This window comes from Arachis hypogaea, chromosome 16 (genome assembly GCF_003086295.3).
Source record: "Arachis hypogaea cultivar Tifrunner chromosome 16, arahy.Tifrunner.gnm2.J5K5, whole genome shotgun sequence".
In the NCBI taxonomy this organism is placed as follows: Eukaryota; Viridiplantae; Streptophyta; class Magnoliopsida; order Fabales; family Fabaceae; genus Arachis; species Arachis hypogaea.
In genome coordinates, this window is record NC_092051.1 from 119,698,924 (window position 1) to 119,771,012 (window position 72,089).

Below are 72,089 nucleotides of genomic sequence, written 5' to 3' on the forward strand. Positions count from 1 at the left end.
GTCTTTGCCATGACAGGACTAACAACATGGTTATGCTGCATATTCACAGAGGTTAACACATATTTTAACTTCTTATCCCTTTTCTCAATTATCCTAACTTTATAATTTTGCTCGAAAGTTGAATTTGCCTTTTTTAGTGGATCAATTTCTGATCTTCGATAACCAGCTTTAGAACATACCAAAATTTAGTATGTAATCTGTCTATTTTGATCCCACTTAGTAGTTCTTAGATTCTATGAAAAGCCAACTCTCTTTGTATAATTGGTATAAAAAGTTTCATAATCTTCTATATAGGAGAATAACGTTCCTATCCTTGAAACAACCTAAAACATAGATAATCAAACACTTAAAAACAAGTTGAAAGGTGTTTGATTACTGACAACAGTTTAGGATGAAAAATCAAAATCCTCATAATTAACAAATAAAAAACACTTAAAATCAAATCAAGAATAAAAAAATTAACAATATATGAATTAAACACAGCACAAATCTCATTCGAGTTTGTGGAATCCATTGAATTCTGACTTTACTTCAATAAACAGCAACTTTTCTAATCTGGCCAATAAAAATAGAATTAAAATTCTAAGATAAAAAAAACCAAAATAAATCCACGTAATGCATTCAAACTCGCTGAGAAGAGAAAAGTTAACAGCGCTAAGAAGAGTAGAGTAAAGCGCTGCGTGAAAAAGAGAAGAAAGTGAAGAATGAGGAGCAATGTGGCAATCGAAGAATAAAGTGAAGCGCTTTGTGGAAAAGAGAAGAAAATAAGAAATAAGGTGCAGTGGTGCGATCGAAAAGGGGGAGAGTGAACCGCTGCACCGAGAAGAAAAGAAATCATGCGATCGAAGAAGAGGAGAGAAGTGGCGCGACGAAGAAACTGGGTGAGTTCTATTTTCCAGACGAGTCATGTTATTTACCGTATTCGTATCCGTATGCACTATTTTATTATATTTCTATACGGTAGATGGAATTGGTAGTTAAAATTAGTGTCCAAATAACATTTTTTATCTCACATAGTCACGGTATAAGGCTGATTTGACGGGTTTTTTTTTTTTTGGTCAAGGTCGTGGTTATGTTTTGGGGTAATGATCCGGAATTGAGTTGGATAATCACTCTAACATTTACACACGCATTTTCTTAACACTGTACCGGCCCAAATAAGGCCCATTCCCAGAAGAACGGTGAGTATGGACTCGGAATATACGTAAAAACCCACATCGTAGCGTGCGTCCTCAGTACCAAAAACAAAAAAAAAGAAGAAAAAACGGATAATGGTTGCTCGTCTTCCCTCTATTCTCTTCTCGCCCACACTCACCACTCACCCGCTCTTCTGAAACCAGAAGAAGAAGCTCCAACTTGCTAGCAAATTCGAAAAGTGTAAATCCTGCGAGGAAGAAAAAGAAGAGGCAGGAGGATGTTAGCATGCCCTAGCACTAACACCTTCCATGGTGGAGCCACGCTCCACCACCACCACCAACACCGCCGTTCTCAGCCTCCTTGCTTGTTCCTCCCTTTCCGACCTCACTTTGGCTTTGCTAAGGAAGGAAAATGCCGCTCCCGCTCTCTCTCCCTCCTGTTCTCCGGCAACAACAACCGTAACGGCTTTGCTGTCAGAGCTTCCACGGAACCGTCGGACGATAAGAACAGCGATGGCGCCACCCACATTGCGCCGCAACCGTACTCCGTGAAGATTCCTGTTGGCGATAGACATGTGAGTTTGGATATTATTATTAATTTACTGTTATCCTTATTCTTATTCTTATTTTTTTTTTGTTTCAATTTTTTTTGATAGTGTGTGAAGTTTGGTGTTATTATAGCCTGGTTAAGAATTTCATGAACTATTTATTATGATTGAAAGTGGCAAAATTTAAGAAGGATCGTGTTAGAGTGTAGTTGAGTTCTGCTATAGTGTCCCTACTAAGTTGGTATGTGGAGTAATACAGCAAAGAGAAGTTGGTTCATACAAACATAAATCTATGCTAATAGAATCATGCTGTAATTAAGCACTCTTAAGGATTTTTCTCATTTTCCACTCTTCTTGTGATCCTGAGAACCGAGAAGGAGGAGGCGCCTTAGGTTTGGCAATTGTTTTAGTGAATACATGATCCTTCTAGCGAAATTTTATCGCTGGTTTACTTGGAGGTTTGTTCACTATGGCATAGAGTGATCAAAGTAAATGTTTGTTTCGTCAGATTAATTGGGATGCAATTATAAAGGCTAATGTACTCATGCACGGTGCATGCCATTTGAATTCTCTTTTTGGTCTATGTCTAACCTTTGATTTGAGTGGAGAGTGACTCTTAAATTTGGTTGGGAGGATTTATGCATTGGTCTCATTCTTTGTTGAACATTTTTCAATGTTTTTGTTGGCTGGCTCTCTGCTTCATGTGATTTCCCTCCCTAATCCAATTCTCACCATATCTTGAATTCTTCAATCACTGCGCAACTACTGATTTGGTTAATATGCTTTATACATTCTTAAATATTTTAATCTTAGCTACTGAATTTTAAATTGTTTGTTTTGCTTTTGCATAGAGGAACTCTCTTATCCTCTATCTTGTATTATCCTTCTCATCTTAATGAAATTCTTCTTTTATCAAATGAAAAAAAAGAAAAGAAAGGGAAACAAAGGTCTTAAATTGTTATTTTTTTTAATTTTAAATATTTTGGTGGCAAAGTATTTTTTATTCTTTGACACTTTAAGCCTGTGGTATGAGATTCAGAGATTCCTTTTATTCTATCCTCCAAATTATAACTTTTCATAACTTTTTTATTTTACAATATTGTTGTATCTGTGTATTGTGGTTGTGGCAAAAGTATCTTTGTTGAGTTAAAGAGGTATACTCAGTACTAGTTTTCATTGACATGTTAAGTTCTACAGATTTTGGTTGAGACTGGTCATATAGGAAGACAAGCCAGTGCGTCAGTTACAGTTACAGATGGCGAGACAGTAAGTTCCATATTTTGGCAGTTACTTTCTTTGTCCATGATTGTGAACATTTTCATATGGATCAAAATTGTGTCTGCTCTTCTTTTGTAATAAAGAGTAGCTTTTCCACTGCAAGGTTTGTTGTTTTTTGAGGTTCCTCAACATTGTAAGTTTTTCCATTTTTCTTTTAAAAAATAGAGGTTAGATTCTGTAAGTTGATTTCGTGCTTGTGTTAGGAAAAGAAAACTACTATTTATGGAAAAAATAAATAATTTACTGGCATTTGTTGGTATGAAATATTTAGCCACAATTGGAACATTGAATATATTTATTTTGTTCTTCATTTTGAGATGGTGAGTATGGTAATTGTGAAAAATTGCTCATGATTGTGCCGTCAATATGTACCGAAATTCAAATGATAGATGAATGCCTGATGCCACTCATATACTGCAGCTGTTGCTTTCTTCGGTGTCTATTGTTAGCATTCTATTTATGGATGAAAAAACTTAAATTTTACCGTGCTTTAGGATAACACATGGTAAATTATGTGTGAGAAATTGCAATTTACTCTTTTGCTTTGTGTTTGTTTGTTTTTTTTATTTTTTTTTTGGCTGGGTTCTGCAGATTGTGTATACTTCTATATGTTTGGATGATGCTGCTAGTGAGCCATCTGATTTTTTTCCTCTTTCTGTGAATTATCAAGAGCGTTTTTCAGCAGCTGGTCGCACTAGGTATGTCAGAGATTTCCATTGTATTACTATTCGCTTGATTCCTTGCTGCTTCATGCATGTAATGGTTTTTTGGAGGTTAATTGTTTCAGTGGAGGGTTCTTCAAGCGAGAAGGAAAGGCAAAGGATCATGAGGTGCTACTTTACTGATCGTTAACTTTGTAGTTGCCAATTATTAATCTCGGTTTTGGGTGCTTATTTATGATTGTGACACGTGACTTGTTTTGCCAATTTTGTTTCGGCCTTTGATCTTGATATTCACCCTTGCTTATGATAATCTCTCTGCCAAGTTTCAGACTTTCAGTCACTTGGCCAAAGCTTAAGTTTCTGTACAAAAGAAGATACCTTATTTAAATGTTCTGTCTGCAATTTTTTCCCCTTTTCTTTTAAATTATGTTACTTATTTTTAGATGATCACTTTTTGCTTTCAGGTTCTTACTTGTAGATTGATAGATAGGCCTCTTCGTCCTACAATGCCTAAGGGCTTCTACCATGAAACTCAAATACTGTCTTGGGTATGGGCCTTTCCCTTCATCAGCAATTATGTCTCCGTTTCAGTTCTTCTCCTAATTTTAGTTCATGACATGATAGTTCAATTTCATTGAATCGGATAATTAATTTAATCATGATTTAAATACAAATATTTTAGTTTTCAAACAAAAATATCTAAAGAGATGCAGAATTTAAAGGAACAACGTTAATACCTCATTTCTTTTAGAAGTAGATATAATATTATAATCGCAAGACATGATATTTTACAATAATTATACAATTTTTGTGACATTTGTTCATTGTAATTGGCTGTACCTTGTGAAAAAATGCTTTGCTGTCATTGATGTTCTATATTTGTAAAACGATACAGTATTTGTCTATCACCTTCCTTGGCTTTCCTTGTTTATGCTACTGAATATTATAAGTTGCAAATAATAAAAACTGTTTAGTTACTACTAATGCAATGGCTGGTGCTGTGAATACTACAAACCCTAGCCAGCACCCTGTTGGTTTACATTTTAACATGGTTTATTTTATTCCTCTGCTGTACTAATTTAAATGATTGAGGTATTGTACTTTGGTTAATGTGGATAAAGTGGCAGTCTGTATGTTCCTTACTTGTGGAAATTTTCACATGCTATTGTCTAATGCAATTTATGCTTCTAGGTTTTAAGCTATGACGGATTGCATTCCCCTGATTCCTTGGCGGTCACTGCCGCTGGTATAGCAGTGTAAGTTTAGTATTTTATTTGCTGCCAACCTAAGGCATCTAAGCCACATGCATGATGCTATGCTTGTCATTCTAAAATATTAAAGAAGAATGCCCTCACCCTTGACATTTGTTATCCCAAAATAGAAACGATAATTCATTAAAAAGTGGAAACAAGTCCAAGTGGAAGGAGGACAAGATGATAATATCTGATGAAGGATGTCAAAATGAAGCACATGTGCATGCCTGCATGGTGCTCTGTATAGAAACACATGTGCAGACACATATCTATTAGATTTGAGTTATTTTAGCAACATGCATGATACTGTCTGAAATATGCTTTTAAGCATTCATCATTAATCATAATAATTTAATTTCTGCAGTGCACTTTCAGAAGTTCCAGTATCAGAAGTAGTTGCTGGAGTTCGAGTTGGCCTTGTTGGTGATAAGTATATAGTAAATCCTACAACCGAGGAGATGGAAACGTCTGAGTTGGACCTTGTGCTGGCTGGAACAGATAGTGCAATATTGATGATTGAGGTATGAAATCATTACCATTTTCCTTGTAAAAGTTACATATTAGGGACATGACAACAGTGCATGCGTTCTTGTAAGAAGAAATATAAATGACCACTTTTTTCGGGAAGAAGCTAGAAGATTTCCATGTTCCATTTTCCCCTTTTTAGGGAGTTACTTTAATAAATAAATACCAGTGTCACTGTTAACTTCAAAGAGACAATTACCAAATAAATATAAGAAATTGGCTTGTGGACCAGTGTTTTTAAATTGTGGCCATGGTGTGGTGGTTTCTGGATTCTGGGCTAACCACCAACTTAAGCGCGTAGTGTTGCGGAAATGCCCTTGGGCAAATGGTGGCTGCATTGGCAGTTGCTCCATGGCGGTCCGATACATGTAAGGCAGAAATGGTGGCTCTTTTTGTTTTCTTTTTTGTTTTTTAATAAAAAAAAATTAGAGGGTCTTTTGATCATTTTAATAAGCCTAAACCTAACATGTATAAGACAATCCTTCTCTGGCTCTTGTATTCTGCCTCTTCACACCCTCTCTACTCTCTGTTGTTTACTCTCCCTCTCTGCTGCTTGGGGAGACAAAAAGACTTGCGTTGCTGACAGCATCACCATTGACAGCGTCCCTGCTGTTCTGCAGAGGAAGACCATGACGACGAAGCAATGGAGGCACCGAACATTGATGACAATGGCACCATCACTTGCAGAGGAAGACGACAACATTGAACGTTGTTCATGAATCTGCTTCTCTAAGCAGCTTCCTTTTCTTCTGTATATTTGAACCCTTTAAGTCCCCCCCCCCCCCCCCCCCCCCCCCCCCCAAAAATTTAATCCCCCTCTTTTTTCCTATTCCCGCCCCCAATTTTTTGTTTCCATTCTAAACCTTCGATTTGCTTCTGCTGCTGCTTAGTTTATATTAATATTATTATTTATGTCAATTTGATATTAGTTTTAATCTTTAATATTGGTTGTTATAATATGGATAGATAGTTTCATATTAGTTTATTATATTTTGTAGATTATTTTATTATTTTTATTTGTATACAATTTATACTTTTTTTTTTAAATATATCCGCCATTTGTTGCAACGCCATCCGCTATAACCTCATAGTTTTCCATTTTTTTTTTCTCTTCAAAAAATAACTAATGGTCATAATTTCAGTCATGTTAAGGAAAATATGGAAGATTCTGCATTAGTGTCTAAGTAAGAATGATGCTCAATTAATCAAACTATTGAGAATGTAATATTTGTGAATCTTGAAACTCTTTTGGTTGTACTTCTATGTTTGCTGAACTGGTATGGATTTTTATTGCAGGGCTATAGCAATTTGCTTCCAGAAGAGAAGTTACTTAAAGCTGTAGAAGTTGGTCAGGTTGTTTAACTTCCATTAGTATGTAGAGATGCTCATTGATCATTAGAATATTTGATAAATTTTCTTCTTCCCCTGTGGTCATATGAGTGTGATGCATAACATATTGCCTGTGCTTCATAGAGCATATGTCAATTTAGCTTCCTAAGAGATCATGGAAGATTAATTGTCTTCACATAAGGTTTTGGTCTGTAAAAATATTCTGTTTCATTAATGTACCAATATTAGTAACATTATTATCTTAGGCTGTGTTTGGATACTACATCTGAGACAAAAATACAGAGATAGTAGACACAAATACTTGGTTGGTTGTGGAGACAAGGACAAAGACACAATTTTTCTGTCTCAAAGGCAGAAAATTCATGTATTTTTTGTACTCCCTAAAACCAAGGATAGAAAATATCCGTCTCTATGTCTCTGTATTTCTATCTTAGAGAAGGAATACAAATTAAATCTACCTTTCGTTTCTGGATTGACCTGTTTATATCATGATGACATTCAATCCATTTTTTTCTTGGGTAATCATGCTGTTTTGCATTTGAAATGGACACTGAAAAGGGAAATTCATTACAAGAGGGAGGAAGTTCCCCCAAGGCATTTAGTTTTTGTTATAGCAGGATTAATATGCTTTCATTTTGATGATGTTGTCATCTATATTGTCCTTTGCCTTCTTTGAGGAGTGTGGTTGGAATGGATGATTGCATCTTAATTGATGGCACATGACTGGAAAATTTGTTATATGATCTAGCCATTTTTTATTATCTCTACGGTGATCACTGCATGGCCTATTTATGAGCTAAAGGTTTCATACATGCAAAGGGAGTGGACAGCTATTTCAATGATGGCCAGTTTTATTGAAGTTTCTGTACCTTTTTTATTCCCCTCTCCTGCTTTCTGTTTTCCTTTGTTGAGGCTCTCATATACTCCAATCTTTTTTGTACATCTTTCCTCAGCTATATCTTTTAATTTTTTTCTTTAAAACAATATAAAAAAAAAAAAACAAACGAAACATGTCTATTTTGTAGTTACCAGTGCCTATTGCCTAATTTGTCTTTTTGTCTAATATCAGGATGCAGTGCGAGCAATCTGTAAGGAAGTAGAAGCTTTGGTTAAGAAGTGTGGGAAACCAAAGATGTTTGACGCAATCAAGCTACCTCCTCCTGAGCTTTATAAATATGTTGAAGTATGCCCTTTGCAATGCTGAGTCAGTTTCTTTTGTTTCTTTAATAACAAATATTTTAATTAGCTCCAATTGGTAAATACATAAACTTGTGCAAGGTGCTATTTGCTCCTAATCTTTTCCCATGTTACTTGCAGTATGTTTCTATTGTTCGAACAAGGTGGTAATAGGACTTAAAGTTTGATACTCTTTGGTCATGTGATGAACATGGTCTGACTAAGATAATCCAAGTAGACAATTAAAACAAAGACAAACAGCAACCAAAGAGTAGCAAGCCAAAGGAAATAAATCCGAGCTACAAAGAATGCTGAGAGAAAACAGATTGATCTCAGCTAAACCTAGAAATTACAAGGGCTAAAAGGAGCATAATGAAATTATAGGATTTAGGTGGGGATGGAGGATTAGATAGGAGGCCCTTTCAACAACTATATGATTAACATTAATTTTATATCTAAATAATATAATATGAATTATAAAGCACTAATACGTAGCAAAACTGGTATCTATTTCAAGACCAATGGAGTATGGCATATGCATATGGCACTCTTAAGGTGCCAAGGGCCTTTTAATACATTTAGGTGAGAAGTGCCAAAAGGTGCATGCATTATTGAAGATAGATGCTACAACAACAAAGTTTTTTCCCAATAGGAGGAGTCAGCCACATGGATCTAACGATGTCTAAAGTAAGCCAATTTAGGCTCTCTTGACCACTGCACTGAGAGTTTTCTTAGGTCTCCTTTTGTCTCTTTCCACTGGTCTTCTCCCAACATGTCAAAACCGCCTAAGACAAGATTATGTCATCTTTTCAACAATAGATGCCACTCCGACTTTTTTTTCATGTTGTCGTTCTTTATTCTGTATATTCAAGTATGGCCAATTATCCCCCGAAGCATCCTCATCTGGACACACTAAGCTTGTATTCTTGTTCACCTTTTACTGTCCAATAATCCGTTTCATAAAACATTTCTGGTTTGATGGTATTTCGATCATTTACCCTTAAATTTTGAAGGTTTTTTTTTTGGCATATTAAAATAGATGCTAATATCTGAAACATAGAACAAAGTTCTTGATACTCATTATTTGACATTTGAATGTTTTTAATTGATAATCAGGATAGAAACATAAGATTTTGGTAATGTGTAGGAAATTGCTGGTGATGAGTTGCTAAAAGTTCTTCAAATTAGAAACAAAATACCAAGAAGGAAAGCCATTTCAGCATTAGAAGACAAGGTTCTGAAGATACTTACAGAAAATGGGTTTGTCAGTAATGACCCAACATTAAGGAGTAATGCTGAAACTATCGCGGAGATTCTTGAGGAGGAGGATGAAGATGAGGAAGTGATTGTTGATGGTGAAGTTGATGAAGGTGATGTTCATATAAAGCCAACTTCACCCAGACCAACTCGTTTGGTAAGTACTACTGTTATACTTCTAACGTTAGCAGTTTTTTGGACTATTGGGATCTTAGGCTCAGTGCTCTTTCTGCATATGTTTATATTCTGTGTACTCTCTCTCTCTCTCTCTCTCTCTCTTGGCTATTGGAGGATTACTGTTCTGCATAATCTTTCTCAGTGAAATCTTTTACTTTGTTTTCTAAGGAATGGAAAGACCAGAACATGATGTTTGGTTTGTGGGTGATGAGAAAGGATATCTACTTTTATTTTGTTGAGAACCAGTTGACTTGTCATGCATTATGGTAAAGTCTCTTCTAGGAGGATGCACAAGCATACCCTTCATACGGATGCACTTGATTCTGTGCAATCATAATTTTCTCAGAGAAATGAGCCAGTCTTAATTCTTGGTCTGTCAGTATTCTGCTAGCAATATTTAGATGTCTTCTTCTGGTTCTCTTCAAATGGTTGTTTTGATCTATTCTTTCTTCTCTTGCTAACATCTCGTATTCCCCTACCATTACCCAACAACCGAATTAAGCAAAGAATGTTCTTAAACTGGTAGCTCATATTTTCTACTTCCCTTGCAGCGGAAGTTTTTATCTTTTGGATTCATTTTCTTGTATTTTAAATGTTTACATTTTTGCTTTCTCACTCGTCTTTGGATTTCTTGACTGATGTAGAGACAATGCCCTGCCATCTTGTATTGATATTTTGATGAATTAATTTCTTTTCTTTTTAACATATATCTATTGTTTCTGTTACAGTTTGCTGAGGTAGATGTAAAGTTGGTATTTAAAGAAGTTTCATCCAAGTTTTTGAGGAAGCGCATTGTAGAGGTATGAACAATTGTAATAAAATAGTTAAGATGACTACATACCCAAGAAAGGATAAAAATAAAAGATAATATAATATCTAAACATTGTTAGGTAAGTGCATTTATTTTCTGTCTTGGTAATACTGTCTAATCATCAATGTTTAGGGAAAAAAAAAAGAAACAAATAATAGCGGGAGACCTTTTAACTGGAAAGTGGATAATTTTAAACCAAACAAAATGTAGGGATAGTTGAGTAGAAGTGTTTAACACATTCAGTTAAGTGTTTGTGAAAGCTCAAATAGAACAACTATTATCCCGAGAGTGTTCAGGCAGTTACTGTTCTCAACAACTGGTGAACATTGAACTCCTTGCATGGTTATTCCATTCCACACTGTTAATTATTTAGATGTGCTATCCTTTTTTAGTTCTAGTTGGAGAAGACCTATATAGGCTCTGATAGTGTCTTAATACTTGTTCATCATTGTTACTATCCAACTGGGAAACAAAGTGACCGAAACCTGGAGGAAGTGAAAGAAAGTAAGAGAGAATCTGGGAGCATATCCGAATTTTATTCCTGGATTATGTGTTGAAGCTTTGCCTCTGAGTTAACATAATCCAAGATTAACTGTTCATTTGACCACCTTTACATCATAGTCGAAAAGCCAGATTGACTTAAGTATACATGTGCTTTGGACTTCCATAGCTCACTACCAACCATTGATCTGATTCAATTGAGATACAATCATACAAGTAGTTCCTATGATAGTACACAAAAAAAAAAGAAAAAAAAAAGAAAAGCTTTTAGCAACTAATTTTGGGCATACACACTAACACCCTTCATGTGCCTCCTTTTGGTAGCTTAATCTTTTGAGTTGAGTGAGTCTGTGACAAATTGATATAACTATTTTTGTTAATTAAGTTTATGTTGACTGTCTAGAATTTTGGATAAATTTGCTAGACTTATTAGTTTGCATTTTGCAATGCATGGTGGGTTAGCAAACAGAAGGTATCCATCTTTGGTGATTTATTTTCTGTGCATGTGACAGGGGGGAAGACGGAGTGATGGGCGAACACCAAATGGAATACGTCCAATCAATGCAAGGTGTGGGCTACTACCTAGAGCACATGGAAGTGCTCTTTTTACAAGAGGCGAAACACAGGTTTGAGAGTCGAGACATCAGTTTTATATACAAAATTTTGCTTTGTCAGTCATGTGTCCCATTCTATCCTGTTTTTTTTTTTCTTCATTGTTTTTCTTGTTTGTCTTATGTGCAATTTTTGACTAGTTATCATTTTATCTTGGACTAAAATTTTGAGGTTGTATATATATCCAAATGTATTTTGGATATAAGAAAATGATTGGAGCATATAACTGCGTTCCTTTGTTTACATTATGTCAGATCGTCTCTGACATTTTCTTCCTTGGATGGTGCAAATTAGTAACCCTTGTCATTTGAGGCAAGGGTAAAGTGGGCTGCCTCACATGACCAACAAGGGCAATGAAGGAAGAGAATAACACTCTTCTTATTGGGAATGAGAGAAGTCAATGGTTATGGTATGCTTGATTAAGGAAAATGGGATACCTGAATGAGAACAGGATTGATCAATAAGGCTGTGTTTGGTTAATGGGTGGAAGCACATGAGACATAGACACAAATACATAAAGAGACATAGACATAACAATACCCAAAATTTTCAATTGCGTTCGGTAACTAATACACAACAGAACACACTAATCACAATTAAACTAAGATGTCAATATTGCAGCAACAACACCACCACACCCACCACCACCACCATCTCTGCCTTATTGATCTCTCCCTTCAAAGTTGGCACAAACCAATGCCAATACCTTCAACAATCTAAATATAGAAGCAACAAAACCCAAATCTAAATTTTTATTAAAAAATAATGAAAATGAAAACAAACAAAAAGGAGGAAGTTATGGAAGAGGTGGTGTCTCCTCTGTGAGGAATGATGGCGGTGACATCTTCCACATGGAGAAAGTCCAGATCTGCAAGTGAGAGTGAAGTGAGAAGCACCAAGGTGAAGGTGTAAAGAGAGAGAGAGAGAGTAACAAGTAGCAAGTAGTGGGAGTAATTAAAAGTGAAGAAGAGGCAGCATATTTGTAAGAACAAGGGAGTAGTGTTGAGAGAGAAGAGGATTTGTGAAAGTGAAGAAGGAGTGATGTTGAGAGAGAGAGAGAGAGGGTAAATTTGGAGATATCACAAGATAATATGGGTAAAAATGTCCAAAAAACTGTGTCCACCATGAAATATGTCTCAGCATTTTAGAGACACACAAAATACATGTTTATTGTGTGTCACTGTGTACTACCATGTCCTTCAATAATTTATGTCTCAACAATCAAACGGTGGGCATGTCAGACACACCCACTAACCAAACGGTGCCTAAAGTTCTGGTGTTATTTTAAAGAGAACGAAATCTATTAACAATGTTGTGTTTAGGATCAGGACATATGAGCATAATTGTATTGTAGGGTGTAGAAATTGTCATTTGTTGTCCACAAGCAGTCTTTTTGGAATATATATATATATATATATATATATATATATATATATATATATATATATATATCTCTTTACCAAATTTTATTGAAATCGAACATCAATAAGCATGTAATTGAAGAACCTTTTGCTCATGTATATTTTGAACAGGTATATTACGCCTATTTTCATGTATGTAAAGGTATAATAAACGATTTGGATTGATATGAAGTTTGCTTGAGATGGATCTATAAGATATAAGGTAAGGATAAAGGCAACAAAAGTTGCAGTTTGAGACATGGAATGTAGGCACATTTACAGGAAAATCTATGGAAGTAGTGGATACTATGACAAGGAGAATGATTAACATAATGTGCCTGCAAGAAACGAATTGGGCGGGGTGAGGAAAAGAAGTTGGCTAAACCCGGGTTTAAGCTTTGGTATATATGAAAGGTGAAGAATAGAATTGGGGTAGGTATTATGGTGGATAAGCAGTGGAAGAAGGATATGGTAGATGTTGAAAGGGTGGACGATCAGATCATCGCATTAAAACTTGTGGAAGGAGTGGCTTTTTATGTGATTAGCGTCTATGCACTACAAGTGGGGTTCGGAAGAACACCATAAGGCTTTTGGAAGATCTAGAATGTTTAATCCAGGACCTACCATTGGGAGATAAGGTATTTTTGGGTGGAGACTTCCAACGGATATGTCGTGGATACAAAGGAATCCATGGGCATCTTGGTTTTTGGGTTGTCAATACCGACAGTAAAACCATCTTGGACTTATCTTTAACTTCTTATCGCAAATACTTGCTTTAAGAAGCGAGACGAACACTCTATAACTTGCAAGAGTGGTGTAACAAGCTTTCAAATCGATTTCTTTTTTTGTTAAGGAGAGTTGAATGGAAATTTCACACTAACAGCAAAATCATTTTGGAGGAGAGAGTTTGACCACATAACATAGGATGATTGTTATGGATTTTCGCATTGAGGGAAAGGTGAGGAGAAGGCATCAGGACTGGAACTCGAGGGTCAGGTGATGGTGGATGAAAGGTGACAAACAAATAAACTTTCCAAGCCGAGTAGAAGAAGCAAGGTGGGACGAAAATAAAAGTGCAGATGAGATGTGCAGTGATATGACAAGTTATCAAAAGGGTGACAAGAAAGTTTTGGTGAAACTAAAGGTATCAAGCAAGAGACAAGTCATGACGGTGGGATACAACCATATAAGAGAAAGTAAATATAACGAGGGAATGCTTTAAATAGTGTTTTTTATGCCGTAATGGAAAAATTTAGGAAAAATATAAGATGACTAAGAAGAAGACAAATGTGGCAATAAGCGAAGCGAGAATGATAGTATATGATGGTCTTTATTAGTCTTTGGGTGCAAAGCAAGGGGAAAGAAACATATAATTTAGTGAAGAGTCAAGAAAGAAGGACGAAATATTTGGATCGAGTTAAGGCATTAAGGACAAAACTGGTGAGGTTTTGGGCAGAGACGAGCATCGATGAAAGATGGAATAGTTACTTTCACTAGTTATTTAATGAGGGACAGGAGATTCTTTCATGCTCTGGATGGTTATACACAAAGGAAGACCAAAACTTCAATTATTATTGAAGAATTTGAGATTTTGAAGTAAACAAGGTTCTAAAGCGGATGAAGAATGACATGGTAGCAGGCCCAATAAATATTCTGATGGAGTTTTGGAAAGGTTTAGGAGGAAAATGTGCTGGTTGGTTAACCAAACTTTTCAATGAGATTTTAAATTCTAAGATGCCAAATGAGTGGAGGAATAATATCTTGGTTCCTATCTACAAAAATAAGAGGGACAGACAAAATTATGGAAACTACAAAGGGATCAAGCTCATTAGTAATACCATTAGGTTATGAGAGAGGGTGATAGTATGGAGGTTGAAACAGGAGACATAGGTTTCAAAGAATCAGCTTGGTTTTATGATGGGCAGATCCATCATTGAGACTATATACTTGTTAAGAAGAATGATGGAGAGGTACTAAGTAACAAGAAAGATCTACATATGGTGTTATTGTTTTGGAAAAAAAGACATATGATAGGGTACCAATAGTGGTCTTGTGGAAAGTTTTGAAAAATGTTTTTTCATATATTCATGCGATTAAAGACATGTATGATAAGACTTCAACTAGTGTGAAGACTTAAGTTGGTATGATAGAGGAATTTTCCACTGTAGGACTACACCAAGTGTCATCTCTAAACCCATATCTTATCAGATTGGTTTTGGAAGGGCTTACTGAGCATATCCAAGAAACCGTACAATGGTGCATGCTTCTTGTTAATATGTCCTTGTTGGAAAATCAAGGGAAGATATAAATCAGAAGCTAGATTTGTAAAGAGAAGCTTTAGAGGTGAATGGTTTACGCATTAACCATAGTAAGATGGAATATATGAAATCTAAGTTCAGCACGAAGAGGGAAAACACTAATATAGAAGTGAAAATCGGAGAAAGCACCCTACAACAAGAAAAGAGATTTAAGTATTTTGGGTGTATTAAATAGGATAATGGAGAAATCGAGGAGGATGTAAACCATAAGATTCAAGTGGACTGGTCGAGTGGCGGAGTGTTGGGTGGCAAAAGATGAGTATGAAGGCACAATGATGTCTTTTGATCCATGTAGCTGACTCCACCTAGTGAATAAGGCTTTGGGTGTGTTTGGTAACCATGTTTGAAGGGAAAAAACAAGTTAGAACTTCTTGAAAGCTTCAATTTTTTGTTTGGCTAATTTTCTTTTCTACAAAAGCAGAAGTGATTTTGTTCATAAAACCATGTTTACAAGAAGCAATAATTTCTAGCTTCTCCGTTGCACTAACGTGCTTTTAGCCACTACCTTCAATATTTTTTTTTTTTTTTTGCCAATTTTATCCTTTATACATGTTATTGCATTATTTATAAAATTTTTATTATTTCTCTCTCTATATGAACTCTTTTTTTATTATTTATTATTTATATTTTTTTATTAATTTTTTTATTTGACATTATATATTTTTATAGTTATAATTTTGTGTATTATATTTATTATTATCTTTCTATAATAGAATTTATTGATCCCATTAGGTAAAATAAATTAAACAAAAAATTAACCATAAATAATAATAATAATAGTTAAAAATTATAACGTACTAAAAAAAGTACTAAGAGTATTAAAAATATACTATATAAAAAATATATAAGAAAAAAGTATAAAAAAGAAAATTAAACATGTATAAAAAAATAACATTATAATTTAATGGCATGTTCTTTTAAGTAATTATCTATCTAAAAGTGATTTTAACTAATATTATCCAAACAATATTTATTTTATCAAAATCAATTTTGGTAAAGAGTTGCCAAACATAAATTATGTTGACACAAACTTACTTCTACGCAAAATCAATTCTATAAAATAACTTTTATTCAAACTCCAGTTTGACAAACCACAATCCAAACACACACTTTGTTGTTGTTGTAGGATCTATAACATATAAGCTTCTAATCCAATAGTTGGTTTTTTAAAACATTACACGAATAAAAATTATTTTTCGGTGACACACACACACACAAAATATATATATATATAGACACACTTTGCTTTCTTCTCGTGAGATTACTAAAGACGGTTTTATTGAAACAAAAACAGCTACATCAGGAAGAAATTTAGTTATCCAGTTTGTTCTTCAATGGGTGTTAGGCACACTTATCATGACTTTGTTTCCATAAGAGGCTTATATTTAGTAGAAATACACCTTTTCCATTTAATTTTATTCTCAATCATGTCAACATATACAATCTTTTGGATGCCCTATTTCGGCAAATTGTTGTGCTATGTATATCTCATTATTATGACAAATTGACAACAGTTTCTTGTTAGGTTACTTTATTGAGTTTCTTGATATGTATAATTGTATATTTGCATCTTATCAGTTGAGTGATATGGCATCTTGTATCCCCCCTATGCCAAAAATATATATATTCTTATTCTTTGCTGCTACTTTCTAACTTATTCGTTGTCTGTTGGACAGTCAGTCGCTGTTGTTACTCTTGGAGATAAGCAAATGGCGCAAAGAATAGACAATCTTATAGATGTTGAAGAATACAAGAGGTTCTATCTTCAGGTCTCTTCGTAACATGAATATTTTTATCTTCTCTTGCAATTTTGTGGTTTTCATCTACTGTGAGAAAGTTTGAAGTACTCAAATGGAGTATATGGACTGGCTGGCACAAGTCCAAAGGAGAGGAAGGAAATAAGAGAATAATGCCTAGAATAATAATGCTCAGTGCTTGGTTGTTAATCTTACACTAAATGAAAGGAGAGGAAGAAAGTAAGAGAAAAATTTAGGGAAAATATTATAGAACAATTAATGCTATACTATGGTATTATATTAAGATGTTCGTCTAGTACAGTAACTTATTGTGCCCTTAGTAATTAGGTCAAGTACTACTACTAAAGCCCCTAACAAACAGTTAGGACCCCAAATATTAGTATTACTTTCACCCATTTCCTGAGTAAGGTTAGAAAGTAGACTGGTGTCAAAGGGGCTTAATTGTAATTAAGTGTAGTTTGGGATGGGTTTTGTAACTAATAGGGTGAGAGAATGTCTAGGTTTGGGAGGGAAGTGGATGGCTATAGAAGGAAGGGGAGAGATATCAAGGGCAATATCTTATCTCAGTTTTGGAATTGGAACTTGGTAGAGCAGCTGGGTCTCTAATACCTGGCAACTTTTATTCTCCTTCTGAGTAATACAGACAGATGATTCCACTTTCTTCTTCATCTGATACTAGATTCCTATCACATACTTTATCAGAATTCGTTGCTTCTATTAATGAGATTTTAATCTTTGGTAAATATCTTTGATTAAGGAAAAATCATTATTTTTATGGTTGTTTTACATGTAATGAAATTTTGTTACTGTCAGTTCAATATTGTTTGACATTTTTCATTTGATTTATGTACTAAATGACTCACAAGATTATAATTTTGCTCAAAATCCAGTCTAAACTAATCCATATTTAGTTGGGTGATCATTGGGATAATTTGTTTTTAATACATGTTTTGCTTGCTTATTTATAAATATGTGAATGTGTGTGTGTGCGTGTTAAAGAAAGTTTGGAATCTTAATCTTAAGTATATATATTGCTTTTAAAAGTTTTCAGAATGTTCAGAGTGCAATTTGGTCTTAGTACCTCGATTAAAATTTGCAGTATTCATTTCCTCCTTCAAGTGTTGGGGAAGTTGGCCGAATTGGTGCACCAAGTAGAAGAGAAATTGGACACGGGATGCTTGCAGAGAGATCACTTGAACCAATTTTGCCTCCAGAGGATGATTTCCCTTACACTATACGTGTTGAGAGTACTATCACAGAAAGCAATGGCTCATCAAGGTGAGATTTTATCTTTTCATTTTCTTTCTATTTTATTTTACTCTTTTGGGGGATAAAAGAACTCAATTAACATGGAGAAGAATAATACAAGCAAATGAAGGATAAGATAACCTCCATACAAGAGCAAAAGACAACTAAAACAAAAGCTATCTGTAGAGTTAGCCTTCCAATCTCTCAATATGTTAGAGAGGAAAAGACTTTAAAATGCTCATGAGAAAAAAACTGGATTCATGCTTTTGAACTTTTTAAGCTCTGGATACCATAATAGAGAAAGGAAAGTTCAGAGAGTTCAGAGAATTTGGAGTGATAACTCTGAATTTAGAATTTGATTTCATTACTAAATCACAGTAGCAGAACTGTGTTTATATAGAGAGGTTGTAGCTTGTTGTGCAAGCTAGTACAAAGTCATAACAGCCTTTTCACATGAGTTAGTTGTGACTGCTGTAGCCTGTAACTAGCTGCAGCTGTCTATCTTAGCTGGCAGAGGATTCTAACTAACTGACTCTTCTAAACTCTTCTTCATTATACTTGCTTATGCTATTACCAAAGAGGCTAAATGCCTAATTCTATCTCATCAAGCTTGCTTGCCTAAATGTTTGTCGTTGAATGTATGAGAATTGGGCTCCAGCCAAATCCTCTAGATAGTGGCATATACAACACAACGCCACAACAATTTTGCCTCTTTCTTGCTCCCAAAACTAGTCAAGGAAACTGATCCAAAGTCTCAGGGCATGCCCAAGAATAACCAAAGATACTGAAAATAGGAATTTCATTAGCCAGTGTACAGTGCAAAAACAGATGTGAAATTGATTCTGAATTCTCCCCAAACATAACACGCACATGAGGGGAAATAACCTTATGTGGCCTTTGAATCTCTCTGTCATTGGTGTTAATTCTGTTGAGCACAATTTGACTTTAGAGGGAGCTTTAGACTTCCAAATAGGTTTATCAACGTGGAAAGATATTGTATAGGTTTTTATGATTTAGGATTTGGAAATAATATTAGCAGTTGAACAAAACCAGATAGAGAGACCATAACCTTTTATTGGGGTTTGAAGAGAAAGAAGCAATATCAAGGGGACCCAAAAGGCCAAAACTTCCCCTAATTCAGGGGACTCTTTAGGTTACAAAAATGTGGAAATCCCAAGAAAAGGAAGAATCTTGTACAACAAAAAACATGGATACGGTAATTATGCAAAGAAAATACAAGGAAACACTAAAGAGATATATCTCCTACCCAAAAGTTTAATTAATTGCATGTTATGGTATTCAAATATAAATTATAATAAATTATAATGCATAATTTTTATGCTTATAAGATTCAGTTTTTCATGGAGTATGCACTTTATCGGTAATTTGGGATACTAGGTCTGCATGAAGGATTCTATTCATGGTATTTTTTTTCTAAATTGTCTTTGCTAAATATCGAAGGGAAAGGTTAGTGGTGGGCATTGTTATATGGTCCAAATCACCCTAGGTTGCATTCTATTTTGTGGAGGAGTTATGTTATTTTTTTGTGGGTTTTGTGGTTTGCATTGATGCTTGAGTGTAGATGTTAATGCTTTTAGGTCCCATCTTGTCCCGTGGCAAGATATCTGTTGAATAATCTTTTTGGTATCTTTGAGGAATTGTTGGTTTGCTCTATGACTTGTATCAGTTTCTTCTCAAGTTCAGAGTTTTTATCTCATGTAAAAGAACAAAGATTCTATGAGAAGTCTGCAGTTTTTGCAGTGCTCTAGTGCACCTGGTTGGAAAAGAATTCTAGTACTTGCAATGATTCTTTTTGAGTATTGATTTCATTTGGGATATGGTTTTCTTTTATGGCTTCTTTTTGGTGCTAACTGCTCAGTACATGTTCTGTTTAATGGGATTCCTTTAGCTGATATTTAAAAGGATTGGCATGCATTCTTACATAGCTAGGCATTTTATGTCCTAACTATGCCTTTTGCACCTATACAAGGATGGCTTATCTTCTTTTATATAGTCTCTTCTGTTCTAATAATTTTCTTTTACTATGTGAAAAACAAAATATATAAAATCAGTAACCTATGGCCACTGGTTAAAAACACAATATTGTTGGGTCAAGTGCTGTATATTTATGTACAAAAAGAGAATACCAAAAATCTAAATCTTTGGTGTAAAGTTCATGATCTTTTTGTATGACTTTTCCTCCCACACGTGTTGATAGATTCAAAACCTGTGCTGCATTGGTTGCAAACTCTTCTCTTGTTAGTTTTGGCTTTTGTACGTAGCATCTCATATCCTCCCAACTTGTACCATTTTTCTTTCGTATTTAAAGAAAAAGGTCACATGGGTTTTAAAGTAACCTATTAAAAACATGGATTCTTTATAGTTTTTACATTTAATTTCAATTTGTATTTCTGTAGCATGGCTTCTGTCTGTGGGGGTTGCTTAGCATTGCAAGATGCTGGGGTTCCTATTAAGTGCTCTATTGCTGGCATTGCCATGGGTTTGGTACTGGACACCAAGGAATTTGGTGGTGATGGAACTCCACTGATTCTGTCCGACATAACTGGATCTGAAGATGCTTCCGGAGATATGGATTTCAAGGTTTCAAGTCACAGAGTTGAATTTTTTATGCTTATTTTCTCTTTTTTACTTGGATGAATAGGTGCTTCTTAAGAGTTCTGGGGGTTTATCTATTTCCGGTTCCATTTTTGTTACAATTATACTTCTATCTCAGTCAATGAAGTCTTTCTATAAAAAAAGGAATCTAATCGACATGATACATAAGCTAAAAATGTATTGACTATGACATAATGCAGGTTGCTGGAAACGAAGATGGTATAACTGCATTTCAGATGGACATTAAGGTGGAATACTATGAAAATTTTAATTCTAACATCTTGATAGTTATTTCATTTTCCCCCTCATTTGGGATTTAAAGTTTTTTTATTCATATTTTTGGGGTTTAAGGTATTTTTTTCCCTAGAAAATAAACCTGAAGCATTTATTATTCGAGGGTAAAGTACTAAATTGGTCCCCTACGTTTGGGCGTAATCCTGTTTTGATCCTTAAGGTTTAAAGTGTCCTTTTTGAATCCAAAAAAGTTTCATTTAGTTTCAATGTAGTCCCACCGTGAGGTCAAAGTTGTCTTAATAGCAGTATAAGAACAAGATCGATAATTTGGAGAACAAGTACAAGCTCCACAAGCACAAAATCAACCGTGAATGCATCAATATATTTATTTATTATTTTTCTTACCATTTAAATGAAATATTTTTTATAGAACTAAAGAGAATGATAAATAAATATATTGATGCATCCACGGTTGATTTTGTGCCTCTAGAGCTTCTACTTGTTCTCCATATTATCGATCTTGTTCTTATACTGCTGTTATGTAGGATATTTCGTTAATTATTTAACTTTGACCTCATTGTGGGACTACATTGAAGCTAAATGAAACTTTTTTGGATTCAAATAGGACACTTTAAACCTTAAGGACCAAAACAGGATTACGTCCAAACGTAGGGGACCAATTTAGTGCTTTACCCATTATTCAATGTACATCTTTTTTTTTCTTGGAAATAAACCTGAAGCATTTATTATTCAATGTACATCTAGTCGTGTTTTATGTTTGTTTTCCCTTCCTATTTCTAGATAGGTACATAAATACATTAATTTAGTTGTTAATCCGTCAATGTCACAGGTAGGAGGAATTACTTTGCCCATCATGAGAGAGGCACTCCTACAGGCTAGAGAGGGCAGGAAGCATATACTTGGTAAAACCTAAAAAAAACTAAGACTTGCTGTCAGTGAATAAAGTCGTTTTAATTATGATTTGTTAAACTTCGGGTGCCACTTTCTTTTGTAACATTGATTTGTTAAAATGTTTGGTGCAACTGTTAATAAAGTCATTTTAATTATGGCAGTCTTTTACTGACTGTATAGTCCATATTGAGTGGTTTAGCATTTTGTAAGAGTTAGATCTGAGTATGTTGAGAGAAATTAGAACTTGGATTTAGTTGTTAGAGGTAAAATAGTTCATTGGGTTTAATAATGCATTCATAATCCAAATGCAGCTAAAATGATGTTGAGTGAGTACTACTCTCAAAATCCAAGAAAAAGAAACCATTAGGCGTATGTATGGTTGGGGGATAAAAATAGAGTGGACATTTTCATGGATGAGCTACATATGCAAATTTAGACATCGAACTCCATTAACGAAAGTTTCTACCTCATTCGTACTCCCCAAACTAACATATCCCTGGGGAAATTTATGTTGTATGCTACTCTGCAACACGATATGTAAACTCAGTTGAGGATGATATCAGCTTAGGTTCCTTGGGCATTGAAATGCAGATTTCTTTTTTACCTTTTCTTTTTCTTTTTGCTTTTTATGAAAAGACATTCAAAGGCATTTATCAATGGGAATTTGTAGGTGTTATGACTTACGAGAATGGCTTGCAAATAGGAGTTAGAAAATAATTGCATATATATATAAGCTTCATTGTGATTTCCGTTACTTCTTTTCAAAAAGCAAATAGATTATCTTTTGGATTTTCAGATTACTTATCTCTCTTCTTTCATTTGACTGTTTCCTAATCTAGGGGAAATGATGAAATGCTCACCCCCTCCAGCAAAAAGTCTTTCCAAGCACGCACCATTAATTCACATAATGAAGGTCTGTTTGCTCATTTTTCCCTGTGTTGCCCATCACTCTGTCGCATTTTACAGACCTTATCCTCAAATTAAGACCTGCAGCATACAATGTTCCTTTCTCACATCCTATATTGTTTTATAGGTCCAACCTGAGAGAATAAATCTAATAATTGGTTCTGGTGGAAAAAAAGTGAGGAGCATTATTGAAGAATCTGGAGTAGAGGCTATTGATACAGAAGATGATGGCACTGTATGAGGATAATCAGCATATTTTCACACATATATGTATTATATGGTTACTTTCTTGCTGGAATACTATGCATAATGCTTGTTTGGCTTCTGCAGGTGAAAATAACTGCAAAAGATTTGTCTTGTTTGGAGAGGTCTAAAGCGATGATTAGTAGTTTGACAATGGTTCCAACTATTGGTGATATATATAGGTAATTAGATATCTCTTCATTCTTCTGGTTATGTTGGCCTGCTGCTTGCATTGACTTACTAAAGATGTTTAATTTAGAAGTTAAAAAAGAAAAATATGCAGCAGCTGGGAAGTAATCTATTCAAACATCTGCAAAGAACTAATATGGTTCAACTTCTTACATTACTTATTGGATACTTAATCCAACAAGCTATTTTTATTGTTTTGGGGTAAGAAAAGGGTGGTTCCTTCTCCTTTGTGCCATTCATAAAGCAGAGAATCGGATTTGGAAAGTATTGTTCATATGGCTTTCTGGTGTTTACCCCATGGAGTTAGCATGATATATGTGTCATCTACAAATAATATAAAGGAGATGGATTCGTTATTATTCTTTTTTGTGCTCCTTTTTTTCCCTCAGAAAGTATATTCTATCTATAATAAATTTTATATTGGCAAAACTATTGATAAAAAAAAGTTATCTTTTCTTGTCTTCTTCAGGAACTGTGAAATTAAGTCCATAGTTCCATATGGAGCTTTTGTAGAGATAGCACCTGGACGAGAGGTACATACTTCCACCTGGTTGCCAAAAGCCTATCTTCTAGATAATTCAAGATTCTAAAAACTAGACTGGTCATTGAACTAGCAAAGTTAGATGTTTAAATGTTCAAAGATTTAACCAAAATTCAATCGATGTTGAGTCATATATATATATATACTAAAAATGATTTTTTTTTTTAATTTTACTTTTTTTCAATAAAAGAAACTGGACTGGTTCATCAGTTTCTGACCGGTTTTAGTGGTTTTTTTTACCTGGTTTTTGCAATCGGTTTTTAGAACCATGAAATAATTAGTAATGTCAGGTTGCAATAATAATAGTAGTAGTAGTTAGTAGTAGTATGCTTTTTGTTCTTCAATATTTTCATTTAATTTAAGTTCTGAATGAAAAAGGTAATTCTTCTATCGAATGGTTGAAATTCCAATCTTTATGTCTTCTCATTTTATGCAGGGACTGTGCCATGTTAGTGAACTTAGTTCAGGTTGGCTAGCCAAGCCAGAAGATGTAAATGTTTACTTTTTTTTTTTCGTAAAATGAAATTATTTATTTAATATTATTACATGCTAAAAATAGCAGTGGGATGATATTGACATATTCTTCTCCAGGCTTTCCAAGTGGGAGACCGCATTGATGTAAAGCTTATAGAGGTGTGTTATTTTACATTTTGTAGCTCTGATGATCAAAATTATCTATAATTCAATTTGAATCTTCTGCCTTTTTATCTTGATGGTTTATCTATTCCTCTTTACAAGTGTGGTTCATGACCTTTTTTAGAATTATAAGGGTACTGAATGTAGTATTATTAGTTATTACCTATATCAGGGTAGTAAACATATATTCTTAGAGGTTGAGCAGAGTTTGGTTGAATTTTACCACACCTAAAGCAAGGTAAGTGTATTTTTACCTATAAGTAATCAAATTTTTGTCAAATATTAACCATTTATTAATTGGATTTTTCATTACCATCCTGAGTTACTTAATATTTTTTCTATTTTCTCGATTCATCTTGCTTTGAATAAACACACAAATCCCAACATAGTGCAAAATAGTTTGCATTAGATCTCATAGAGTAAGGTTATGTCAAAACTTAGAAGCTGCTGCAATTAAAGTTGATATGTACCGACCATATGCATATGCAATAACAGATAATTTTAATGAAAGACATATTTTGGTTGTGCTGAATAGAACTTTATTAATTCTGTCCCTTCTTTTCTGATTTAATATAGAAATGTCTTTTCTATAGAGATTTATTTCATCTTCAATTGTATTTATAATACCTAATGATTTTAAGCATGTGCTGTAGATAAATGATAAGGGACATCTGCGACTTAGCCACCGAGCAATGCTTCCTGCTACAGAATCAGAAAATTCAAATAGTCAGCCTACTAGTGAACTCCCCATAGATACTGCAGAATTACAAAAATCAACTGACAAGGGTTCGTCAAAAAAAGTTAATAGCTTGGCAAAAGATGGTTTAGCCGAAGGGAAGAGTAAGCAGCCTAGGGATAAGATTGGCAAAGTCAGAGTCTCATCTAAAAGGAGTGCAGAGGACGATTCTGTAATTCCCTCAAAAAAGTTTATCAGGAAATTGGTTAGCCCTTCCGAGGATAAGCCTTCCACGAACAAAGATGATGTAAAGAGGAGTAACAATGAAGCATTTGGTAGTGTCTCTGGCAAAGATGAAAATAGTTTGGTTAGTGGAGAGGCATGAATTTAGTAGCTGCAATATTTGCCAGGAAAACACATAATAGTGATGCTTATGGGGAAAGCCATTGGTTTCATATGCTCAGGCAAGCTGAGGCTCTAAGCTCTTATAAATCAGCAGATGAATGGTATGTACAACCAATATAACTCTGCTAGTTGATGTATTTATATATTTTTGCAAATACCCAAATGATTTGTTTCAAGTAAATACTAGCTATTTTGCCACGGAAAATTGCATTCTTTCCTCTTTTTCCCTTTTCTTTCTCTCTATATATATGGATGTGCGTGGTTGTGGTGGTGGTGGTGTGGGAAAAGAGAGAGGGGGGGGGGGTGGTAGGGAGTGGGGAGATAGGAAATTAGGTTTGCAATGAGAATTTTTATCTGGTTGGCAGTTGAACTCTTTTTTTTTTTTTTTTTTTTTTATTAAAAAGGAATATTATTAATCAATTGCTGTTATGATTGCAATTATCTAATCCAAAATTATGTTCAACCTTTATAATAATGTTGAATACTTGCCACTGCTGATACAGATTCCGTTTGCACCGAAGAACTTTTGGCATATACTTTGAATGTTTGAACCTATGTGACCGACTCTCTTAACTCTACGTAAGCTGGTAGGGTGAAAGTCTGAAAAATCTTACTCTCCTATGCACCTTTTGGTATTACCCTGTATCACTGCAATGCCTCAAGATTTTGTATTTTATTGTTGTTGTGTTATTATATGCATGCCATAGGAATTGTTTTCCTAGTGGTACATGTGTATTAAATCTGTTCATAATTTAATTTGTTTTTTCCGTCACTTATTATTTCCTATGATGCTCCCCTTCTGTTATAGGCTTATAGCCTATAGCCGATTTTGGAAAGTATCAGATGTAAATTGTAGCACATTATACAGTGTACAAGGGATTGGGGAGTAGTTATATTGTAAACCCCGTTGTATTTTTCTAGTGTTTCTTGAGTGATTAAAGTGGGTTTTTTAACCTTTGCCTTGAGAACACTTTTTTAAGAAGTTAAAAGCTTATTTATTGAAAAAATAAAGATGTTTGAAGTTTATAATTATATTAATTTCACAAAAAATGTAAAACTTTCCACTAATATATACTTAAAGAGTACATGAAAAACACTCGTTGGTAAAATTATATTCAAATAATCAAATGTAACCAAATTTGTGATTATCCCTAATCAATTTCGTTTTCAAAGTAATTAAGTTGTTAGTTATGTTTTGTCTTCTCTGTTCTCTCGTCTATTTCTTTAAGTTTTCATGCAGACCTAATTGAAACTACTTTCTCTAGGATAGTGTCTGTTTAGTTTTCTTTCTCTTTGGCCTTTTATGTACCGATGTCTATAAAAAAAAGTTATGTAAAATATAAAATTATTTTTACATTAAATTAAAATTGAGGTTATACTTATGGCTGGATAAATAATTATTTTACACGATTTATTTAATTTTTTTTTATAGAAAACTCTATTTGATATTCTTCACATGATTCGAAGTTATAATATAATTATTTATCTACATAACTAATGATAAATAAAATGAGTTTAATTTTAATATATTAATATTGTAAAATATTTAGTCAAATAAATGATACTGAATTGCATATGATATGGATGAAGTCTTGACTTGTGAACATCATAAATCATTGAGATTGTGAAAAACAAAAATCATGCGCCTAAATTTATCCTCAGTTCCACAGGTGCTTATTCGCGAATTATATGACTAAGTATATCTTTATAGTTATTCAAGATTTATGCACAAGAGTTTGTTTCATGAATTCTACACAAACATCATGGAGAGCAACCTCTGAAGAGTTTGCCTATGTTATTTCCTCCTGGGTTTGATATCCACGGTTCATGGCGTTCTAAATTAGCATTGGAGTACCTTGAAGAAAACAGCAGGGCCCTGTTCTTACGCTTCAAATCTTCCACCTCCAAGTGAAGCCTTCTTATGGTTTCTCTCTTTTCGTCATTTCTTCTTGCCAACTCTATAAATTGGTTCACATTATCTTTTGTAAGCTTGGCAATTTGAAACTCCATTGCCGACCACTTATTGTCGCATTTAAAGTCCACCATTGATGGATCTTCGAGGTTTATTTCTGAATCAGCAATCTTCATAGAATCATTTCTATTGATAGAGAGATTAGTCATTCCTTCTTCTATTTCAGTGTCTCTACCTTCAAGCTCTGGTTTAAGTTTCATGCTGCATGAGTCAGCTGATAAAAACTCATGGTATTCACCTTCTTGCTTATTTGATAAAGAATTTGTATTGGTACAATCAAAATTGATATCAGAACCCTTCAGGGGAGATTTTGATATACCAGAAGATAATAAAGATCTTGAATGAAAGACATCATTTTCAGAGGTTTTATAGGTACCATCAGATATTTTGCACTTGAGTTGGTTATGTGCTATCGCTAAAGCGCGGTAAGACTGGCCAAATTCTTCAAGCATGCACATGAAGTCTTCTCTCCATTTATAATCTCTGTGTTCGTGGTTTGGAGAGTTGCTGCCACCCTCTAAAATGGTCATCATGGCTTCCAGTTTCTCATCCAAATCTGTAAATTGATCAAATACCCAGGGACTTTTGAGTAAAATGTGCAGCACAACTAATCTAGAGCACGAACATTTTGAATGATGTGTGCTTACCAGAATTCCTATGATTTAATCATACGAGGGACCTTCTCCATATACCCAGAGATGGATGCAGTTCTTAACTAAACTGAGGTATTTTATTAGTAGGATATAGATACTATATATATATTTTTCCCTTATCATCTTATACTTTGACCCCACACTAATCTAGTATTTACATAAACTTCTTTACTATACACATATTTACTGAACCTGACCACGTTTGATTACTGTTTCTGGAGAGTGTTTTTTCAATACTAATCTAGTAGACTTCAAACATTTTGGTTGTGTTCTAATCCCTACCTTTTACTTAGTTATAGTGGCAAATAATTGGATCCTAGAAGAAGACATGTCTTGCTCCCTAAGACATCGGAAATATGTCACATAACCAATTTTCTCCCCGACTCATCTTCCACAACCACTCTAATAATCTTGTTGCCCAACTTTGTTGTACGGAAAATCCAAATCAAAGAAAGCTGACAACTAATTATAAAGAACTATCCTAAATAAATTTAACTTTCCTTCATGTTGCATGCAAATCAAATGACCTTTTGCTTTGTCAAAACAATAACCTGACAACACAAAAGGTCATGCATTTTTTATTTAACATGTAAAATGAAGCAAAGCTATTGAACTTTGGCATATATATATATATATATATATATATATATATATATAGGAGAGAGAAAGAGAGAGACCTGATATGGTTGTTTGAAGCCATTGAGACTTGTAGATATGTGCAGAACTCCAAGATTCATGATCATTATTTTCCATGAACAAATTTGTTATCGGTTATTATCACAGAACAAGATAATTTATCAGAAGAGGACCAAAGAAGGAGCAACAGGGTAAAGTGTAAAGGATCAAGTAAAGAATATGAAAAGGTAGGTGCAGTTCCAGGATCTGTGTGGCAGCAGCTAAACGTTAAGCAGATTCTTTTTCAAATTGGAACGCATTCTCAAAGAACCAAATAAATGTAGTTTTTCAAATGCGCCCATTATTTCTCATTAATCTCCTGATGGATTTTCTGGGAAGCAGTATAATTTGTGTTTCCTTATAATATACGTACTAATTAATGAGTTTAATTTCGAATATGCAGCTGTATTCAGAATACAGTTCACAGTAGAATCAATTATTAATTTATTATTGATGGAAAAATACAACATAATTTATTGTACCGCGTATAGTAATATACACATGGTTGAAGAATTGAAGGCTTAGGTACAAGTACGATAAAAGTTTGAATCACATGGTCGTGATGGTCTTTTTTTAAAAAATAAATAAATTAAAATTTACGGAGGTATGGTCCTGATTGTCAGATTCATCTCAATGGACCATTTCTGACCAAAAAGGAAAAAAGGAAAAATGAAAAATTAAAGGAACTACTATTTTTATTTTCTAAATTTAATTTTTGACAACGATCTCTTCAAAAGTTGTCATTTTGGGCTTTTAACAATGGTTTTATACTTTTATTCGGACAAAATGATTTTTTTAATCAAATTCGTCTTTTAAAAATTTAAATTAATCATTTTTTGTCATTTTTTTGTTAATAGTGTCAAAATTTATTAATATGACACTTTAAATGACATCCAATAAGTCACCAAAAATAAATGACATCTAACAGACACTTAGAAGTCTTAATTGATTATTAATATAATAAATTTATGAAATTAAATCAAATCAAAATCTAATGGAGAGAAAATCTTAAGGCATTAGAATCTCTCAATTTGAGTTTGATTTGATCTAATTTCATAAACTAATCATGTTAATACATTCAGACTATTAGGTATGTGTTGTGATATTATTTAAGTACCATATCAATAAATTCTCAATGGAAGTGACGAAAGGATCAATATGATTAATTTAAAATCTTTAAAAGATAAATTTAATTAAAAAAATCTTTTAATGATCAATTTAAAAAACGAGTGACTAATTTGACTATTTACTATATATAGGTGATTCACTTTGGTGTTGGCTGAAAATTAGCGAAAGCCCTGGATAAACAGGACCGCGAGGACCTGTAAAAGAGTCCAATATCTAAATAAGTAACTGTTAGATGATTGAAATAAACTCAAAACTAAGTAATGTTATAAAAGGGTTAGTGACCCAAATTTCTTGAAAATTAAGTCGTTGAGTTCTTGTGTAAGGTGTTTCCTAACTTATTAATGTGTGTTTAGATTACACTTTATAAACGAGAGTTCGCATAAAATTGATTTTGTAAACTTGATTTTGATAAAAAATAAATTTGTGTTAAAATAATTTATGTTTGGTAATTTTTGTATCAAAATGAAGTATAGTAAAATAAATGTTGTTTGGTTTATACCATTCAAAATTATTTTTAGATAAAAAAATTACTAAAAAAAACATCAACTTGAATAATTTTTTTATATTATCCTATCATTTTAATTTAGATATTTAAATAGATCTTATTAGTTAATTTTATAATAAAATTAAGAGTAAATTACCAATTATGCCCCCAAATTTGTAAAACGCTGACATAAATACCCCTAATATTTGTTAACGACAATCATACCCTTGAAAATTTTAAAAACGGAACAAATCTGCCCAACTGTGAGGAGAACCCTTCTCCGTTAAACGGAACTTTGTGATGTGGCAAACGGAAGTCCAACGTGGCATCCGTATTAGGCTTTCAATCCCTTCTCTCCCTTATATAGTGTTAGGTGAGAACGTTTTCCCCAATTTGGGCAGCAAGCAAAACCCTAACCAGAGCCATGCATGGTGGAAGCAGAGTCATGTCAAATTGTAATCGAAGGACACAGTGTATGGAAAATTGTAGCTCTGAAGGGCTCGAAGAACATGTGAGCAAGCCATATGATGGGACATGCTTCTGCCGTCTTCAGGTGGTGGCCTTAAAGTCGAAGACGAGGAGAAACCCAAGAAGATGGTTTTTCAGGTGTCCTCTATGGAAGGTATGTATGATTTTTCTGCTTCATTTGTCCCTCCCCCCCCCTCCCCCCGGTTGAGAATTGACCTTGATGAACTGTATCTGTGTTGGGCAGACGAAGAACACTGGGTGCCGTTATTTTCAGTGGATGGATGAATCTATTGAGGAATCTGCTGGGGTGGAAGAATCCTCCAATAATGGCACAGTAGTATACAATACATGTGGAGTCTTGAAAGGGATGTTTACCAGTATTGAGACTGAGACGACACACATAGATGGAAAGATGTTGATAGAGCAGATGAAGAGAGTTGAATTGCTTGTGTGTTTCATTCTGGGTGGAGTTGTACTGAGTTTATGTATGAGTTTGATTTGTTTGGTTAGATAGGACAAGGGATGACTGTAGGACAGGGTTTATTAATGAATGTTAATTGTTATTGTTGCTTAGAAGTTATGTTGACATTGTTGTGGCTATTTAGTCACTTGTTGAGCAATTGGATATGTGTCTTGAATTCGATTGCATCACTAATAGAAGCATGAATTGAGTGAAGTGAATCTAACTAAAAAGGTAACTGAGATATGTTAACTAATTTCAAATAGACCTAAGAAATAAAAATTGGTAAAGGCACAAGATTAAGTAATTGGTCTGCATAACATTAAGCATTAGAACTAATTGTTCCATCCAAAATACTAGATACTGGATAATCAATCTTAATACTAGATATCAAAATACTCAAATTGTCCAACAAAAGGCAATAACCAACCATACTAAATATCAACATACAACCCAAAAACTACATAAACCACTGCAACTAAATATCAACTTATAACCCAAAAGATCAACTAATTATGCACCAAAGTTTTCCTCAAGTTGACTGATTTGGCATGAACTTTGAGAACCTAGAAGTGGTTGCTTTAGATGCACCATTCATGGTTTCATTTGACACAAGTGGAGTCCTTGTGGAGTCTGAAACTCCTGAACCAGCAGCAGCATTTGTAGAAGGTGCAACGAGCCTTATCCGTGGGGGCCTAAATGGTGGGTTGGGCCTTGGAGTGGTTGATGGGCCTGGAGCTATGGGCCTAACATTGGGTTGGGCTATTGGAGCTGTAGATATGGGCCTCATACTTGGTTGGGCTAAGGGGTGTCTCCTAATAGGCATCTTTACCCTGGATCTTTCCTTGCTAGTAGATGCAGCAGCAGCCGCAGCAGCATTGGAGGGAGTTTTAGATCTTGGTGCTCTCCTTGCAGGGTTGGATCTAGCAGCTCTCCCTCCTTCACCATGAGTTGTTGCCCCGGATGTGTTCATGTTGGCCTACAAGAAATTAAGTCTAATTAGTACATGTGAATTTACTGTAAACAGCAATTATTGAGAAATGAGCTACCTTTTCATCAGCTTCAGACTGTGGGTGGCCTTGGGTGAGCTCCTCTTCAACTGCATCCATGGTTTCTTCCCAAAACATCTCCTGCTCTGAGTCTGACATGTCTTGTAAGCCCCTGGGTGGCACAATTCCTCCTGTTGCCGGCTGACCTGCTTCAGGTGCTTGTTGTGCATCTTCATCTTCCTCAGCTACAACATAAGTCTTCTTATCAGGACATGTCCTGGAATTATGTCTCACCTACGAAGACAACATCATTCAAAGCATCAACAGATGAGGTTGATCTACAATTCATATACTAACCAGCATGTGCATCACTATTGTTTTGTGGTGCAGGTTGATCTCTACCAGATGGTGGGGGCCTCGCATGTTTCTTCCTGCGTTTTCTTCCCCTGCCATCAACTTCTTCAGGATTAGATAGCCTCTCATGGTCTTCAACATGTGTCTGCTGATTGTCTCCTAAATTGGGGGCCTCATTTTCAATTGTTCCAACCTCAGTTTGATTAGAAAGGTTTTCAGTACCAGCCTCCTCTGGCAATGCTTCATCATACCCCCCGTTGTTCAACGTTGGTTCATCCTCTTCTTGTTGTTGTTCCTCGTGCTGTGGGGAATCGTCTTGTTCATTTGCTTCATTTAATAAAGGAACTCCCTCTACTTCTGTATGTTCAGATCCTTCCTCCTCTTCATTTTTTTGGGGTTCCTGGTCATGATTTTGCTGGTCTTCTAAAGGAGGCATGTCAACATCTTCGTTAGCCAAAACCTCAGCCTCATCAACATACTCTGGATCTGCATCAACTGGATGCTCAAAATACAAGTGGACACTGTTTTCATTCCTCAGTGCAGCATCACACATCTTAACCACATCAGCATCCCTTCTGAGCCCCGTAACCTGTTAGCTAAATCCATCCCTGGCTCCAACCAATAAACTTCATTAAACCTAGTATAACCTAAATCTAGAAACAAGCCTTCAACAAGGAATAGATTACAAGTATCAACATGCACCCTCTCGATGATACTCACTAAACCACCATTATACTTCAGCACACCATCTGCATCCTTCTCTAACCAACCCCGATGGTGATAAACAAATGTGATGTGCGTAGCCATCTGACAAAAATCATCAAAAAAGTCATAATCAGCTAACACAACACATGAAAACACCATCATCATACCTCCATTGCAAACCCCAAACGACTAATAATAACAACAATGCAAACATAAGATGCTTACCAAAACCTTGGTTGATCGACAGCAACTTCTTCACTCCGTATCAACGCCAAACGTGATACTGCATGTGACGTTGCCAAATCCAAGAAACGAATATAAAGCGACAACAGACGAAGAGAAACAGAGACGACCTCCTACAAACTCTTCAGTTTCGCGCGTCCAACATAGTCTTTGTTAAATATGGTGTTTCACTTAGGATTAATTTCGTCATTTCATCTGAATTGGGCAATTAGGGCTTGTTGAATTGGGGATACATGAACAAAACGGGATTGAGAGCCTAATACGGATGCCACGTTGGACTTTCGTTTGCCACATCACCAAGCTCCGTTTAACGAAGAAGGGTTCTCCTCACAGTTGGGCAGATTTGTTCCGTTTTTAAATTTTTCAAGGATATGATTATCGTTAACAAATATTAGGGGTATTTATGTCAGTGTTTTACAAATTCGGGGCCATAATTGGTAATTTACTCTAAAATTAATATTTACTTACTAAAATAAAAATAACATATAAAAATAGACAAAATATATTTTTAAATAAAAATAAAAAATATAAATTTTAGATATATATATATATATATTTAATCAAATATATTACATTTTTTAAGTATTAACGTAAGAATGTTACTTTAATATTTTTTTACATCGTACTCTTATTCTAGTACTCTCAATAATCTTATTCCTAAGATTAATTTGGAATCCAAACGTTTATAATTTTATTATTATCTATGATTAATTTTTTATTTAATTTATCTTTTTTAATGGAATCATAATCTATATTATAAAAAACTACACTAAAACATAGTATACGAGAATTACAATTATAAAAAATGATATTTTCATATAGTATTTTTTTAGTTCTCTTTTTTTAGTATGCTATACTTTTTTACTATTATTATTATTTACAGTTAATTTTTGATTTAATTTACTTTACCTAATAGAATCAATAAATCATATTATAAAAAGATAATAATAAACATAATACACAAAAATTATAATTATAAAAGTATATAATATCACACAAATAGTTGAAAAAAATAAAAATAATAAATAATAAAAAAATAGAGCTCATATAAATAGAAATAACAAGAATTCTATAAATAATACAATAACATACATAAAAGATAAAATTGGTAAAAGATAAATAAATGATTAGTATCTATAGTTAAAAGTTCCGTAAAAAAATGCAAAAATTAAAAATAGTTACTTCTTATAAACGTGATTTTGGTAACAAAATCACTTAATAGTTCATGAAAAAAAAATTATCAAACCAAAAATTAAAACTTTCAAAAAGTTTAAACGTCATTCATCACTTCTAACAGATTTTCCAAACACATAGTTGTTGAGTGGTTATTTGACTTGGAGATTGAGTTCAAACGATAAATGCAAGGTCATGTGAGGTGAATCGGGTCGTCGTTTTGTTGATGTGTAATGATGCTTACTCACTAAGTCGAGTGAGTCAGGGTTTAGTAGTTGAGTGAGTTATACTTACCGTATCTGACTTTTTTTTTTGGTATTAAAAGGGGGCTAAGAGCCGAATAATCGTAACTGACTTTACTCGGTCAGGACTCAGGAGACATGCTTATTGGGTCAACGTTAGATTTCTGCGGTTTGAGGCTTTATTGGGTTAGGTCCATATTAGGCCTTGAGCATTAAGCCTATATTGGAACAACTATATATAACACGACCAAGGCAAACTTTCATATCTATATCACTTTTTCAATTTTATTTTAATATATTTTGTTATTCATATAAAAAGGTCCACTTCAAATAAAATCACCAAATTAAAAAAAAAAAACAAAAGTATCTCATTTTTTCAAGTAAATCAGGAAAACATTTGTGTCAAAATTTTATACATAAAACCTATTTATAATGTGATACTTTATCTTTAGTATTTTCTTCCATAGTTATCTACTCACTTATTCTCAACAAGAGATGCGAGAACTCATACGAATTAGAACTCAAAAACACAAACAAGCTTACGTCAACAAAAAAAACAAACAATCAAAAGAAAGCAAAACACCAAAGGCTATATAATAAGATCAGCTACAAAATGCCCAATACCATGACAGGGGATACCAACAACTTTTGCAAAAATGGCTATCTAACTCCTTCCCATTAGCACCTTCTATAAAATAAGCACTAATTAACAATATCTCTTGCTCTAACAACAATCCAACCGAGGACGACAGTAGTCATAACCCAGAAAGACTAAGATGAGGCTCAGCCCTGATGATTTCCTAATGGACAAGCTACCTCCTAACAAAAATTGTTGAGGTGTACCGTTAGTGGTCGAATTAATACTCAAATTGATTTTTAAAGTTACATCTGTATTTTAATATAGTGTATGACGTTTTAGTTTATTCAATTTAGTCTCCTGATTTGTCATTTATAACTTATAATAGTCCCCATCTTATTTCTATCACAAAACTATTAATGATGTACTGAGATAGATTTACGACGGTCATGTCAAACTCCCTAACAATTATTTGACATGACAATTGAATTTTTTTATCTAAGTTTACTCCCTAAGAAACTTTTAAAACCTTTAAGTGAAATTAGAATTAGGGTTTTAAATGCTTCGTAGAAAGTAAATTGAAATAAAAAAGTTTTAATTACTAATTTAGATAGTCGTTAGTAAATCTAATAAAATAGTGTTAGTTTATCTCAATATGTTATTAACAGTTCTTTGACAAAAAACAATGCTAAAAATTATCATGAGTCATGAATGTTAAATGAAGAGGGATCAAATCAAAATTTTAAAGGCCAGATTGAGACACAAGTATAATTTTAAAGAGCAATATAAATATTAACTTGCTTATGACATGAACATTTTCTATCAAAGTGGGACTGGCCAATTAATTTGGGATTGTTTAGCACCTTTTCCAATTAGTATAATGATCATTTAAGGAGTAGTAAAACATGTGTTTCGTCTTATGGATAAGTATAGAGAATTAACTTTTAACTAATGAATATAATCAATTCTTTTATTGTAAACTTATTATTTTAATCTTTACTTTTGGAGCGTTTTAAGATTTAGGATTTAAATTTTAATATTTAGGATTCATAATTTAGAGTTTATAGTTTAATGCTTGGGGTAGTTACCGACAACTATGGCAACACGAGGAATGAAGCTGTAGTGTTAAAAGGAAGAAGGGAAAAAAGGTGAAAAGGAAGATAGTGAAGTCATAACACAGCTTATGAGATGGCAACAACGGCCATGAAGGTGGCGGTCTGACGAAACTATTTCTATTAACAAGGTGAGTTTGGTTCCCTATTTTTCAAGCAATTTTCATATCTATCATTTGTAGTCCTAGTTTGTTTAATTTAGAGTTATAAAATTAATCATGATTTCTTTGTAGTGGTCCCAATTATGTAGTGTAATGTAGATCGAGGTAATACCTAAAATAGTCCTGGAATTAAAAAAAAAAAGTTTTAGAATAGTCCCTCATTTTTAGAAATGCCTAAATAAGTTTTTCAAATTGAATTTTGAGAATCTTTGTTGGTCTTTAATCCAGATTCTGTTATTGTAGCAATAACTTGGACTGTTAAGTTTCAATATGGTAACTACATGAGTATAATCAAACTTGGTGAATCAAATTGGTTGATTGAACTTATTTTAGTCACTCCCTCCATTATAAAATCTGAAGTCCCAAAATGACATTAACACCTTCATCTTCATCTTCTCCTTTATTTCTGTTCACTGCTACTCTTTTGCCCCTTGTACTTGCTGGATAGAAAAAGAAGTTAAAGAAGCTCAAATAAAAACAAATCAATTGCAATGAATTACATCAAAACTCAACTCAAGGATGCTAAGAATGTTGTGTTATGCAATTATAGCTTGCGCACAATCATTAAGTATTCAGGTATGTAGTGAATCATGGAAGATAATTTTACGGGTGTCCAAATTATGAGGTAAGTTTGATATTTAAAAATGTTGTTAAGTTGTTGCCATTATTAGAGGGTGATTTTCTCAACATGCTCAACTTCTATTTCTATGTCATTCTTACCAACTCCAACAACACCCTCAACCTCCTCTATTTCAGACAATACTTTCACAACATCAAAAAATGTGGTTTAGAGGGATCATGCTCTCTCTATATATAGCGTGAGCAGGGTGGATCTAAAAATTTGGTAGAGAGGATAAAAATTAAAAAAACTTATATAATTAAATAAATATTTTATGTTTGGTAATATATATAATCATAATTAGTGTTTTTTTTTTAATTTAAAAAATGTAATACAAGCTTGTCAAATAAGGAAGTTATCTTAATTTTTATAAATTTTTTTTCCATAGTTTTAGATCCGATAAAAATATAAATTATCTACTTTCTATTTTTTTTAATTAATTTACTTTGTTAAGTATTGATGTGAGAATAAATTATGTTTTTATACTTTTTATCATAAAAAAATATGGCATAAAATAATATACATTAGTTGTTCTAATAATTTTGTTATATGTATTTAAAATATATTAATGAATAAAATATGTAAAATATACTTATTTAATGAGTTTACTTAATATGTTATAATTTTAATATTATGAGATAAATAAATAAATTTTAAAATAATTTTCTTTCATGTACTATCATATATATATATTTTTTAAAATCTAATTAGATATTAATGTTATTATAAATTATTAAAGTATTTTTATATGATAATAGGTGTAAAAATTAATTAGAAGAAATATAAGAAAAGAAAAAAAAACTAAACCAAATAAAAAAATATAATAATGAAAATGCATGGATGGAGATTTAAAACCTAATAACATAAGCAAATCAACCGCTTTTATTATCACTACAAGACAAGTTTTATTTAAGAAATGTTTTTAATTAATGGGCAAATTTTACTGTATAGATGGAGAATTTCATAAATGTAGATGATACGTATATGTTTATAATAAATGTAACGTGTTTTGTATAATAATGGAGGGAAATAAGTTCTCTGTAGTAGTGGGCTCCACTGAAAGATAGACTTGCGGGAATTTTTTTAAAAATAAATAATTTAATTATTAAATTATCGAAATATATAATTTGTAGTGTATTTATCAATTTACATCGCATTGATTTATTTTATTTATATTGTAAACAAGATATGTGTATTTGTAGATATAAAAATATAATATTTAAAAATAATAAAAAATATTAAGAATTTAAATTGGACTAAACTCTTAAAAATTGAACGTTTTAAATAATATAGAAGATAGATGGTTTTAAATAATAAAAAGATAGACAGTTTCAAATAACAGAGAAGATGAGAGGAGAGAAGATGGGCGATTTCAAAATAATAGGAGGGAGAGGCTATTTTAACTAACTAATTAATGAGCGATTGGACGTATCACGTAATTTGAAACTGCCCATTTAAAATCAATACATTATTTTTTTAGAAACCAACCCATTTAAACTAATAATAAAAAATTTTAGTGTTAATTTACTTCCTTTTTAAGTATGTTTTATTAAAAAAAATATACGTTAAAATTTAACTCCTAAATTAATAAAATATTTATATATATTTATACATATAATAATTAAATTTTTATAATAAAAAATATAATAAATAAATAATCTAAATTGCTTGCGATAATATAATAAATTTTTTATGAAATATTAAATATTATTGTAATAAATAAGTAATCTAAATTGCTTAAAAAATTATTATATTATTGTAAGCAATTTAGATTATTTATTTATTACAATTTTTTAAATTTTATTATGATAATTTAATTATTATATGTATAAATATATACAAATATTCTGTAATTAATTTAGGAGTTAAATTTTAACGTATATTTTTTTTAATAAAACATACTTAAAAAGGAAGTAAATTAACACTAAAATTTTTTATTATTAATTTAAATGAGTTGGTTTCTAAGAAAATAATGTATTGATTTTAAATGCGCAGTTTTAAATTATGTGATATGTCCAGTCGCCCATTAATTAGTGAGTTAAAATCACCTCTCTCCTCCTATTATTTTAAAATCGCCCATCTTCTCTCCATCCATCTTTTCTATTATTTGAAACTGTCCATCTTTTCTATTATTTGAAACCATCCATCTTCTAGATTATTTAAAACGTTCAATTTTTAAGAGTTTGGTCCAATTATATTTTTTATTTTTTTTTAAAATATTATATTTTTATATTACAATATAAACGAAATAAATCAATACGATGTAAATTGATAAACATGCTACAAATTATATATTTCGATAATTAAATAATTAAATTACTTATTTAAAAAAAATTCCGACAAGCCCACCTTTCAGTGGAGCCCATTATTGTAGAGAACTTGTCTCCCTCCATTATGATGCAAAACACGTTACATTCATTATAAACATACATGTGTCATCTACATAGAATTCTCCATTTACACAGTAGAATTCGCCTAATCATAATAGAATAGAAGTTTTCAAAAATTTTTTAGGAGATAGGGGGAGAAGGTCACTACATGCCCCTTTTAGATCCACCCTTGCACGTGAATGGTATTTTGCTGGAAAGATAAACTACTAAAATGGTACTCGAAATATTTTGACGTTAATGAAAAGAACTCTGAAAGACGTAAAAGACAAAACAACCCCTGAAAGATTTTAAAATTTAACAAAAACACGCAAAAGTGAAAGCATGACGTCATACGTGCTAAACGAAAAACGCTAATCTAGTAACCGAAAGAGTTCCAGTGATGGCAGTAGAGAGCTTCAATGGCATTTTCGTCGCATCATTTTCCTTCCTTTTTCACTTCTTCTACCACCAAGGCCGCGATCACTTCTTCATCTCTAAGATCCACCTTCATACCTTCTCGTAACCGCAGATTTGCGACAGAATCACCTGTTTTCAATTGAGATCTCCGTCAATTCCAGATGCTGGTGGCTGCTTCTGTCATCTACTTTCTCAACCTCTGTGGTGACATTCTCATTAATCGCCTCTACCGCGACAATGTCAGGTAACCCCCCCTCTCTCTCTCTGTGTGTGTGTGTGTGTGTGTGTGTAGGTCTTCAACACAATAATGAATTTTCTGATTTTAAACTTAGTGATTTGGTTAGGGTTAGTGATTGTGAGGGTTTTCTCTTTAACCTCTTAGAAATACTCATATTTTTATGATTAAGTGGTGATGGATTATTGATATGTGTTTTTAGGAGTTCAGTTTGTAAATGAGACTACTTTGTGTACTGATTCATGATTATTTTCTTACAGGGAAAATATGGTAGATGCTTTCTAGACCTATATTATGCAAGTCAAGGAGCTCGATACTTGTCCTGTGAGGCAGATTGGTGGTAGAAGAAGTAGTCGTGGCCTTGCTGGTAGAAGTGAGAGAAGAAGGAAAAGGACGCGACAGAAACGCCATTAAAGCTCTCTGCCACAATCACTGAAGCTCTTTCGATTGCCAAATCAGCGTTTTTCATTTACTGTGACGTCATGCTTTTATGTTTGAGTATTTTTGTCAAATTTTAAAATCTTTCAGAGGTTATTTTGTCTTTTGCGTCTTTTAGAATCTTTTTTATCAGTGCTAAAATAATCTTTCAGGTATCCTTTTAGTAGTTTACCCTTGTTGAAAAAATCTTGTACCTGATAAAGTGTAGTGCTGCGAGAATGGAGCACCTTTAAGATGACTTAATGTGAAATGGTGATGGAGATAAAGCGACAAGGAAAAACAAAGGATTTTTTCTTTTGGCGGAAAATCGTTTATTAATGGTCGGGGACCATACAAATGCGTGATTTGAAAGAGAAAAATGTAGATGACGTTATTTTACTCTAATCTTACCTAAATCCTCCAAAATGATGATGTATTTAACATTGTTATGTGTTAGTATTCAACAGTCTAACTTAGCACTGCAGTAACTTATTTGACAGTGATTACAGCTAATTTTGAGAACTTTTTTTATAAAAATTGCTGTTGACTAGATATACACTTATCTATATGTGAAACTTTGAAGATTTCTTATACAGTTTAACAACTATTTATTTCTAATACCTCACCTGTACTTTTATTGGTTTGCGGAACCGCATTTACTTCAAATACAATTTGACTTTCTAGTAATTTTACTATAGTTCCAATGCACATCTTCATTTGATTATGTATTTGGGGTATTTTTCAAAATTCTGGAAAGAAAGGGGATTTCTCGCTTTATCCCGGTTGAGTTTCATTTGATAAACTTTACTTAATTCATTTTGATTTGAGTTTGATTTAGCATACTACATGGTTTATGATATTGTTGTTCTTTAAAAATATTGGACTCATAGCTTTCTTCTTATAATCAGACTCGCTCCTTCTTAAGCTTTTCACCTCTATGAATGTCATGCGTGATTCTGTTTTTAACTAATCTTTTACATCTTGTGAACATTACCATTGATCTTGGTTTGTCCTCTCTTGTGAATCTCATTCTTATATGAGTCAATTTGATTCGTTTCAAATTAGTGCATCGTTTATTCTCTCATTACCTCTACAAGAGTTTTTAGTCAAAAATTTTATCCTTGGGAAATTACAAATGATTGAGTTGTCTTTTTCTATGACTTTTGTATTTTTTTGGATCAATTTAAAACTTGTTTGATGTTTTACGTCTAGTGGCTCTTGTTTGAACTACTTTAATTTAAGATTCTTTCTAGTATGGCTTGACTCCTTTTTAGTACATCTTAAACTTTTTGAATATCTTTCTGAGATGGTGATTTCAAGAACATTTTTGGAGTCTTGCTTTGAATCTTTTAAAGAAGTATTGAATTCTCTTGTAAGAAGTTTTAACGGAATTTATTTTCTGTTGCTTGATTGAGATTGAAACCATTGTTCAATTTGACGAAGTTAATTCAAAGTTGGCAACCGCTACTTTAAATGAGGTTTTGAAAAGTTTCCTTGTTTAATGGAAACCTGTTCGTTTGTAACGCACCACTTGTCTCCTTACCAGATTGTAAGCAAAAAAAAATTTTACCTCAGAATTTCTTTTCTAAAGAGAGTTTAACTTCCTCTTTTGTCCCCGCTATAAATGTTATACACGCTTGTTTGAATATAGGTTTTGGGAATTTTTGAACAAGCATTTGATTTCTCTTCCGAGTTTTATGAATTACTTTTGGTTAAGTTGTGCACCTAATTATCTTTCTAAAATATTTGAGGAAATATTTTAGCTCTTAGCGAAACTTGTGTGCATTTTGTTTTTAAGACTCTACATGATTTACTTCAACATGAAATTGTATTGGAGTAAAGCCGCGATTATGCTTTTGTTACTCTCTTGGAGGATGTTATTACTTAACCTTTCTTTTAGTCTGCGAAGTGGTTTTTCCGCAAGTTTTGGTTCCTTTATGAAAAATGTATTCGGAAGTACCTTTAATCGTGCTCTTGAGTTCTGTAAGCTTTGTCTTGGGTCTGAAATATTATCTTCTGTAAACCTCATACTTCTTCGACCCAATTTGAATTTGGTTCAAATTAATGTGCTGATTCTTCTTATTGGACCTATTGAATTTCTTTGATCTAAGGGTTATCTTTGAAGTTGTCAATTGAATTGTGTCTAGCAAACTTCATTGCTTGAACATCCTTGTTATTCTGGAACTGGATACATTCTCTCAACTCTTTGAGTATTATCCTTGACATTTGACTCTCCTCTTTAAATCTTGTATCCTTCTGAGTAGACTCGAGAATTGTTTTGATATCACGTGCGACTTGTAGACGTAGTAACGCGATGCGTTAGTTCTTTAAGACGTGATATGTGTATACGAAAGTTGAAGCTTGGAGGTTGAGATGAGATTAGTGTGCGGAGGTTAAGCACGTCGTTTTAACCCCATCATGTTTTATAACCTTCAATGCCTTGCCTTACTATCACATGTTTGAACCATGTCATCATTGCTTTGTGAACGCCCATCTTGATTTGCATCCTATTTGGTACCTCAAGTTTTTGTAAAGCTTTGAGATCATATGACCTTGTGCATTGAGCCTATCTTGTAACGTTTGTTTTGCAATCACACTCCTACCTTTACATCCTTATGCTTATGACAATCAAAGTATTTGAAAATCGTATATATGATTATATTTTGAGATATTTTTGCTTCTTTCTTAAATGTGTTCAAAGGTGAACTGTTATGGAATTTCTTTCATTTTGTATCAATTTTCGAGGGCGAAAATTTTTATAAGGTGGGTAGAATGTAAGACCCAGAATATTTGAAAAGTCTTATTATGATCAAGTCTCAAATCCTACAGTTATTTATAGCCTTAATTTCAGGGATTATTTTATTAATGATAATTAAGGCAAGTTTTGATTTATTGGATTTGAGATAAGTTATGATTATTATCCAATTTCACAATTATTGGATTATTTTCTATATTTGAATTATAAAGTTGATAGTTATAAAATAATAAGGATTTTATATGATTTGGATTGGATAAGTAATATTTTAAATATTAATACAGCTATTTTGGAAAATAGAGAAATTAATTATACTATTTCTAATTATTTGATTTGGACATTTTATTGAAAATAATTTGTGAAAGTGATAAACAAATAGTACTTTCTATATATAATTAGTGTTGAATTTAATTGAGTTTCAATTACTATATTATTCCCTACTTTTATTTGAAATTACTAAACTACCCCTAGCCTAACACAAACCATAGTCTTCAAAATGATGAAACCCTAATTTCCAAGCATAGCAGCCGCCACCCTTTCTTCTTCCCTTCAGCAAACCTGCAACCCAACGAAGGAAAACAGAAACAGAAAATCATGGGGGAGGGAGCTTGAGAAGGGAGATCTGGCAGAGAGGGAAGGGCTGCGCCGTGACCACTACCTAGCCGTCGCTGCCGCCCCGCGCTTACTTACTCACCGCCGCCGCTGTTTTTGTGATCCCCAGCGGCGCTGCCGGCGAGCGCGAAGCCAGAGGAGAAGAAAGAGACAGACCAAGAAGGGAGAGCGCGCGCGCAGGGGAGGAAGGAGCTGCCTAGCTCGCTGCCGCCGCGCTGCTCGGGACCGTCGAACCCTCCGTGCCGCCGCCGTTCGTATCGCGACCAGAGGGGAGCGGGAGACCTAGAGGGAGGCGTCGCGCAGAGAGGGGCGCTGTCTTGCGCGCCGCCGTCGCACCTGAATACCGCCGTTGCTACTGCGAGTTCGCCGTCGCCGGAGCTGGGTAGTCGTCCTTACCAGCAGCGAGGAAGAAGTGAGATGAAACCCCCTCCGTGTCTGCTGCTTCGGTTCGCTGAGAAAGGTCTTGGCGCCGCTGGACTGCCTCACATGAGGAGCACTGCCGTCGAAAGCTGCGCCACCGTCAACCTTGCCGCTGTGTCAGTCGTCGTCCTCTATGGCAGAGCCAGAGAGAGAGTTCCGGAGCAGAGCAGACGAGAGAGATCTGAAGGTGTGCTGGGAGTCCAGCCACTGTGCCCGGCCGCCGTTCGCGTTGCCGGCGCCGCCTCTGTCGGAACTGCCGCCGTCAGAAAAGGGTTCTGGCCGCCAGGAGTGGTTCTGTGACTTCTGGGACCACCGCCGAAGCCTTTGGCTGTTTCTGCCGTCATCGGAGAATCCTGCCGGTAAGGTTTTAAGTATTGGATTTCGTTTCTCCTGAGTTTTCGGAAGCGTTACAATCACTGCATATTGATTTCAGTCGCTGGAGTCTGATCACCGTTGCCGCCTAGGATGGCTCCTGGGGCTGCCGCTGAACCGGTTCGGAGACCGCCGCTATTTCGGTTCAGCCGTTCCTTTGGTTCGGTAAGCGTTTCGATCTGAAAGCCCTCTAGTTACTGCTCTATTATACGTTGAAGAGTTGTAGCATTTGTTGTTATGAGAGTTAATCTCGGTTATTATATATTGCGATTAGAGTCGTGGTTGCTGAGAAAACGGTTTGGAGCTGAGGTTTTGGTAGCCGGGATTTTGATTGTTGATTTCGGGTCGAGGCGGAAAGGACTCTACGAGACATTTGGATTATGGAATTGCGTTTTGTGGTAGGGGCGCTTTCCAAAAACTATGTTTTATGTATTGGAATTATTACATATGGATACTGATGTGAGATATTGTGTATTTGGTAATTGTAATTGCCTTATGTATTATTTGATTGACTCGAATGATTATGGATGTTGGTTTGGCTGAATTGTTGTGCGGCTTTATGAAATGTAATGTTTTAAAGTTGATTCTTTAAATATTTGAAATCTGAGTTTAATCCGTTGAGGATTGGTTTGAATTGAGTCAATTGTTTTGATGATGTGAAAGATAGAATACTCTTTGGAATTCAGCCTGGTTTGCTTTCACTAATTTGGTTTTGATAAATGATTTGTTGCTGAACTGATTCTTTAAAGCTTTGGAAATGAGTTAAATTGATTGATATTGAGTTGATTTCTGAAATAGTTTTCTTGAGATATGCCACTGAGGCGACTGTTGGATTTAGTTTGCTTTTGAATTGATTTCTGGTTTTGGGCTGTTAAAAAGGAATGAGAATCGGTTTAGTTGGGACCCGAATCGGGTGGCAAAAGTCCAAGTTTTAGGGGAGGTGCTGCCGAAATTTCTACAAAATCCTAGTCTTGTTTGAAAAGTTATTTAGAAAGGATTGGATTTGAGAAGTTGTATTATTTGATTTATTAAGAGAATAATTATATTTTCAAGCTTAATTTATTTAATGAACTTTATGCCTTGAGTTTGACTTATTTAGAAATGAACTATTTTTACCATTTGAATCACTGAAGGAAAGAATGATGCTCTAATATTGATTTCAATATAAAAAGGAGCTTTTAGTGGTTTCAAAGGAATCTAGACTTTTGATTGAGTAATTAAGTTTGAGGCATTTTGGAAGGGTTAGAAAAATGGGTTCCAAAAAGAAATCTGAAAGTGGTTTGATTCAAATGAACCGGTTCCTTTTCAAATGAGTTGATTTTTGGACCGGGTTGGAACTTGAGATTTTGTATGGTCGGTTTCATAATAAATTCAGTTTTATTTACTTGAATCGAGAATCCATGATTTTAAGAGTTTCAATGAATTTTAAGGAATTGATATAGGTTGACCTTACCTAAAGACTTGGGACCCTGCCGAGAAACCTTTGTTATAAAATTCCATTGTTGGATGGGTGATTTTGAATATCTCAAAGAGGCTTTTAACTTGCCATGATTATGGAAGTTTTGGAAAGAGTATGCCGAGAGTGGCATTGTTTTAAAGGGGGAATTTACCTTGAGTAAAAGTGGCTTATGAGCCTTAGATAATTTGAGAAAAGAGATCTTTAAAGTCAGGGCTGAAAAGAATTGAAACTTGATTTCAAAGTGAAATGAATTGAGAAAATGATTTATGGCTTAAATGCCGATTTCATGAATTTGATGATTTTGAATGTGGAAGTGCTGTTTTGTTGAGAGCCGGAATGGCTGTGTATGTTTATACATATTGATTGGTTCTGGATTGAACCGTGAGCCAGAATGGCTGTGTATGATATGAATATTGGCTGGTTCAGGAATGAACCGTGAGCCGGATGGCTGAGATGGATGTTGATCCATGGATGAGATTGATTGCATGTTTATGCTGAATCATTGATAAATGTGAATATTGCACTTCTACTATCGGAGATGAGGGTTTCCCTGGGTAGTAGCAATGGCTAGCCACCATGTGCTCCAGGTTGAGACTCGAAGCTCTGTTAACCCAATGTCGTAAGTGTGGCCGGGCACTGTGAAAGGCCCGGATGAGCTCGCCCCCATAAATATTCACCAGTGATGGTGATGGATAAATATTCACCAGTGAGGGTGATGGATATGGATCATGATTATGATCAAGTTTATGATGAGTATAACTCGAGTTGGGGATGCACGACAGAGGGACAGTCCAATGGTTAGCTACCAGGACTTGTCGGGTTGGCTCTATAACCGACAGATGATATCATCAGCCACTAGGAACAGGCATGCATCATATGCATCTATGTGACATTGCTTGGGTGTGCATATTATACTTGGTTTGCCTATGTGATTAATTGCTAACTGTTCTACTTGTAATAACTGTTTGTTTGTGCTTGAACTTTCTATTTGTGTTTGCTACTGGGACTCTGTTGGACTGTGGTGATTGGTTGATTGTTGGATTGTTTGGGCCTAGGGCCGTGGTTGGAATGAGATGAACCGATGGTTGATTTCGGTTTTATGTTTCTGATTTGGAATAAAATATGAAAGCCTATTTTGTTTCAGTATAGATAAACCGTTTTGAAAGGCTTTTGAGTTTTTGAGAATTGAATGGTTCCTCTTTTAGAAAAGATTTCCGACTTTACTTCTATTGTAAACCGTTGTTTTTGAAAAGAGGCATAAGACGATTATGAATCACTGGTGCGGTTATCTTCACGTATCCTATTACAGTAATTCCCAAAAACCCTCTACTGAGAACCCTTTCGAGGATGATGTTCTCACCCCCCTATATTTTTCCCCTTTCAGGATATGGGCGCAGAAGTTACGAAGAGCTTATTTAATTGTTGTTGTGATGCTCTGTATTGTTTTAGTTATGATTTACTGCACCCTCGCCTTTATCTTGATATAATCTGTAAGAGGGATAGGAATTGTATTGGATTATGGTTGTAATATTACTTATATATATGTATGTATATATATGGATGTACTCTTTATGAGTTTTGTAAGTTGTATAGTATTTATGGATGTATGATATCGGATGAAAGTATTTTTGGATCGGTATTGCGATTTAAAGTTTTAAACAGGCTCATATTTTAGTATTAAATAATATAAAGTCGTCGTAATGTCCGAACTATCAGAGTCGCGCAGCCGGAAGTGTGAGCTTTGGTAGTTAGGGTGTTACATCTTACCCTTTTATTTATACACGTATCAAATTCACATTTTTAAACTTCGTTGAATTAATCCATCTTGAGAACTTGAGCTTTCTACTTATTGAAAAATTTAGCGGTTCATATAAGAAGAAAAGTCATAGTTTTTAAATGGGTATTCATCCTTATCACAACACTCTTTCTTAGATATTCATTTAGGATTATGTCTCGTTAAAATCTTACTTAAAAAAAATCAATAGAAAAAAATTTTAGTGAAAAAAAAGAGTACAATATCTTTTGTGATGATTACTGCCTCGTTAAAAATCTTGTCAAGAAAAATCCAATAGGAACAAAAATCTGAAAAACAAAAGAATACAGTCTCCCCCTCTTGTTGACATTATTTAATATCTCGAAGTCGGCGCATTCCAATTTGATATATCAATCTTTTGAAGGAAGATTTTGGGACTTTGTAAATAAGTAAGCCAGATTATTACTCGAACGGATCTGTTAGACATCAATTGTTCCTTAATTTTGAAGGTCATTGATGAAGAAGAATTTGGAAAAAATATGCTTTGTTCTATCACCTTTAATGTATCCATCCTTAAGTTGAGCAATGCATATTGTATTATCTTCAAACAGAATAGGTGGAGCTATTTTCTGATCAATCAGTCCACATGATGATAGAATATATCGGATTAAACTCCTCAGCCAAAACACTCGCAACTTGTTTCATGTATCGCAAACATTTCAACATGATTGGAGGATGTTGCTGCTATCGTCTATTTCATGGGTTTCCATGATATTGCTCTATCACCATATGTGAATATGTATCCTGTTTAAGATCTTCTTTTGTGTGGATCAAACAAAATATTCTACATCTGCATAGCCAACTAATTGTGACTTGGATTCATATGGATAAAATAGTCCTATATCAAGTATTCCATGAAGATACCGAAAAGTTTATTTGATTCCATTCCAATGTCTTCTGGTTAGAGAGGAACTATACCTTGCTAGTAAATTCACAGCAAATGATATGTTAGGTCGTGTATTATTAGCAAGATACATTAGTGCTCCAATGATACTGAGATATGGTACTTCAGGACCAAAGAAATCTTCATTTTCTTCTTGGACGGAATTGATCATTTTCCACATCCAAAGACCTTACGATCATTGGGGTACTTAGTGAATGTGACTTATCCATGTAAAATTTCTTCAAGATCTTTTCTGTGTATGTTGTTTGATGAATAAATATCCCATTATTTGTATACTCGATTTGCAGGCTGAGATAAAATGTAATATTTCCGAGATCTTTCATCTCAAACTCTTCTTTTAGAGTTTTTATAATTGTTGGAATCTCTTTAGGGGTTCCAATAATATTTAAATCATCAATGTACACAGAAATTATAATGAATTCAAATGCAAATTTCTTTATAAAAATACATGGGTAGATATCATCATTTTTGAATTTTTTTAGTCAGATGCTCAGTAAAACGATTATACCATATCTGTTCAGATTGCTTTAGACTATATAAATATCTCTGCAATTTGACTGAGTATAACCTCTGCGAATATTCATTGGATGGTTTAGATATCTTTAATCCTTCAGGGATTTTCATATAGATATCACGATCTAATGATCCGTATAAATAAGTTGTCACCACATCCATTAAATGCATATGTAGTTTATTGTATGCGGATAAACTGACTAGATAACACAATGTTATTGCATCTACTATAGGAGAATATGTTTCTTCATAATCTATACCGAGCCTTTGTGAAAAAATTTGTGCCACAAGTCAAGCTTTGTATCGTACAACTTTATTTTCTCATTTTGTTTTCTAACAAATACCCATCTGTATCCAACAGGTTTTACATCTTCTAGTGTACGAACTACAGGTCCAAAGACTTTATGTTTTACAAGTGAGTCTAACTCAACCTTCATAGCTTTTTCTCATTTTAGCCAATCATTCCTTTGTCGACATTCTTCGATTGTTTTTGGTTCAAGATCCTTACTTTCATGTATGATATGTAATGCCACATTATATGCAAATATTTCATTGATGATTATTTTATTTCGGTTCTATTTTTCTCCTATAAAGACATAATTTATCGAGATCTCATCATTTCACAATTTTTAGAATTTTCAGGTACCTAAACGTTTTCTAGCGTCAAAATTATATCAGAATTTTGGACAACTGCAGGTGTCTTTACTATGTCTTTAACTTTTTCAAAAGGAATAGAATTTACCTCTTTTTCTTATTGAGAATTTTTGTCTTTAGAACTGACAGGTCTACCACGCTTCTAACATGAATTTGTTTTAGTGGCCATTTGTCCAACTGGGATATCAATTTGAATTGGGGCATTTTTAGCTAGTATATAGGATTTAGTTATCCTTTTCATATCAGAAAACGCATAAGGTAATTCATTTACTATTCTTTGCAAATGTATGACTTTTGAACTTCTAGTTCACATTATCCAGATCAAGGATCTAAATGCTTTAAGGATGATGCATTCCAATTAAATTCTTTTTCAAGAAGCTTATTCTCTTCCCTGTAATGTTGAAAATTTTGATTCATCAAAATGATAATATGTAAACCGAGCTTTAAATACTCTCCAGTTTGTGTCTCATGATACCTCACTATAGAGGAAGAATTATATCCAACATATATCCCCAATTTTTTGGGGTCCCATTTTGATGCGATAAGGCAGGACAATTGGAACATATATCGCACACCTGAATATTCTTAAATCAAAAACATTTGGCTACTGGCCAAAAACTAACTGTAGAGGAGAGAATTGGTGGTAACTTATTGGCCTTAAGCGAATAAGTGCTGCGGCATGTAAAATAGCATGCTCCCAAGCCGAGGTTGGGAGATTTGTTCTCATAAGTAAAGTTCTAGCAATCAACTGAAGTCGTATAATTAGTGACTCTGCTAGCCCATTTTGTGTATGAATATGAGCTACTGGATATTCAACACTTATACCATTGGCCATACAATAAGCATCGAAAGCTTGTGAGGTGAATTCACCAGTGTAAGACCTAGAATTTTTGAAAAATCTTATTATGAGCCGATTTCAAATTTATTTATTTATTAGAAATTTTATTTTCAGAAAATAATTAAATCAAGTTTTGATAATTAAAATATAAATTTTACTTAATTTTATAATTATTGAATAACTTTTTATATTTAAATTATAAAGCTTAGCAGTTGTAAAAAAATAAGAATTTTATATGATTTAGTTTAAATAATTGAGATTTTAGAATTTAATACTTTGATTTTTATAAGAAAAAAAAATAATTATATTATCCCTAATTTAAAATTAAAATACTTAACTAAAAGTCAATCAGCAAATTGATAATTAAATAATATTTTCAGAGTGATTTTAAAGGATTAAATTAGATTTCAAATTAATACCCTATATTCCTAATTTTATTAAAATTACCCAAACCCAAATTAATCCCAAAATCTCCAATTTCATATACAAACCCTAACCCTAAAACACACAAATTTTTTTCTTACCCAAAGAAACCCTAGCCGCCTCCTTTAAAAAGAAAGAAAGAAAGAAAATGAGGAAAGAAGAAGGGAAAGAGATCTGCGACCAGGGCTGGGGGTGGGGGGAGGAGAGGGGAAGAGGGAAGATGGTGCTGGCGGGCATCACTAGGCCGTGCCGTCGTGTCGCACGATGGAGGGAGACGCGAGCACGGGCAGAAAAGAGAGGGAGACTGTGTCAGCTCGCTGCCGTCAGCGCGCACTGGCCAGTCGTTGCCGCTGTTCCGTGGAGCCGCCACTAACGAGCTTGCTGTAAACCCCGCGTAATTAACGAATAATTAGCCAATAAATTAACTATTAATTAAAAATATTAGAAAATAAAATTTTATAGTTTAATGAGGTAGAATTAATTAAAATATGAATTTTGACACTAATTTTAAAGAATTTGGTTTAAGATTGGGTGGAATGGGCCGAACCAGGCGAACCGAGCCCGTATTGGCCCAAGACCAAACCCAAATCACTAATACCCATGAGCTTAAGCTCATTTCTCCTTCACCCACACATTGAAACACGCTGGGCAAGGGTAGAACAATTCCAAGAAATACAAACCCTTGCTCTTAATTCAATCCAACATAACTTTTGACCCGAAGCTCCGATCGCCGCACTGTTTGCAGCCATGCGACCACCGTGTTTAGCTCTACAAAGTCCAGTAGTCAATTTGGTAAGGAGGTTATATTTTTAGTTTCACTTTTCCTCTCCCCCCAATTTCAAAAATTCAATGAGTGGGTGTTGAGATTTTTAATTCTTTGATGTTATAGGCTTGAACTAACTTGTGAAAATTATTGGATTTGCTCCAAACAAGCCCTTAGTGAGGATTATTTGTATTAGATTGAGTTGTGGGATATTTTGGGACATGTTGGTGGTCATTGATGGTGTTGGAGACTTGATATTGGACTTTGGACTTTGAAAGAATGAGTTTTTGCGAAACGGTGCTAATTACGGTGTTTTGAGCTTAAGGGAGGAATCAGCCAAGGTATGGTTTCAGTTTCTCGTAAATAATATATAATATCTCGTGAAAATATAGGCTAGATGACCATGAGATAGGTTGAAGCATGTATGTATGTTAAAAGTTAGTAATCCTAATAAAAAGATTGATGATTAATGATTTTGATGATGATTGATGAGGATAAGGAATGTAATTTGTTGAATGATTTACGAAAGCAAATTTGGATTGTGTATTGGTGCAAATTTAGTGGTTTTAATTAGTGCAATATGTGTTTGAGTTGATATAGTTGATAATGTTGGTGTTTGATGATGATAATGTATCATGTTAAATGAGTATAAGTATTAATATGGTTAAAATAATGATCATGTAAGTAAGTGAGTGTGTGATCTTGAGTAGCAATGGATTGTGTTGGTTTGATTGATATTGAAATTGTAGTTTGATTTGTAGATGAATTTGAAGTGGAAAATGGTAAGATTGAGTTTGGACATGTTGTGTTAATGGTAGAGAATTGTATTGAGTATATTGGAACAGGTTTGGGTGTAAAAATCATGATTTAAATTGAGAATTTGGAAAGGTTAAAGGTTTTAGTATTTTTGGTAAAAGTAGATTTTTGACCAACTTCGGCGAGTCATAGCTCGGCTTCCGGATCCCCAAATTGTGTCAAACTTCTTTCAAACGAAAATTGGGTTTGTGAAGTTTATGCCGTTCGAAGAACAAATGAAAAATATTTTAAAACAAAAAAGTTACGCAGGTTCGAAATTCGGTATAAAAATATGATTTTCTGCAGCTTTTGAAGGATAGGGCTCGCGTACGCGAGGCATGCACGCGACGCGAGTATTCCTTGCAATTTCGGATACTCACGTACACAGGACATGGCTGTGTACGCGACTTGTGAATTTTTGTATCCGTGCATACACACAAAGGGTATGCGTATGCACAAACCTTCTGTTTTGAAAAAGTTATATTTTTCAAGTCTAATCAAATTCTTTAGCTTCCCAAACTCCTTTTTACACCTGTTTAGAGTCCATTAGTGAGCTTTAAGCCTTAGAATGAACATAAACCTATGAAATAAATGGAGGAAACATTTGGAAGAGTCTTGCAAAGTTTTAACTAATTTAAGGAAGTGTTGGTGATGTGAGATAAGGAGTGATTAATGAATATGATGAAACTGATGAATTGTAATTGAAGAAATAATGAATTGAATGACAATGAGATAGATGTGGCCGCGTAAGAGGTGGTGGCAATGACCACTCGCTCCAGGTATATGTTAAGAATGTGTAGAGATGTTGGGAATGTATGGAAGATGAATTAATGATTAAATGACTATGAATGAATTGGAATAATAATGAAAATGAACTTGAATTTGATTGTAATATGCCTCTGGGTAAGACGCGGTGGTGTTATCCACTTGCTCCGGGTAAGAGGCGAGATTGCCGGGTAAGATGCAGTGGTGTTATACACTTACTCTGGTTAGGAGTTCAAAATTCCGGGTAAGATGCAAGGGTGGAATTCTGTTGCCGCTTGCTCTGGGTCGAGAACTGTAACACCACTTGGGTAAGAGGTAGGGTGAAGTTGTCCCCTGCTCCGGGTACGCGGGTAAGATACAAGGGTTGCGGCGTTGTCCCACTTGCTCCATGTTTGGTGTTCTGTTCAAGGTTAGATACCGGACATGTCGGGTTTGGCTTTATAATCGACAGATGAGACTCATCAGTCATAGGGTAGGCATACATCATATGCATATGTTTGATTTGCTTGTTTCACTAAGAAAAAGTAATATTTGTAACAAAAAAAATTATTACAAAAAATTGAAATTTTGAAACAAAAGAATTTTGTAACAAAAAAAGGGCCGTTGCAGTATGTCCCATGACAAAAAGTTTTTGTAACAAAAAATGAAACTGTTACAATTCAAAGTAGTATTTTGTAACAAATTTTTTTAATACAAAAACCAAAATTTCGTAACAATTTAGATTTTTGTGTCATAATATTTTGTTATAAAATACTACTTAGTTTTGTAATATTTTTTATTCTTTTAGTTACAAAAATAGAAAGTTGATTTTAAAACATTTAATTAAATAATTGATATATCAATTAATTTTCTAATCCCACTAACTCAACATTTATATGATATATAATCATATAGATAATTAAAATATCTTATATGTCATTATGATTCTTTTACAATAAAATAAGTTCTACAAATTCAACTAAACACAACTTTTTCCTAACATAAAATTGTATTATATCAAATTTATAATTCTTGACTCTTCTAGCAGATTTCAGTCAATATAAAGTCTAGCATATTGGCATCAATTTTGTACCCGTGCAAATATAAACAATAAAAACTAAAATTAAAAAATAACACATAACACTATCTTCATCCGAGTAAAAATTTAGAACTTACAAGTTAAAATTAACTAATTCCTTAAGAATACATTCTCAGAGTTCAAAACTAGCCAATCAAGAATGCAAATTATCAAGAATTAACAATTCAATATATAAACTTGGGCCAACTAATCACAATTCAATCACAACTTAGTGAACAAATTTATTAAATTTACATAAGTATCAATTGTCAAACAATCATTACAAAACACAATTTTCACCTAAATCTTCATAACAAATATACTTGAATTTTTTTTATGCTTTTACACTCATAAAGTTTCATAATGAGGTTTATATCAAAACACAAGATAAGAACATAGAGAAGCACCTGAACAGAGTTTCTGTTATTGCAGAAGCAATAGTAATGCAAAGAAAGTTTGGAAATAGAGAATGGCGGCTATAAAAAATCAAGCAAGGTTCAGAGCAATCAACAATTGGCAATGCATTCATAAATAATGGTGGCTACAGAAAATCAAGCAAGGTTAAGAGCAATTAGCAATTAGTAATGCATTCATAAAGAATTGCTAATTTTGCTTTATATTTTTTATTTTGCAGTAAATACAAGGCAATTAGCAATGCATTCATGAAAGATAACACAAGGCAATTAGCTGTCACAAGAAAGATAACACATTCTTTTCTTGATAATTAAGACTTCTTAAGAAACTATAAATTAATCTATCATATAGATTAAAAATACTGTTTTTCCATAACATGAGTTAAACTTCATATCTAGCAAGAAAATTAGTGCAACCATAACATTACACTTAACAATATCAAATTTGATAATCATTTCTTGAATCAAAGATAGGTGGAAGTTTAGAACTCACATTCATGTCATAGAATAAGAACAAATAAGCTATTGCCACCCCTGGTGCTCTCCCAAGTCCAGCAGTATAATGCACATAAACTCTTCCTTTTCCCTCTGAGATTGCCCATTCCAATGATGAGACTGCTTTAGGTAGGACATTTCGCAAGGAGTTTGGATCAAAGTCTATTGCCTAATAAAATAGATTTATAAAATATATCAAGCTATGAATTATAATCCAGTCTCAGAAAAGCAAGCAAAGCATTTAACAAACTCACAACTCTTTCAGAAAAAGGTTTTCTAACACATTTAAAGTGCAATGTCAATTGCACCAAAAGTATATGGATCCTTGACTTAGCCATACATTGTATTAACCATATAGGAAAAATTAAAATTTCTATCTCATGACAATGCCATTGAGCAAGATAAGTTGGCATTGTTGTATATACTTTCCTAAAATTTAGAGTGGGAGTCTATTTTCTCAGCAAAATTGACTGAAATGTAGGCTTGCAACTTTCTTACTTACCGGCCTCCTCATATGTCGAACATCGAGTTCGTGACACCTCCTTGTTATCGACCTCAAGTCTATTTCCCCAATATTCTACATCCTTATCTTGCTGCACATTCAGAATGTATGTCACACCCTCTTCCTTCTTGAGGTGATCGATGTCTTCAGGTTTTTGTGGTTGGGATCCCACAATGAGATTGTCAGTTATAAGTGTGTAATTCATACCTGAAATAAATCAATCACAGATTGGATCAGCACCAGCACCAACAATCATATTACTGTGCTATGCATTTTATATAATAGAGACAAATTAATACAGTACTAACTGTTCCTTCTAGCACCTTATACAAAATGCAAGTAATTAACAAAGGAAACCCATCATTATATCAAACAGTTGGCAGTCATAACTAACAAATAGGGAAAAAAGAGGAAACTAACCCAGATCGTGGTGATACTCATAAGGATTCCTCATCATCCTCTTCATAGCAAAATTGTAATCTTCCATTATGTCCTTGGATTTAGAGGCAGTGGTATTGCTGGTGGAGGGTTTGTGCTTCTTCTCATCAATGCCACTTTCTGATAGCTTCTTGCAGCATATTCGAGTGACAGAACACGATTCAAAAGTAGCGATGTCTAGAGGGGCAAACGATGGCATGGCAGCAGAAGCAAAAGAGGTGATAGCCCACAAACGACAAGGAGAAGCATTAATGGTGACAACGGTGATGACAGCTTCGCGCAGCTCCAATGGTGACGATGGCGACGGAGCTGGCAGTGACGAGGACAGCCAGGCTCCCCTCCAGTGACGGCGACGCTACTCTCTCGCGAGCTCGTCTCTCTCTCCCCTCTCGTTATGACTCTCCCGACAGCGACAAGACAGCGGCGACGGTGGCAGTGATATCCACCGCCGCCGTCTTCCTTTTTCCCCCTCTCCTTCCTTCTCCTTCTTCCCCCCTCAAGCTCCCCCGTCTTTCCTTTTCTTTCCTTTTCTTTCCGTTCCGTGTATGTGTGTATAGTTTAGGGTTTGAGTATTTGTGTGGGGCGGCTGGGAAAGAAAAAGGCGAGGGTAAGGGTTAGTTATGTTTTTATTTGAGAATTTTAATAAAATTAAGGTATAGAATAAGTATTTTTAATAAGATTAGGAGTAATTAAATTACTAAAGTTTTAAATTTTAAATAAAAAATATCTAAATATTTATGAAAATTATATGAGTTTTAATTAATTTTAAACTCAAAATCTCATAACTTTAATTTAATTACTTTTTAGTAAATATTTTTTTTTGAAAATAAAACCATGAATAACTATAATAAATCACAGATAATTTATTATTTATTTTCTAACAATCGGAGGTCTTACTGGCTTAATGATGAGTGTTGGGTTATGATGGATTTAGGACTAGTAGAGGGACAAAAAAAATTAGAGCCCTATATTTTGCTCTTAAGTGAGTTTTCAAAAATTTATTTAAGTGTAAAAATATATTAAATATTAGAGCGGTAATGAAACAAAAAATAATATTTGTTATAAATTTATTTTAAATTAGAGAATGAAGGTTACTTTGAGTGTGAGAGGTGGAGCCGTGGAGGCAGTGAGAGTGGACGAGGGCAGTGAATAGCAGAATGAAGAGCGAAGGTGAGAGTTAGAATTAGAGCTTTTACTTTTTATATTTGTTTTTATTTTTAAATTTTAACTATTTTTATTTATGTTTAACAATTAATTTTTTTAATTTAAAAAAATTAATTTTTAGTCAACATTTAAGACTTAAATATTAGTAAAAATTATATATTAATTTTATAAAAATATAAAATAATATATACCATTTTTAAAAATTAATCATTTAATCTTTAATTTTTTTATAGAAATAATTAATTAATACAAATAAGATTTTAAAAAATAAAATTTTTGAAACAAAATAAAATTATCTCAAAGATTTTAACATTTTAAAATAAATTTTTTTAGTTACAAAAATTCTTGTATTTTGTGACAAACAAATAGCTTGTTACAAACAATATTGAATTTTGTGACAAATTAATTTTTTGTTACAAAATAATTGGAATTTTTGAAACAAACGGATATTTTTTTACAAAATATTTTGAACTTTTGCAACAACTTTATCTTTTATTACAAAATATTATAAATTTTTGCAACATAACACTGGTTTGTTACAAAAGGCAATATAATTTGTAACAAAAAAAACCAAGTCGTTACAAAAGATCAAAATGTTTTGTAACAATTTTAAATTTGTTAAAAAGTTTTTGTTACAAATGTTCCATTTTCTTGTTGTGTTTGTGCATTAATTGGGAGTGCCTATGTGAATCAGTATGGCTAATTGTTATACTTACTACTTGCATTACTTGTACTCTAATTGTGTTTGCCTTTGTCTATTTGTTTGTTTGTGTGGTCCTATCAGAGTTTGGAGGATTGGAAGAAGGTGGAGGATTAAGGGTTTAGGTTAGAGTTTGGTTAAGTTTAGGAATCTTAGAGAACCACCCTTGTTTATGGTTTTCTGTTTTAATTCTTTAAGTTTTATAATCTAAGTGTCAGAGTCCTAGGATTGCCTCTGGCTTTCCTAGGACCTTATATCTTATTTATGTGGGCACCGTTACCATGTTGAGAACCTCTGATTCTCACCCCATACATATTTTGTGGTTTTCAGATGCAGAACGTGAGGTACCTCGCTAAGGCATTCTAAAAGTTTCTGAAGCGAAGGGTTCTAAATTTTTGGGGATTCTATTTTGGTTTTCGATATATATGTAAATACTTTATATCTCCATTGTATATATTATGTTTTATTCCTCTTAGAGGTCGATTCAGAGAAACAGGTTCTGTAAACAGTATTTTGGGTCATTTTAGGATTCTCATGTATATATGTATATATGTATATATGTTTATATGCTTTGTCCGATTTTAACTTTGCGAGCCGGGCCAGAAGTTTTGCTATCTGTATCTTGGAACTTTTCTTTTATGTATTTATGTTTTGCTTTACTCTTATCCTATCCGGTTTATGTATATCGTTTACGTGAGTGATGCGCTTTTCTATTTAACGCTTTTGTTTAAATTTTCTTCATTAGACTCCTAGATATAAACCCTTTTTTACTATATCATATATATATATATATATATATATTTTATTTTTAGAGGTCGTAGCGCCTCGTCATCTCTGTTTTACATCCTAGGTATAAAGCTCTGTGTGGTAGGGTGTTACATTATGGTATCAGAGTAGTTCGTTCCTGTTGAGCCTGAGGGACAGACTGACTATGCTTTTTTGCATACTCTGTGCGTGTGTCTATGTGCTCTTAGGATATCTAACTGATATATGTGGCATAAATGTTCATGAGCATGCATTTGGAACTTTGAAGCACAAAACTTGCGATATTGAGACTGATCACCTTGATATCACTTGTTTGATGTGAACAGGGACCAGATGGCGACTCGTGGACATAATTGCGGTCGAGGGAGAGATAGGGCTAGTAATACGGAACCTGAGATGACTGAGAATAATCCCGCATGCTTCATGACTTCCCTGGAGAGCATGGCTGTCACTATGCAGTCTACGGCTGCGGCTTTGGGGAATCAAGCCAGTAATGGGAATGGCGGTGCGGAGAAAATGGGCCATGAACTTAGCAACCTTCCTAAAGGTAAATCCAACCATCTTTAGAGGGACGACGAACCCCACATAGGCAGATAACTAGTTTCAGGCGATGGAATGGGCTTTACAAGCACAACAAGTCCCTGAAAATCGACGTGTTGGGTTTGCAACTTATCAGTTAACAGGTGAAGCCCAGTATTGGTGGTAGGGTACATGACGCCTGTTGTAGCAAGACAATGTTGCAATACCTTGGGATGCCTTTCAGTTGAAATTCTACAAAAAGTACTTTCCCAATTCGGTCAGGACGGCTAAGGAACTTGAATTGTTGCAACTGAAGCAAGGTCAAATGTCTGTGGCCGAATGCACAAACAAATTTGAGGAATTATGTCGATTTTCTAAGACTTGGCAAGGTGCTCTGAGAGACTTTGAGGAATGGAAGTGCATCAAATACAAAGGAGGACTCCGGAGTGATATACTTAGTTTATTGGGCCCGATGAAGATCAGAGTTTTCTTCAACTTGGTGAACAAGAGTAGGGTTATGGAAGAATGTTTAAAGAACGCTGCTATGACAAGGAATGGTAGCCGGGAATTTTACCGAAGGGAACACAATCAGAACTTCGCACCTAGGGGCCAATAATTTAAGAGAAGAGGATACCCACAACAATTTTCTCAAGGACGGAATAACTTCAGGACAAATGAGGACCACCAGGGAAATGACAGAAGAAACCAGACATTGGCTGCTTTGGATGATTCGAGTTGTCAGAGATGTGAGAGCTATCACCCAAATAGGACTTCTCATTTTGGTTCGGGCTTATGCTATAAGTGCAGTCATTTTGGGCACATGTCTCAGAACTTTCCACAAAGGGGGACTCAGGATGCCGGTCGGTCACCACGAGGTGGAAGTGATTGTGAAACTATTAATTTAATTTCAATTACGCTATAGAATGTTGTGACATTGCGTTTATTGGTACTTAAGATATAAGTGACAAATTAGGATTTAAAGTAACTAACTTAGAACCAACTTAAGAGTGCTACGTGAGATATTGATGTCAAGTGACAAATTCTTGAAGACGAACAAATCAGAGTGCGTCAGCGAATCTTCATGAGTCGACCTAGTTTCTCTTTTGAGACTTACATTGGAATTCTACCTTGAATTTTTTCTTGAATAATGAATTGATCAACTTTTCAATCATATTTCTGACTTGCGTGAATCTCGTTTCCTCTGGGATGAGTCTAAACGTGTCCTGGTGTAATCATGTAAATCCTTGAATTTTAAGGGATTACTACGAGTGAAATGGCTCTCCTTCACGAACTTGCATTCATTGGACAACAAATGAGATTTATTTAATTTGATAAATTTTGTTCTCTTTCTATCAAGGTTTGATTTCAATCCCTTCCTTGGTGTGCACTTTAATTCCCTTCTTGTGCCTTTTTGCTAATCTCTAAGACTTGCTGCAATCACCATATAAGACACCCTTTTATCTTTCAGTGGATACGGTTTGAATTAGTTCAATCGCCCTTGGGTTTAATATCTTTTCAAACCGACTCAAGCATTAGTTTAGCATCACGTACAATCCCTAAATATAACCCTGAAGATGCTGGTTCCTTAATATTTTTATACGCGCTAGAAAGCACTGTTGCTTGGATGCTGGAATGCGAAAAAGTTTCCAAACCTCGAGCGATAAGAGTAACCTCAATGCTAATATTCAAGATACCTGGACCTAATAAACTATCCAGAAATTCTGTAATGCATTATCCAAGGGCTTAGGATGTGAACGGATGTAACAGCATGATGTCGTGACGACACCTCAGTAGGAAGACTCCGAGTATTGTTGTTTGGAGAATGATTAAAGTTCTGACTGAAGTCTTAGGTTGTAGTCTTAAGTCGGGTATTGAGAAAGTAACTGAAAGCATCAAACTGACTCGATTGCAATTTTCAAATAGTGGTAAGGCTAGAATTTGAAGAACGCAGCAAGATAGTAAGGAATTACCAAGGATATTGAGGTCTATTGATCAAGGAAATCAAGAAGAGATTGAGGGGGACAGAGAAGGTATGGCTACGAATTCCGTAATGAAGTTTGCTGGAGTCTAAGACGAGATTTGATGCCATTAGGTAATCGCATATTGAGTGACCAAGTTCACTTACCTCCTGCCTATCGAGGTGAACTATTCATTGAAGAAATTGGCGAGACTAAACACAAAAAAGATAGTAAGGTTACACGGTGCGTGGATCGTCTCTGTAACAAAATAAAATCGAAGAATCAAGCATTTTAGTTTTCGGAACGATAGCCGAGAAAACAGAGAAAAGATTAAGAGAATTTGAGATGAGATTATAACTGCGTAAAGCCAACAGATAAGTTATGCGAATAAGAAAGGAGAAGGCCTAGACAGTTTGAAGGAGAAAGTCACGCATTCCTAAAAGTTACTTCAACAGACTAGAATCGGTGAGCAATCAAAACTAAGGAATTAAAATCAGGATGTATTAAGCCATTTGTAGTGTTAACACGGATTAGAAGGATGGAATAGAAGCATACACCTAAGAACTTAAATTCGAGATGAGAATTGGCTACCCACACCTCTTTTCACGAAACTAAAACTGAATTTTGATGACAAAGTTCTTAATTAGGTGGGTAGGATGTAAACTTTGTATAATTAACGAATAATTAGTCAATAAATTAATTATTAATCAAAAAAATTAGAAAATAAAATTTTATAGTTTAATGAGGTATAATTAATTAAAATATGAATTTTGACATTAATTTTAAAGAATTTAGCCCAAAATTGGGTTGAACGGGCCGAATCGGGCAAACAGTGCCCGTGTTGGGCCCAATGCCCAACTTAAATCACTAATACCCATGAGCTTCAGCTCATTTCTCTTTCACCTACACATTGAAACATGCTAGGTAAGGGTAGAACACTTCCAAGAAATACAAACCCTTGCTCTTAATTCGATCTAACATAAGTTTTAAACTGGAGCTTCGATCGTTGCATCGTTTGTAGCTATGCGACCACTGCGTCGAGCTTTACAAAGCCCAGTAATCAATTTGGTAAGGAGGTTTCATTTTTAGTTTTGATTTTCCTCCCCCTCTCCCCAATTTCGAAAATTCAATAAGTGGGTGTTGAGATTTTTGGTTCTTTGATGTTATAGGCTTGAACTAACTTGTGAAAATTATTAGGTTTACTCCATTGATGTGTGAGAAAGGTAAGAACTCCCAAACCCTTATGAAATCTATGTTTAAGTGAAATTTATATTGATTTAGTGAGGATTATTTGTATTAGATTGAGTTGTGGGTTGTTTTGGGGGCATGTTGGTGGTCATTGTGGTATTGAAGACCTGATATTGGACTTTGGGGAGCTGAAAATCCATTTGGTGTGACTTTGAAAGCTTGGGTTTTTGTGGAACGGTGCTAATTGCGGTGTTCTGAGCTTAGAGGAGGAATCGGCCAAGGTATGGTTTTGGTTTCTCGTAAATAATATATAAAGTCTCGTGAAAATATAGGCTAGATGACCATTGTAAGGCCCACATCGGTTGGGGAGGGGAACGAAGCATGCCTTATAAGGGTGTGGATACCTCTCCCTAGCATGACGCATTTTGACGAGTGAGTGTGGGGGGCTTCGACTATCATCCCTATCGTAAAAAAAAACCGTGAGGCCTTGTGAGCCAAAGCGGACAATATCGTGCTAGCGGGTGGTCTGGGCTGTTACAGATGGTATCAGAGCCAGAACCCGGATCGATGTGCCGGCGAGGGCGCTGGACTCCCTTAGGGGGGTGGATTGTAAGGCCCACATCGGTTGGGGAGGGGAACGAAGCATGCCTTATAAGGGTGTGGATACCTCTCCCTAGCATGACGCGTTTTGACGAGTGAGTGTGGGGGGCTTCGGCTATCATCCCTATCGTCAAAAACAAAACCGTGAGGCCTTGTGAGCCAAAGCGGACAATATCGTGCTAGCGGGTGGTCTGGGCTGTTACAACCATAAGATAGGTTGAAGCATGTATGTATGTTAAAAGTTAGTAATCCTAATAAAAAGATTGATGATTGATGATTTTGATGATGATTGATGAGGATAATGAATATGATTTGTTGAATGATTTACAGAAGCAAATTTGGATTGTGTATTGGTGCAAATTTAGTGGTTTTAATTAGTGCAATATGTGTTTGAGTTGATATGGTTGATGATGTTAGTGTTTGATGTTGATAATGTATTACGTTAAATGAGTAAGTATTAATATGGTTAAAATGATGACCATGTAAGTAAATGAGTGTGTGATCTTGAGTAGCAATGGATTGTGTTGGTTTGATTGATATTGAAATTGTAGTTTGATTTGTAGATGAGTTTGAAGTGAAAAATGGTAAGATTGATTTTGGACATATTCTGGTAATGGTAGAGAATTGTATTGAGTATATTGGAACTGGTTCGAGTGTAAAAATCATGGTTTAAATTGAGAATTTGGAAAGGTTAAAGGTTTTGGTATTTTTGGTAAAAGTGAATTTTTGACCAACTTCGACGAGTCGTAACTCGACTTCAGGATCCCCAAATTGTGTCAAACATATTTCAAACGAAAATTGGGTCCGTGAAGTTTATGCCGTTTGAAGAAAGGATGAAAAATGTTTTAAAACAAAAAAGTTATGCGCGTTCGAAGTTTGGTATAAAAATATGGTTTTCTGCAGCTTTTGAAGGAAAAGGGCTCGTGTACGCAAGGCATGCACACGACGCGAGTATTCCTTGCTATTTTGGATACTCGCGTACGTGGGACATGACTGCGTACGCGACTTGGCGAATTTTTGTATCCGTGCGTACGCATAAACCTGCTGTTTTGAAAAAGTTGTATTTTTCAAGTCTAAACCAGTTCTTTAGCTTCCCAAACTCCTTTTTACATCTGTTTAGTCTGTTAGTGAGCTTTAAGCCTTAAAATGAAAGTAAGCCTGTGAAATAAATGGAGGAAACAGTTGGAAGAGTTTTGCGAAGTTTTAACTAATTTAAGGAAGTGTTAGTGATGTAAGATAAGGAGTGATTGATGAATATGATGAAATCGATGAATTGTAATTGAAGAAATAATGAATTGAATGATAATGAGATAGATGTGACCGCGTAAGAGGCGGTGGCAATGACCACGCGCTCCGGGTATATGTTAAGGATGTGTAGAGATGTTGAGAATGTATGGAAGATGAATTAATGATTGAATGACTATGAATGAATTGGAATAATAATGAAAATGAACTTGAATTTGATTGTAATGTGCCTCCGGGTAAGACGCAGTGGTGTTATCTACTTGCTCCAGGTAAGAGGCGAGATTGTCGGGTAAGATGCAGTGGTGTTATACACTGGCTCTAGTTAAGAGTTTAAAACACCGGGTAAGATGCAAGGGTGGAATTCTGTCGCTGCTTGCTCCGCGTTGAGAACTGTTCACAGAAATTAAAAAAAACACATACTTTTTCATCCTAAATTACTGGTAGCAACTAATAGGATGCCCATTTAAAAGTTTATTTACCCAACTATTTCCTGTCAACCTTGAAGTTCTTCGTGGATTTTTCACAACGTACTTTAGGAAACAATCAACACAAGTTACAATTGTTATTAAAGTCACCGTCTTCTTATGTTTGGTTGCAACTTTTTGTTTGTTTTCAAATTCTTCATTTGACACATTTGTATTTGATATCAAACTTTTAGTTGACAAACTTTTAGTTGAACTGTTAGATATCCTGTTATACAAATATTTTAAACTAATATCAGATAATAAATACTAATCACACCTGTAAGAAAACCACAATTTTTAAATAAATACTAGTTCACATCATAAATATAAAATAACAAACAACCATAGAAAGCAATAAAGAAACATAATCATGGAAAATATTTTTTGAACAACACATAGACATATTAAAGAGACATTCTAGCCAAAAAACTTCAAGAACCAGACACATCAGCTAAACTATGAGTCTTCAACTAACCAAGTTGTAAGGCAGAGTCTTCTAGTTCTATAAAAATCTCTCTTTTTGACCTTTTTGCCATTAGTCTTGTAGCTGTAACAGCCCAGACCACCCGCTAGCACGATATTGTTTGCCTTTGACGATAGGGATGATAGCCGAAGCCCCCCACACTCACTCGTTAAAACGCGTCATGCTAGGGAGAGGTATCCACACCCTTATAAGGCATGCTTCGTTCCCCTCCCCAACCGATGTGGGCCTTACAATCCACCCCCTAAGGGAGTCCAGCACCCTCGCTGGCACATCGATCCGGGTTCTGGCTCTGATACCATCTGTAACAGCCCAGACCACCCGCTAGCACGATATTGTCCGCTTTGGCACACAAGGCCTCACGGTTTTGCCTTTGACGATAGGGATGATAGCCGAAGCCCCCCACACTCACTCGTCAAAACACGTCATGCTAGGGAGAGGTATCCACACCCTTATAAGGCATGCTTCGTTCCCCTCCCCAACCGATGTGGGCCTTACAGTAGCTATAAAGAATATATCACTCCACTTACTGCCCAGGCAATTGTTTGAGAGCAGTTAAATAAGTTTATATACTTGGTACATTATTTTTTATGAGTTATTTTGTTGGCCTTTTCTTCTTCAAACACATTAATTATACGTTCTAGTTGAGTTGAAAGTTGAGAGGCTCACAATCTTTTATTGTCCCTGCCAACCTTTCTTCTCTTTTGTCTCATTGCACTAGGAGGTGTTGATTAATCATTTAACTCATCTTTTAAACCTTCTTCCTCATCATCATTATCTTCGTCATTATCTTTATTGTTATAACTATCATTTATATCTTGAGAGGGTGCCCATGCACCTACACTAGTAGCTACAACATCTTCAAAAAGGAACTCTATTTTATTAAGATGTTCTGGATCTTTCTCTCTAAATTTTGCCACATCAAGATTTTCTTATGAGACGATAAAAGAGCAATTAAAAATCTATCAGTAAAATTAATATTTCTAAAATAGTTTAAAAAATATAACATACCAGAATCTTAGCATCCCACTAATCATCACTTGCTTGTATGGTCTTCTTAATAGGATCCCAACCAAGACCAGTCTCCTTTCTTTTTAGTTTAGCCCATAGTCCCTAGTCTCTTTTCATAGCCTCCCACTTGTTTTTAAATTGTTTATACTCATAACATAAACCAGTCTGTTTCAAGAACTTTGTTTTTAGATTTACCCAACCAGCTTTGTTAAAATGTGTTTCAGGTCTATTTCTAACCACCATCTCTTCTTTACATATTTTTATGAATATAATAGTATTTCATTCATTCCAATCAGCTTTAATTTTTCTTCCGGACTTGCCACTTTCATGAATTTGTTGAGGAAGAACATAAAAAAAATCAAACAAATATTTCGTACATAAAGAGATACATAAAAAAAATAGAGAGATATTGCAAATAAGAGAATGACCCTATTGAGAAAAAAATAGCAAGCTATATAAAAATAAAATCACATATGAAAAAATAGAATTAAAATTGAGATTTCATACTACACACAATGTTAAATATAAATTTAATAATAAAATTAGAGTAGTAGAATGATAAAAAAAAATCTGGAAGGGACATAGTTCAGATGGAATATTATGTGAAAATGGTGGTAGAAAGACAATACTTCCAGCAGATGAAACATTGCGTACAAATAATGGAAGGCTAGTACTTTTAGCAGATGGACCATTGTGTAAAAATAGTGGTGGATGTCCAATATTTTCAGCAGAAATAGGAAATATTTTTTCACAGAGCCAAGAATAGTAGCACAATATTGGTATCTTTTGTTAATGGAAGTGATAAAATAATTTCTGAGAAGGAAGAAGTCATATTTTCCTACTTTTTCAAAAACTCTCAATTAACTTCTCGAGAAGTTAAAAGTATTTCTCAAAAATGGTGCCAAACACATGTAATATAACTTTTCATAATTCAAAAGTAAAAAAAAAAGTAGCTTTTACTACTTCCCAAACGGGTTCTAAATACATATAATTTACATAAACAAATAGGTTCAAAATTATTTTCATTAGTTGAATCATGACAAAATAATTAGTTGCATCATATCTTACCAATTTCATTCGTGATTTGAATTCTAAACCTGTAAATACCATGTATCATTCACATTGGAGACGTGTTTAAAATTCTAAACCCTAAATGTCAGTCCTAACCCTAAATCCACAACTAAGACCCTAAACCCTTGTCGCTAAGAAATGGCTTAGTGATGTTAGATAAAGTTTCAATTTTCTTGGTGTAATTATAGTACCGAAGTATAAATTGTTGTTTTATTTAATAAATTGCATTCTGGCCATAAAAAAAAAGTTTACATTAAATTTACATAATGATAATAATAATTTCATTTTAATTCAATGTTGGAAATTTTTTATTTATTAAAAAAAATTACTTTGCATTTACTATGCTGCTCAACTTTCTTATAAAGAACTAAAGATCAAAATCATGAGATGGTGAAGTACATAATACATTTAATTTTAATTAACAAACTGAGTAAATTTAATTTTAATTACAAATTAAAAAATTATATATTATGTTTTACACCTAATTACAAAATGATAAACATAATTGATTCGTTACAAATTAAAAACCTAAATCTTAAAGCCTCAACTCTGAAGTTTAAACTCTCGATTCTACGTAACAAATATAATTGAATCATTAGAAATCTTACATCATGAATACTAAAATCATAAATTCTAAACTATGCAGAGTGAGAATACAGAATTCTAAAATTTTTAGAGACGAATTGAACGTTATCTCATACTTATAAATAATTTAAACATTATACTCTTCAAATAGGTGAGACTTATAATTTTTTCTAATAACTATACAATATTTATTAACACTTTAAAATCTTAAAAAATTTTAAAAAGACCACAATCTTTTATATTTTAACAATATTTTTATATTTGTATTTTTAAATTCAAATCATTGTCAAATAGTTAAAAAAAAATTTCTAAGCATCCCCAAAGTTACATAATATATACACACACAAATATATAAATAAGTTTCATAAAGTTATATCAACATAGATGCTTAATCCATCATCATGATTTTTATACTGAAACAATAAAAACTGTTATTTTAAGACTTTAAACACAAATTCCTAAACCCTTAACTCATTCACCCTAAATCTTAAGCAAATGAATCCCTCCATCCTAAATATATTTATTAAATAAAATTAAAAAGTAAATAAAAAATTAACTATAACTAACAATAGAGTCATATCAAAGTAATATTTATAATCTAAAACAGTACTAAATAAATTATGAGTAATCTAATTTCATAAAGCATATTTTCATATATTATTCATATATTATTTATATTTTTGATATAAAATATATTTTAATAATTTTTTATGCTAATTTTAATTCAATAAGTAAATATTATTTTTTATGACAAACTTGATTAATAAAATTTATTTAAATACCTAAAATAAAAAGATAACATAATATCAAATAACTATTTAAATTCATGTCTTTTTTAATAATTTTTTTTTATCTAAAAGTGATTTTGAGTAATATAATCTAAACGACTTTTTAGTTTACTACAATCCATTTTGATATAAAAACTTGACAAACATAAACCACGCTAATCTCAACTTACTTTTAATCAAAATCAATTTTATGCAAGCTCTCTTCTACAAACTTTCTTTTTCTTGAATTCATCCTTGGAAGATTGCTAACTATAAAATGAAGGTCAATCTTCAAGAGTGAATCTTCCAAATTTGATCACATAGAATCTTCTTTTTTTGTTGCCTTCTTATTTTGTAAAAATATATCATAATGAATGCTTATTTCCTTGATATGTTTCTTGTTTCAGATTCTATTAAGAATTTTCTGTAACACTTGGAATATATAATTAATGTACTCAATCAATTATATCTCAATCAAATGTTTGTCTTCATCAAGTTTATTAGATATTCTCTAAATTCAACAATTTCTCTTTTGATGACAAACATTCTGATTGATAATGTAGCAAGCTCCCCCAATCTATGTGCTTAAAACAATTATAGCAGCAAGTAAACATAGGTTTAATCTTCTCTCTTTTTTGTCATTAAGAAAGGAAAACAAAGCATTTGCATTACAACATTAGTCTAAATAGTCTAAAGACATATGAAAAAATAGCCATTACAGTCATACAACAACAGAATAGAAACAAGAGATTAGAACTAAAATAGTCTCTTAAAAACATAAAAACAGCAGCAGCAACAACAACAGTGAGAATACATAGAGAAATATCAAGACATGATGTGTCAAAACATCTCAATCAATTGTATAAGGGTTAAGTGCGATTTTGGTCCCTTACGTAGAGGTCAAAAATTTTTTTCGTCCCAACCTTATTTTGCATACAAAATCATCCCTAAAGTTTGTGTTTGTTTTAAAATGGTCCTTTTGACAAAAAAACTTTTTAAAGACAATTTCCCCCCCCCCCTTTGGTTTGTTTCCCTTAATGTCATTCCCGCGAAATCTTTTCCTCCTCCTCAAATAACTCACAATGTTCCTGAACACACTTGGTATCTGAAAAGTTTGTGTGAAACTCTCGAAAACGTTCCTACGAAGAGAGTCTATGCTAGTGGTTGAAGACATTTGGTTGTTGAAAGTTCCACCGAGGGTGCGGTGTGACATTCGTGACTCATCTTAATCACTGCAGATAGTGGTTGTTGAGGTATAGTTACTTTCGATGCATTGTCGCTTCATGTCAACTATTTATTGAATTTGGGTGGTTTGAGCTTGACAACAATGTTGCTGCATTTGAGTTGTTTAAGGTTTAATGTGGGCTGCACTGACTGTGGATAAAGCTAGGGTTTGTGATGATCTATTTCTTTTCTTTCTTGTTTGTTATAGTAATGTATTATGTTGAATAACAGGGTTGTTTGAGCAGAAGATAGTGTACATTAACATGAGGGTACATCATGGGGTGCATTCGGATATGAAAATAGGATATTTAAGTATTTGAAGGGGCAAACTACAATTATCGAAGACATTAATGGCGATCGGTGGTCTGTGTTTGAGGCCTATGAAGAGTTAAGACAGTTTGGATACTTGCAGTCCAACATTGCAGCATTATGGTATAAAGATCTAACTGCAGATGATTCGGAGAATAATTTGAAGATGTTAAAAGGTGACTCAGATGTGATTGAAATGTGCAAAATAGCTGGGATGAGGGGCTTGGTAGAGTTGTTTGTGGTCCATGATGTTGGGGATGCGGAAGGGTTTCCAAAAGTTGGTTACATTGACGTAGGGGGAGTAACTGGGGTTGTTGAAAGTGAGGAACGTAATGGTGCTGGTCTTCATATAGTTGTTTTTTATGACCCTGTCGCTGAAGCAGTTGAGGGAAGTGGGGCACATAATAAGGAAAATTCAGGAGATTTAGGAGGTGGAGGATAGATTGGAGGAGATTGACATGAAACCAGTGATGAAGACAATGGTGACCCTAAATGTTCTCCGTCCAACGAGGAGGGGGATAGTGCAAATGACATACACTTTACTGACATTGAGGAAGAGTATGAATATGACAATGAATTTGTGGAAACTAATTATGTGCCAAAGATGGCTACTGCTGCCAAGGGAAAGAGGGTTGGGACAAGTCAGCTAAGTGATGAGGAAGGAGTAGATAGTGATGAATTAGAAATAGATCATATGATTGGTGGAGATGACTTAGAAGCTGATGATCATGAGGAGGATGCTGATGGTGGATTAGATTGTAGGGGTCAAAGGTTTCTAGTACATAAACCTCAAAAGGACATGACCAACTACAAATTGGAGGTAGAAACACTTTATGCATCTAGGCAAGAATTTAAGGATACTATGTTAACTTATACAGTTCATACAACTAGAAGTATCAAGTTTAAGAAGTGTGATTTGGTGAGGGTGAGGGTTGTTTGTCAGAAAGACTACCCTTTTTGGCTTTATGCACACAGGGTTAGGAAGGTGTCAACATGGCAATTAAGGAGCATGAATTTACAACATACTTGCATGCAAATACACAGGGTTGGCATAAAGTACTCCAAATGGCTAGGCAAGCAGTTTAAGAAGAAGGTGGAGTATAATCTAAGAATCAAGATAAAAGAGTTGGTGGCAAAGGCACACAAGAAGTGGAATCTGACTGTGACCAAATCGATGGCAGCAAAAACCAAGCAAGAGGCACTAAGCCAGATTCAGGGTGCATTTAG

The 72,089-nt window shown here is 34.0% G+C and overlaps 3 protein-coding genes and 1 pseudogene across 3 annotated transcripts in view; 2 read left to right on the top strand and 2 right to left on the bottom strand.

Annotated features, from left to right (window-relative positions):
- Positions 1-1,183: 1,183 nt before the first annotated feature.
- On the top strand, positions 1,184-26,320 carry LOC112754756 (probable polyribonucleotide nucleotidyltransferase 1, chloroplastic). Its single transcript, XM_025802512.3, has 25 exons — positions 1,184-1,711; positions 2,882-2,950; positions 3,554-3,660; positions 3,750-3,792; positions 4,089-4,172; positions 4,816-4,880; positions 5,242-5,398; positions 6,699-6,755; positions 7,822-7,935; positions 9,076-9,342; positions 10,091-10,162; positions 11,187-11,300; positions 16,681-16,773; positions 17,861-18,039; positions 20,427-20,610; positions 20,826-20,873; positions 21,710-21,782; positions 22,611-22,684; positions 22,805-22,912; positions 23,008-23,102; positions 23,579-23,642; positions 24,087-24,140; positions 24,242-24,283; positions 24,940-25,468; positions 25,871-26,320. The coding sequence occupies exons 1-24, from the start codon at positions 1,415-1,417 to the stop codon at positions 25,345-25,347; spliced, it is 2,868 nt and encodes a 955-aa protein (XP_025658297.1). The 5' UTR covers positions 1,184-1,414; the 3' UTR covers positions 25,348-25,468; positions 25,871-26,320.
- A 688-nt stretch (positions 26,321-27,008) lies between these two features.
- On the bottom strand, positions 27,009-28,897 carry LOC112754757 (protein NETWORKED 3C-like). Its single transcript, XM_025802513.3, has 2 exons — positions 28,670-28,897; positions 27,009-27,895 (listed from the first exon to the last, which is right to left on the bottom strand). Exons 1-2 carry the CDS (start codon positions 28,743-28,745, stop codon positions 27,129-27,131), a joined length of 843 nt encoding a protein of 280 aa, XP_025658298.1. The 5' UTR covers positions 28,746-28,897; the 3' UTR covers positions 27,009-27,128.
- Positions 28,898-55,813: 26,916 nt separating this feature from the next.
- LOC112758942 (phosphoglucan phosphatase LSF2, chloroplastic-like) lies at positions 55,814-57,192 on the bottom strand (annotated as a pseudogene).
- Positions 57,193-71,466: 14,274 nt separating this feature from the next.
- LOC112757425 (uncharacterized) overlaps positions 71,467-72,089 on the top strand; it is a 1,333-nt gene continuing 710 nt past the window's right edge. The window contains exon 1 of the mRNA XM_025806015.1: positions 71,467-72,089. This exon is cut by the window's right edge and continues 415 nt beyond it. Within this exon, the coding sequence (XP_025661800.1) occupies positions 71,467-72,089 (623 nt within the window).

Excerpts from the sequence above, each read along its gene's own strand:
- LOC112754756 (XM_025802512.3), top strand. The coding sequence starts at position 1,415 with ATGTTAGCATGCCCTAGCACTAACACCTTCCATGGTGGAGCCACGCTC. Across the intron at positions 3,661-3,749 it reads TCAGCAGCTGGTCGCACTAG|TGGAGGGTTCTTCAAGCGAG; the intron begins GTATGTCAGAGA and ends TAATTGTTTCAG. Across the intron at positions 24,141-24,241 it reads GGCTAGCCAAGCCAGAAGAT|GCTTTCCAAGTGGGAGACCG; the intron begins GTAAATGTTTAC and ends ATTCTTCTCCAG.
- LOC112754757 (XM_025802513.3), bottom strand. The coding sequence starts at position 28,745 with ATGGAAAATAATGATCATGAATCTTGGAGTTCTGCACATATCTACAAG. Across the intron at positions 27,896-28,669 it reads GCTTCAAACAACCATATCAG|ATTTGGATGAGAAACTGGAA; the intron begins GTCTCTCTCTTT and ends ATCAATTTACAG.